General features: G+C 31.7%; 1 protein-coding gene across 1 annotated transcript; it reads left to right on the forward strand.

Moving 5' to 3' along the window:
• The first annotated feature begins 11391 nt into the window (after window positions 1–11391).
• On the forward strand, window positions 11392–37182 carry LOC134697864 (rabankyrin-5-like). Its single transcript, XM_063560152.1, has 4 exons — window positions 11392–11465; window positions 11913–11977; window positions 31168–31341; window positions 34478–37182. The coding sequence occupies exons 1-4, from the start codon at window positions 11392–11394 to the stop codon at window positions 37180–37182; spliced, it is 3018 nt and encodes a 1005-aa protein (XP_063416222.1).
• Window positions 37183–72089: the final 34907 nt, after the last annotated feature.

A 72089-nucleotide genomic window follows, 5' to 3' on the forward strand; every position in this document is an offset into this window, starting at 1 on the left:
ACGCGCTACTGGGCTGGTTATACCCTCGGGGACTAATAGTCCACCTGCAGAGGCATCGACCCAGTGGTAGTAATAAAATTAACGGTACCAATTTTCTTGCACCAGATGCGCATTTCGACAATACATGTCTCTTCAGTGATGCTCGTGGCCAAAATATTTGAAAACCAAAGCTTATATAAAAGATGAAGAGCTATAATCTAAAAGGTCTAAAAAGTATAGCAAAATCTGTGAAAGGAATCAGAGCTTTGCATGAGGGAGATACATTCCCTAATTTATAAAAATTTCTATCGTTTTGTAACAGCAAATTTTAATAACATAAAAAATCCGTAGTTTCATGCCAGTACCGAAGTACTCGCTACTTGGCTGGTTATACCCTCGGGGACTAATAGTCCACCAGCAGAGGCATCGACCCAGTGGTAGTAATAAAATTAACGGTACCAATTTTCTTGCACCAGATGCGCATTTCGACAATACATGTCTCTTCATTGATGCTCGTGGCCAAAATATTTGAAAACCAAAGCTTATATAAAAGATGAAGAGCTATAATCTAAAAGGTCTAAAAAGTATAGCCAAATCTGTGAAAGGAATCAGAGCTTTGCATGAGGGAGATACATTCCCAAATTTATAATAATTTCTATCGACCCAGTGGTAGTAATACAATTAACGGTACCAATTTTCATCGCAGACTATGAAATGTTTTTACAGGTGGAAAATGCTCTATGATAGATAACACTTTTCTTTTTTTTATTTGGTCCTGATAATCTGTTTATTTATCAGAGTTTCACATTAAATTGTTCGTTTTACTCTTAACAGACGTATTTTCAACTCGATGAACAGACCTACTGCCCATATTGCCGCATACTCAATGTAAATTAACTGACAAATCTCTCGGTTTGCCAAATGTCGGCCGTGATGTAATGGTAACTTAGTTAATTACAATAATAATAATAATAATTTATTTCATTTACATATGCTGTTATTGTGTTTCTGATTATAAATTGTGTTAATATTAATATTATTTATTTGACATACAGAAATTTGTGCTAAATAGTCCTATAACTTTCAAAAAATGAATATCATAATTTAATTGGTGTTGTTCAGTTTTTAACAAAGATCTTTATCTCCATAGATTGATAACATGTACATATGTATATGTGTATGTATGTCATCAAAATATGTATGAGTTGTTAATCAAATATGTAATCTTTCTAAGGTCATTTAGAATTTAAATCACTGCACACACTTATATTGTCAAATCAGTATACACAAAAGGATTATAGAAATAAAAACTATCAGCTGTAAAAACAAATGGCAATAAATCATACTAAATGTGTAATAAAACGTCAAAGGGACAATGCCACTATTACATGTATGTTATTTCATTAGCAAAATGCTAATATTAGGACATTATACATTGTTTATACAAACAATCATTTGTAGATTGCATTGTATCGTCCTGAACATATCTGATATATTTGACACTGGACATTTTTCAGTCTAATATCAATCAACTCGAATTGTATTTAAAAATCACTATTAACTAAAACATTTTTGAAGCAATTTATTCCTGCATGGGAATAGTAGTGGCATTGATGTACACATATTGTTTAACCCTTAAAGTAAAAAAAACATGCATTATTGAACATTTTTTTATTGATTTTTTATTTATTTAAATATATTTTGTTTTATTTAATGACCTCAATTCTGAGTTGTCAGAATACATCTAAATGTATTGGTAGGTTCATAGAAACACATTCCCTCTTATATCAACACTTCTTATAATCAGGCAATACCTGCCACATCAGCTCCTATCAACACCAAGTCCTCGGACCAGAGAAATGCAAACTAAATGACAAAACATCAAAATACTAATGATTATTAAATGTTGTAAGCTTACATTAATATTTTACACATGATATATACTAGCCACAAAAAAGAAATGATACCCAGATTTTATCAAAAATATCTACTTTATTTTTCAACAACATTATTTTAGTTTTGTATTTTATAAAACAAAAACATAAAAGCATAAAAACTTAACAAAGATAACAAATCACAATTCATTTACTTATTGCATGGACTGTTTGAAGAAGTTGTCAAAACAAAAAGTTGAAGAGTTAATATCGCGTATGGCCACCTCTTGCGTTGATAACAGCAGTCAATCTACGACGCATTGATCCAATTAAACGCTGAATAAATGGTTGCGGAATGTTGTTCCACTCTGCCACTAAGGCGGATCGTAGCTGGTTGACTGACTCTGGTGGCTGATGACGTCTTCGAACACGTTTGTCAAGTTTATCCCATAAATTTGCAATGGGTGATAGATTTGGCGATGAAGCTGGCCATGGAAGAATTTCAATGTTATTCTGTTCAAGATATTGTGTCCATACACGTGCCACGTGGCACCTAGCATGTTCTGTTTAAAAGTATGTCGATTTCAATGCCTTGCAATGAATGGTTGTACAATTATATTGAAGAGAGAATTTAATCACGATAACGAACTCTAGTAAGGCTTCCGTTAACGAACGTCAAGTCAGTGCGTCCACAATGCGTGATTTCTTCCCAATTCATCACACAACCACCCCCAAAGCGATCACATTCATGCACAAACGTGTCTGCATATCGTTCATTTTTACGTCGGTTCACGCTCATTCTGCCCTCACTTTTACGTACGAGAAATTTCGACTCATCACTAAAAATGACGTTTTGCCACCTAACGGTTCCAATACAAACGTGCATTTGCCAAACTACTGGACTTCTTGAACGTTAATCAGCCTCTTTTAGCCTATTACGTACAGTTTGGGCGAATATCTTTGGATTATGCCTCCCAGGTGTTTGTCTAGCGGTAATTGTAGCTGGTAAAAACCGATCCATAAGATGAGTGAATCTTATTCGACGGTCTTGGCGTAACGTCGTTTCTCTATGACGTCCACTACGTCGTCTGTCATTTGAGGACCCACTCTATCACGCTCATGTTTGCGTAGACAAGGCATATGATATCGGCTTTTTTTAATATATCCTTCAATCACCTTTTGTTTACCTATGTTGACCGATATTTAATCACCAACATTAAATTGAAAACCCGTGTTTGGATGGCAAACATGTGGTTCCGCTCGAAATTTAAAAAAAATACTCTAAAATGACGTTATTTTCCGGTAAAACAAAAACAAAAGTGCAGTAACCTACAGACTTATGACTCGTTTTGAACATATAGCTAGTCGCGATGAATATTTTGTTAATGAAAAATATTATGAAAAAAGTTTGGGTATCGTTTCTTTTTTCGGCTAGTATATATTGTTTAAAAAAGTTATGATGAAATTTAATGTTTAATTTGATTATTAATAATTACTTTAGTGAAGTAATTATGATTTAATAAAGGATATTTCAAAAACTGTGTAATGTGTAATTCGTGTTGTTATTGATAAATTTTGCAATGCAATTTGTTATTTAATTAATTCGGTCCAATGTAATGGACCCCTAGTCTGGTTAACGTGTACTTCTATGTCTGCTTTATACCGAAGCAGTAAAACCATGTACACTTACTATATGTAAAATAGTTCTTCTAGTAATATTTACAACTTGTGTAACTTCTAATAATGTTTGGTTGATATCGTATTTGTATATATAAATTTAAGTTTTGGTTTCATGCATAAGCCGAACAAATACAAACATGTATTTAATAAAACTACCGTGTATGATAACACTTAATCTATAATATAGTGTATAAAGGCGTAAACGGTTATAAAGTAAAACCATTTTGTGAAGGTTGTATACTGTAATCTGATAGTAAATACTTGGTTTACGTGAATTATATTTCTGAGTTTTCTGAAAAAATATTCCTTTATTTTACTACACACTAAATTTCTTTCAGCGTACATTCAAATGTGTGAGCTTATGACAAATCAATTAGAATCGAAAGTAGAAGACATTTTTGGACGATATACATTTTGATACGCAGTATTATATTCCAGTTTTGAAAAGACACATCTTTATAATAAAGGTATGTTTTTAAAATTATTATTTGACCATGAACAGAATTTTGGGTTGAAAAGAGGGGGGTCTAACATACAACCAGATTAGCATGTATATGATTTATTTGGACCAACGCCTATAAAGTGTGATAGGGTACATGATTTAAACAATTAATGTATTTTAGGCTAAATTAAATCAGGTATGAAGTTTGAAGAGACAAAGCATTGTGATATTGTAGACATATAATAATACGGCTTTTGTAAATCTGTGACATGATCCTATCATATTATATAGATATTGTAATATCTTCATTTTGACATTACGTTTCAAACAACTGCAAGTTTTGGATTATTGGATATAACCGTAGCGTTTGTGTTTTCAACATAATCTAATAATGTTTTTTTTCAGTGTACCTGATTTTTAATGGGGATTTAATTTAGCATTTTGGTAACTGTTATTGTTTTTACAGTTTTTAGACGACATTACACATGAACAAAAAGACAAGCAAATTACACATAGACATCTTATTATACAAATTAAAGTATAATCGCGTTCGATAATGAGATGAACACATAGACGATAATGGCTTCAACTAAAGGAATATAAATGTCATCAACCCGTAAATAATTCATAAAATGGTTAAAAAAAAGGGTACAAGTCGTGACCGTAAGTACAAAGTAGATGTAAGTACTGTTAAGTAATCTTCCTGATCTAACACATTCAGTTTTTAAATCTTTTTACTATATGGGCACTTACGTATTTGTCCGCTTTGCTGACTTGATATTTTATCTACTTTTAGTATCAACAATGTCTTCTCAACGCTTTAACCAACAGTTATATCATGTGTACCTGGTATGTTAATGACTTAGTGTTAAAATGATGTGTTCCTTTTTCACCTTTACATCAAAACTGTCTTTCATTGTTAAATTACCTTTTTTACCCGAGATATGCTCACATGTCTTAACAATTGATTTCAATATCCACACATATTGCTCAAATTTTTATATACTTATTAATGCTTGATTCAGTCACCTCTTACATACCCGAATTTACTCCGTGTAATGTGTCAATTATTATTTCATTTAGAGAATAAAGTAGTTTTGCGGATTAGGTTTAGAATTCCTCTTTATTCATTAACATCTAAAACGATTTGAAAATATTTAAACGCTTTATAACAATATTTTCAGGTTACATTATTATTGAAGATATCAGAGGCGGTGTTCACTTTTCAATGTCCTGTTCAGTTACACTGGAAACAAAGATCAGAGGCGATTTGTGATTCATTCGACAAGTATTTTTGCTTGTATGATAGAAATGAAAAGAAATATAATGAATCGTGTAGAGACAAACCTGATGTTGAAAAAACAGGTAACAAGGTGTTCAAAGTTCTTAACAGGCAAAGGCAATGTACCAAAATTGTAATATTACTAAATCAAATAATAGGTTCATTAACGTTATCAGTCAGTATGCAAAATGATGAGGTCCTTATTAGATGACATTACATTATGTTCAATACATTTCTTTAAGTTAAGCGAACACATTATTTGATAAGTCAGATCGTATATCCATCAACCTATAATGTTACAAGAAAAGTTATAGTAATCAAGGCATGAATTTTTTTCTTTGCATATAGGATATAAACTGATTGTTGCTGGATCACTGCAGGGAGATACCTGTGATCATGAATTTTACCAACCTTTTAAATTCTCGTCTATCGGGAACAGTCGATGCGTTTATAAACAACCTTACTGCAGCGAGGAAGGACAACTCGTTTATAGAAATGGAACAGAAAAACTAGTTAGATCATGCCGCTGTGATTATACTAGAGGTTTTGATTTTATAACACGACCAAAGAATCCATGTTTTTGTGTACCATCTTCAGAAGATTGTTCCTGTTATCGTAAGACATGTCCGACTAAATATATTTTATCACCAGGTATGATAATATATTTTTAACGTTAATTGTCAATAATCGGATCATTATCTTTTATGATTGAAATTAAATTTGAAAATTAAGATGGTAAATGAAGTGCTTAGTTTTAAAATTCTCGTGAAAATTATGTGACAAAATTTAATGTTCAAGTGACTGTCACAAGAAACTCACATGAACTGATTTCACCTGAGTTTCACGTATAATCTGGTTTATGGTGAAATGCATGTAAGTTTCACGTATAATTTCGTTGATGGTGAAATGCATGTGAGTATCACGTGAGATTTTGAATCATATAAGGTTAAATTCACGTAAAATTGATGTGAGTGAAATTTGCCTGTGTTTTTTAAAACGATAATATATGTCTGCATTCATGCCAAGGGCTTTATTTTCCAATTTAAAAAAAAATCATTGTAATACTTCCTGTAAAAATGTCCTTCTATAGTAAAAGTGCTCTTTTTTTGCATAATTTTTAAAAGTAATATATATAGTGTTAACTGCACTATGCGAACATATTATGCCTTACTGTTGCAACAGACTGTTAATTTTTATTTCAATAATTTCAATTTCACGTGCAAAGGCGCATCTTAGTTGATTTGACAGACAAGTTGCTTGGATTTATTAGCCTGACAGTTGATTAACTATTACAATTAAAAAATAAGGGGGAAATGGTAGATATCATTTCATTTTTTTCTGACATTTTAAGAGACCTAAAAAAACTGTAGTTAATGTGAGAACTTCTGCTTACTGACTGTGAAGCCAACATTGTTTGAATACTTTAAAAGTAATTTGTTAATTTGTTACCGATAAATGGTAATTACAAAAACACTGTTTTTGTAAGTTATTGATTACTATGGAAAATGTTAATGAGAATGAAATGGAATGCATGTTTAATTAAAATAAAAAAAAAACATTCAGTCAAAGCTCTGACACGGTGCATTTTTCAATGTTAAAAACAACATTGTTATATAAATATCATGTATATGCTATGAATGTTGCAGCAATCATCGTTCTGTTATTTTTTTTTAATTTTTTTTTTTTTTGGTACTCGAGCAATTTTACAGATTTTGAAGTTTGTTTTTGTTTTTTTGCCGGTTTACCTGTAGAAATCGAGAAGTGATGTTTCAAAATGATTTTAATATATGCCTTGCAGTAAATGTACCTGGGATATTGTACAAGGATTATTTGATTATTAGTCCCCTACCGAAAAATTCAATTGGACTTTAGGATTGAAACTTTTCCGTCTATCCATCCGTCTCTCAGTCTGTCTGTCCACCCGTCAGTCAGGCAAATCAGTTTTTCTGACTTTTTTCATCATGCTTAAAGATATTGATTTGATATTTAATATTTTGTGTTACAAGGTCAAGTTCGATTTTCAAGATTTTAGTTTTTTCTCCTTGTTCATTTAAAGCCTTTTGAATTTTTGATAAAAAGTAAAATTACAAAAATACTGAACTCAGAGGAAAATCCAATCGGAAAGTTCATACTCAATGGCAAAATCAAATGACAAAATACATAAAAACGAATGGACAAGAACTGTCATATTCCTGACTTGGTACAGGCATAAAATACTTATTAATTACTAGACTTCTGTTTAAAGGGAGATAACTAGTTTTTTTTAAAGATTTATAAAAGAGATTGCCACAGACCATAACTATATTTCACTATTAGTTCTTTAAAACGTTTTGGCTCAACATTTAGAAAGGTTGAACTCATCCCTCTTACAAGGTAGGACTATAAACATCCATACCCTTATAAAACAAGTCAAGAAATGTGTTCACAACTGTAAATATCACCTATTTGCACCTGACATGATCACTCTTTCTATATCAAAATCAGTTAAAATATAGTACCAAAAATGCATTTCTCTCTTCTATCATTTCCAACCAAACAAAACACCTAAGATATACAGGAGAAAGAGAAAGAAAAGAAATTAAGAAAAACATACACTTAAATGAAAAGGAACTAAACACAACGAAAAAAGGGTTTTTTTTTTTTAGTTTTTGAGCCACATTGTATTAATTTAAATGACGTTTTCATTTCTTTAGTAAATCGATTGAAGTATATAGCGGTATGTTTGTTTGTTATTTTATGTAGTTTACAACATGAACATAGATCAAGTTAGAACTTTGTTCCATTACAATGATTTTTTTAACCGGTTTAGGACTATGCATTGCATCACAGAATGCTTGAATTTGACATCATTTACCTGTCAGTGGACGAATGTGATACTTTCAGAGCGTAAATCTTAACTCTATATCTCTTTAAAACATATTGAATAAATTATATTCAGTAAACACATGTTGGCGTGTGCACTCTGGCTTTAAATGTTCCAAGAAAGTAATTGTGTATCAAATATGAACCTATGTCTATCAAACCGTTTTAGATTATGAGTGTCTTAATGAGAACGAGTGGAAACTCAGCTTTCACTGTGATTCAATAGCAACAGTCGTGTGAGTATATATTGTAACATATCCAGAACAGTTAACAAACGAGGTTTATGTAAGAAATAGTCCATGGCAACATCCCAGGGTAAAATAATTGAATATAAAAGCCCAACCCATGGTTAAATGAGAACAAATCTACGGCTGCCATGCATTATTTTGTTTCTAATAGAACAAATTCGGGAATTTTGTAAACCGCGAAAGCCCTATGCATACGATATTGGTTTGCCTGTTCTGTTTTACCCAATTTGATAATATTAGTCATATTATATAATTCAATGTTGGTTTTTAAACCGCATTTGTAACTTATGTTTTATCTTCAAATACAATTGTGTTCGTTCTGAGGCGAACAAGTAGCATTAAAATGCCCGTTATTTACATTTGATATCTTTTTGTTTTACGGAAACATACTTGTGACGTCACCTTAGTTTGTTGCCATGCCAAGACATTACCATCATTTCGCGGAATTTTTGTTTTACGAAAGGTCACCATTTTTTTTTATTATAATGGACTATTTGTTTATTTCGCTATAGAATAGAGATACATATAATTTATCTGAATCTTGGACTTCGTGAACTGAGGATTTTAATGCCGAAAATTGAGAATATCTGTCAATATAAATAAGTTGGTCGTAACATGGAAAAGCCGTTCTTGTGTATTACTGCGTATGCGCCAAAGGTAGATATATTGTGATTATACTGGTTGACATTAATAGGTCGTCGTGTTACAATTTCCTTTAATTATTGCATTTGTTGTCATGTTTTTTTAACCCTCTGTGTTCTTAAATCTCTATATTGAATTTGAACAAAAAAACATCTTAAAGAAAATTTCACAAAAACCTAGAAAGCGCTACATGTACTTATGTTTATAATCATGGCAACGGAGTAGGTCCAGTCCGGTAAGGACCGATTTTGGCCTCAAATTTCAGGTTCATCTGACGAAAGATATTGACCTCTTTTTAAACACTTAAGTGTCTTTTTCATTTGATTCAATTAGTTTATGGGAAAGATTTTATCTGATTAAGTCATTAAAAACGATTCGATTTATTTTTTGTAAATATGGTCAATTTTGATAAAACATTCTTCCTTAAGAACAGTTGTTAGTGTTCTCCAACGATATATTTCTGCTTCTTCTGTAAATAAATATCGGATATCTGAATTGTAATGTTGGCAAAAATGTACACTCTTTTTGCATCATTTTATTAATATAGGTATAAATAATAACATTGATCAGTTATACTGGGACTTTAGTGTACACGTTATCTATTTTCCGAACCCAGGTGTTTTCATACATATATATATATATATATAATACTAAAATTACGAGGTCCAAATTGTCAGCCGTCGTCACGTAAAAACGATGAATCAAAGAATTCAACTTTATATATAACTAATATATTAAAATGCTGTTGATAAAAAATTACACCACTCCAGACCCTTTTGCTTTCCACATAATTAATATTGCCAATAATTAAGAAGTTCCGGGTCGAATCCGATACCGATACCAATAGTATATTCACCTGTTACCTATTACCTTATCTGTACGTTCCACATCTGACAGGCGCACCACCAAACGCTGTATTTAGGATTTTGCTATACTCCCAGGTCGTAATCACAGGGTTGACACTACTACTTTCCCGATTGTAGTACTTTTATCAGTATGACTTTCTAAGATGACGATACAAACAATACAAAAACTGGAAACTGGACTTAAAATAAGGCGTATAGGTACAGCATGTACAATTTTCTATTTGCTGAAATGACGTAAAACAGCGAATCAAAGAATTCAACTTTATTTATAACTCATAAAGGACAATGCTGTTGATTAAAAAATACTCCTTTCCAGGCCCTTTTGTTTTCCAAATAAAATTATTAATACCAATAATTGATAAGTTCCAGGTCGACGGGTCCAAACAGAAAGATGTTGAAAGCAGAGAAAACTGTGCATCTTACAATCGACATGACTTTATCAGATGACAAATTAATTGAATTCAGTCACAGACCCGCGAATCACGGGTGTGTTCTAGTATATATATATATATGTGTGTGTAGGACTGAAATCTATTGCGGGTTCCAAATCTATGGCAGATTCCTAATCTATGACAGATTCCTAATCTATGGCAAATGTGACGTTACAAACGCCAAACAAGTCAAATCTATGACAGATTTTTGTTTTCTCCAAATCTATGGCAGATCTTTAAATTGCGACACAATGGAATAACGCAATATTACCTGGTCACCGCCCCAAACGATATCAGAGCCCATAGATTTAAACACGATTCAAGATTAGGGTATTATCATCTGGACAACAGTTTGCGAATGGTTTAAAGGAACGTGTGACCTAGCTATTATTAGGAAGAGGGACAAAATGTGCTGCACAGGCCTAAACCCGCGATGAACAAGCTAGGGCACCACTTTTTCAGTACCGGATTATAAAAAAGAGTTATAGTAAATATTTTACTACCTGCAGCTGGCAAAGTTTATTAAGTAAAAGATAAAATAAACGGATACCTTTTTGATTTAAATTGTAAACAAATAAACAAAGATGTATTAACGATGAAATAAATATTATTTGAAAATTCAAACTGTTCATTTTTAATTTTTTATCATTTTGTTTATAAAGGGACTTACTAGTTGGTTTAGTGAATGGGTTAAATATAGATACAATGATTATATATATATTGTTTTTTAATCCTGAAGTCTGTATTGAAGAATTATTCTTCATTTACACAAAAAAAATGTTTACCATCACCATGATCACGATTTGGTTGACCATTATTTCACAAATGTTTATAGATATGACGTACAATTCCACTTTTTGCAGACAAATCATTGACCATATATGTTTTCTATTTGCTCAAAATTTGCCTTACATTTGGTAGCAACAAAAATCCGCCATAGATTAGGAAATTACAAAACTGGCCAAAGATTTGGGATGGGATGACTTCACATTTGCCATAAATTAGGAATCTGCCATAGATTTGGAACCCACCATAGATTTGAGTCATACATATATATTATCAAATTTAATTTAAAAAAAATGAGAATGGAAACAGATTACGTGTCGACAAAAGAGCATCCAAAGGCTACCAATAGATCTGTATCTGGAATGGTAAAAATGTATATTAGTCCAACGAAAATGGACGTCACACTCAACTCCGAAACATAACAAGGCATACAATATAATTATGAACTATATGTAACACATAACTATTTATTCTTAGATATACTATGTATAAGTTGGACCCCCTCGCATATTATCAAAAGGCTTAACAGTCTAGTATAAATGAAGATATTTCAGCTTGAAATAGTAATCTGAATTGGATAATTAAATAGATTTTAAAATAATCCAAATAGGATTAAAATGCAAACTTTATCCCATGTTTTTTCTAGACATATTTGAAAGTGATAGAACATATGAATCGACAAATCTACTAAAATTAATGTATATCTCTAGACGAATGTAGTTTTATTGACAGGATTGTCCATCATTGTCTCATATATAATCAATAATTTAGTATAGAATACGATGTTCACGCTCTATTTATTTATCAATTTTTTTGTCAGGTTGTCTAAAGATTCTGGAATATCATTATCCACAGACTATTCAGCGTTTGGCTATCATGTTAAAGGTATGTTGATCGTATGTCAAATTTGAATTTTGTTAATAAAATGTTTGAATTTTATTTAAAATTACTGATACAGGTCCTGGAAAAGTTAACTCTTTAAAAAATGCATCTATTTCAAAATGATAAATGTTAATATGGTAACTAATATTTATTCGATGAAGAGAAGATAATCCCTTATATAACAATCGTCGATGTATGATGTTAGTTTTGGAGTAATGGATAGAACAATTTGACACCTGCAAAAATCCACCCCCTTATTTAGTGGATTGGTGTTGCTTAGTATTTAGATTTGCATGTTCTGTTGTCTGTCTGTCGCGCTTGAAGACAATGATTTGAAATTTGGTGTATCTTTTTATCAATTTTCATATTATTCTGTCATTTATCTTTGTTACGAAGATAAAAGGTAAAAACACAAAAATACCGAACTCCGAGGAAAATTCAAAAAGGAAAATCAAAAATCAAAAGGCAAAATCAAAAGTCCAAACACATCAAACGAATGGGTAACAACTGTCATATTCCTGACTTGGTACAGGCATTTTCTAATGTAGAAAATGGTGGATTGAACCTGGTTTTATAGCTAGCTATAATATATCATACTATGAAGACATCTTGACATAACATGTAGCTACATTTTCATATTGATTTTTCATTTTTATAAACTATCATTTGATATTGTTACGTCATAAAGATACATTTCACCCTATAAAGCAACTTTTTCATACTACTTTGTCACCTATGTTATAACAATACATATGTATACTATACAATCACTTCGATATAATTGTCATACTAGTATGTCGATTGTAAATATAAACAAGTTTTGGATCCGCCACTGTTTGTCCACAGCGATTCGGAGTTGAAAAGACTTAGAGCGACACGAAATGCAACGCAGGACGCCTCCGGGTGCGGGAATTTCTCGCTACATTGAAGACCTGTTGGTGACCTTCTGCTGTTGTTTTCTTATTTGGTCGGGTTGTTGTCACTTTGACACATTCCCCATTTCCATTCTCAATTTTATGCATGTTGGTACTCCTGAAAATGAACAAACGAAAACTAAATAACTTACAAGCTTACAACAAAAAGATGCAGGCTTATATCCTTTTTGCCAAATTTTAACTATCATGTAAGCAACCTTTTTTAGAGAGTTTACTTAAAGCATTTGTTTGCAAATCATGTTGAAAGGTACGGTGAAAAATGTGTAATCTGTAACTTGTACCAACTTCCCCTGTACCCATGATAATTTAGCCGTATTCTTGAATATTATTATAACTAAATAAAAGCTGAGAGATAGTCCAGATCGGTAGATGTTTGAAATGACATTATTGTTAAAATCATAATGATTTGTAAAATGATGTTAACAAATCAATGCTGAAAGTCGATGAATCTTTAATTTTCTATATACATTTTACGAATTTCCTAGCGTTAAATACAAAGACATCGTCGGGCCAGAAAGGTGGTTGGGTGCACTTCAATGCTCAATTGATAAAGGGTACCATTGGGGTTCATGTATGCTACCCTTACCGTATAATCATGGTTTTAAAATGTATAGCATTTAAACATTTGCCTGTTTTACATTAAACATTTGCCTGTTTTACATTAAACATTTTCATATTTTGGTTGGTTTCATTTGGTTTGTTAAAAAATGACTACCAAAGTGTCGAAGAGGGACTGGTTGTGGATAGAAACATAGCCAAGCAATTTCGGCTGTGGAAAAAAAATACCGGGTGTTTTTAATAACAAGTAATTGGAACTTTTTTTGTGTAATATTATATATATATTACTGATATAATCTACCTATTCACATATTATTAAGCTGAAAAAATGTAAGCATTTTCCGCTGAAATAAAATTGAGAATGAAAATGGGGAATGTTTCAGAGACAACAACCCGACCATAGAGCAGACAACAGCCGAAAGCCACTAATGGGACTTCAATGCAGCGAGAGAATCTCCCGCACCCGGAGGCATTTATGTCTCGATTTTTTATTATTTGAAGTTGTTTCAAAAAAGAAGTGTTCGGGTGTTAATCTTTGATTTACGTACCAAAACCGAACGAAAATCCCCGCACCAACATCAGACATGAAAAAACAACACTATAGGGAACCTATAAAGGTTGAAACGAAATAGAAACAAACGAAAGAAACCGAAATAAACGAAACTAAATAAAAATTAATCAAATATATATTAAACATCGATGAGAAATATATATATATACTATATTCCGTTGAATTTTAAGTTTAAGATTGGATTGTTAATTGAAATAAAAATGGATGAAAATGATGAGCTAGTGTTTAAGATCCAGTAACAAATATTACATTCATATCGGAACAGGAGTAAATAAACTGATCATAGATACCAGGACTACATTTTGTATATACGCCAGACGCGCGTTTCGTCTAAAAGACAAAAGACTCATTAGTGACGCTCGATTCCAAAAAGGTTTATGGTGGTTTGAATATGAGCATGTTTCATACAAGGCATACATAATTAGTTGGATTGTATACGTTTCAAGTGCTCTAATAAACAGTCTGCGAAGACGAAATTTCATCCTTCCAGGACGCATTTTTCCTACACATATCAGACATGCTCTTCCTGCTTAACAGCACTGCTAATAAAATTGAGAATGGAAATGGGGAATGTGTCAAAGAGACAACAACCCGACCAAATAAAAAACAACAGCAGAAGGTCACCAACAGGTCTTCAATGTAGCGAGAAATTCCCGCACCCGGAGGCGTCCTTCAGCTGGCCCCTAAACAAATATATACTAGTTCAGTGATAATGAACGCCATACTAATTTCCAAATTGTACACAAGAAACTATTATAAAAATAATACAAGACTAACAAAGGTCAGAGGCTCCTGACTTGGGACAGGCGCAAAAATGCGGCGGGGTTAAACATGTTTGTGAGATCTCAACCCTCCCCCTATACCTCTAACCAATGTAGAAAAATAAACGCATAACAACACTCACATTAAAATTCTGTTCAAGAGAAGTCCGAGTCTGATGTCAGAAGATGCAACTAAAGAAAATAAACAAAATGACAATAATACATAAATAACAACAGACTACTAGCAGTTAACTGACATGCCAGCTCCAGACTTCAATTAAACTGACTGAAAGATTATGATTTCATCATATGAACATCAGGCACAATCCTTCCCGTTAGGGGTTTAGTATCATACCATCATAGCATATATGAGAAGAACATAACCCGTGTCATGCCAACAACTGTTTTTAGAATATTTTTTTTTAGTTCCGACGCAAAGACCTTATCAGTGACTCAATATTAACGCCAAAATATGCAATCTTTAATGACTTGACAACAGTATCGTAATTATATCCCTTCTTAATCAGTCTATTTAAAGGTTTTGTAAGTTTCTGAGGTGAATACTGACACCTTTTTGCTTTATAAAGAATATTTCCATAAAAAATTGGATGTGAAATACCTGAACGTATAAAAAGTCTGCATGTTGAGCTATATTTACGAATGATGTCTTTATACCGATGATAAAATTTAGTAAAAGTTTTGACTAGTTTGTGATATCGAAAACCCTGGTGTAATAATTTTTCAGTAATACATAAATTTCTCTCGTTAAAATCTAAAACATTGTTACAAACACGAGCGAATCGTACAAGTTGAGATATATAAACACCGTAAGATGGTGACAAGGGAACGTCACCATCTAAAAACGGATAATTAACGATAGGAAATGAAAAATCATCCCTTTTATCATAAATTTTAGTATTCAGCTTTCCGTTAGTGATATAGATATCAAGATCGAGGAAAGGGCAGTGGTCATTATTAGTATTAGCTTTATTTAAAGTAAGTTCAGCAGGATAAATTTCATTAATATACATACTGAAGTCGTCATTATTGAGAGCCAAAATATCATCCAAATATCTAAAAGTATTATTAAATTTGTTTATCAGATGTTGTTTTGATGGGTCTTTGCTTATTTTTGTCATAAATTGTAACTCATAACAATACAAAAAGAAGTCCGCAATAAGTGGTGCACAGTTAGTCCCCATTGGAATTCCGATAATCTGACGATATACGGAATCCCCAAAGCAAACAAAAATGTTATCTAGTAAAAATTCAAGGGCATATATAGTATCAAAGCATGTCCAATTAACATAGTTTTTTTGTTTATTGCTACTAAAAAATGACCTAAAAGAGTTTGAACATATATATTCACATTCTGATTTTTTGAATGCCCATTTAATTAGGTGTGGGAAATTTTTCTTAATGATAATGTGAGGCAATGTGGTATACAGGGTAGAAAAATCAAAACTTTGAACAGATTCAAAATCACCAATATGAGCATGCAATTTATCAAGTACTTCCAACGAGTTCTTGACACTCCAAAAGTAATTTATTCCACTATTTTCGAAAGCCTTATTTGAACAATTTATTATAAGGTTTTTAATTGTACCAAGTGTGCTGGTAAGAATAATAGATAATTTAGTAGTTGAACAATGGCTTGAAGACGAAATAAATCTATATTTGTAAGGGGTTTTGTGTAGCTTCGGAAGCCAATACATAGTTAGGACTTTCATTGTATTTGGCTCTGCTTGTAAAGCGGTGGCTAAAAGTTTATGTTTGTTACAGATTTCGTTTTCTGAAAATGGAGTCATTTGGAATGTTGGTGAATTGGTGATTTCCTTTTTCAGAACTTCAATGTAAAAAATTTACGTCAAACAATAATAATATTATTAGCAGCTTTATCGGCCGGGACAAAAACAAATTGATAAGTATATAATAAGTAACATTTCAATATATAAGATTGAAAAATAAATGTCATTTCTATAAACTCAAAAAAAAAGCCAAGTATTGTTCATAGCCACAAATCTGGGTGTTCATGGCTGTGTTTCTGTTCTCAAGTTTTCCCTCTTGTCACTTTGGTATTCATTTCTTCAGCACACCTTATGAAACCAAACCAAAATGGAACAAAAGTAACACTTTCGCATACGCGAATTTTGATGCAAATTTAATGTTATGTATTTTAAGAATCTTAATTATAAAACCTATACAAATTCGTAAAATAAATAGAAAAGTAAAGATTTATCAACTTTTAGCATTCATTTGATTTGTTAACTTCATTTACAGATCATTATTATTTTAACTATACTGTCATTTTAAACATAATTGTTTATACCAATCTGGCTCTCAGCTTTTTGTTAATACTAATATTCAAAAATACAGCTAACTTGTATTGGCTACGGGGCAAGTTGGAACGCTTGTATACATTTTGCACCGTACCTGGCAATAATTTACAAACACGTGCTTTAAGTAAACTCAGGGAAGATTCGCTTATTGTAACTATCTGATATAAAGAAGTCGGAGATGTGGTTTGATTGTTAATGAGACAACTTTCCACTAGAGACCAAATAACACAGAAATTATAAGTCACCGTACGGCCTTCAACAATGAGCAAATCCCATACCGCAAAGTCTGCTATAAAAACTCAGAAATAATCAAAATGACAATGTGAAACAATTCAAACGAGAAAACTCACGACCTATTTTAAGTACAAAAACATGAACGAATTATAAATATGAAACACATAAACAAGCTAATGCGTATTGTTATTCGTTTACTTTTTTACATTGGCTAGAGGTATAGGGGGCGGGTTGAGATCTCACAAACATGTTTAACCTCGCCGCATTATTTTTGCGCCTGTCCTAAGTCAGGAGACTATGGCCTTTGCTAGTCTTGTATTATTTTAATTTTAGTTTCTTGTGCACAATTTGGAAATTAGTATGGCGTTCATTATCACTGAACTAGTATATTATTGTTTAGGGGCCAGTTGAAGGACACCTCCAGGTGAGGGAATTTCTCGCTACATTGAAGACCTGTTGGTGACCTTTTGCTGTTTTTTCTTTCTTTGGTCGGGTTGTTGTCTCTTTGAAACATTCCCCATTTCCATTCTCACTTTTACAACTACTAAAATATGGACCCCTGACTTGGGACAGAAACATAAATAAAGAGTATGGCACGGTTAAACATGTTAGCGGGATCTCAACCTTCCCCTAACCTTGGAAAATTAACAGTCGATTCCCTACAATATAAGAACGAATTATAAAAATCAGTTGACATAGGCTTAACTCATTAGATGGATTGAAGAAATACAAATACTACAAATACTAGTGAACGTGGCCGGATACTTGTACATCTCAACAACAACAAGACGCTTAGCACAGATCTGAGAGTACTCGTAGTTACTAACAGCAAGGTCAAAGTCACCAACAACTACAATAAAAAAAGCACACATCTTAGACTAAATTATCAATCAGTACACATCCAACATACAATGGATTTAGCCGGTGTAAAGACGTCATACACAGTCAGAGAAAATACGACCTTGTACAATGCCATGATACAGGTATCGACAGCTTTTACATATATCCATGAATGTGTGTTTGTATATAACATTATTGAAATATTTAGTTTGCTTTTAATTTACTGATAACGAAATCATTATTAATACCAATAAAAAAATATTTATCGATCTAATTACAGTTTTGAATTGGTAACCTTTTAGAATAAGTATACTAGTATTTAGAGGATCGATAAGTTAACTAAAATCGTTTCTAAACTTAAAAATCAACATCAGTAAAGATGAGGATGTGCTATCCCGTTTGAAACAAGTTTTCTAAAGGCACAAACAAACTTCAAATCCAAATCTGTAATTATATCTATGGAAAAAATTAGTAAAAGTTTTAAGAAATTTGTGGTAACAAAATTTCAGGCTAGAGTTACTGTACCCTCTTTAAAAAAGAATTTATTATATTACTACTGTACATGTCGCCTTTCGTGTCTTTTCAGCTCCGCATCGCCAAAATCGATAAATTCGCTCATCTTGAAAGCGATTTCCTAAGTTCCGCAAAACAATTTCCTTCACGGTCTTTTTTTAAATTTTTACAATCGATGTTGCTGATGAATTTCGCGGGTAATTTTCGCCGCTATTAATATTTTTGTATTCTGGTATGATATATTTGTAAAATGGTCTTATGGTACGGTGAAATGATCTTATAGCGTAACAAAATAGTCTACTGGTATATATATGACATCTCGTGATATAAGAATCAATAGCTTGATATTAAAATTTTGTCTTTATAAGATAGTGCATGACATAATATTATGACAAAATTGTTCCATGCTATATCAAGATGATTGTATAGTATACAAATGTATTGTTATAACATACTGAGACGTGAAAGTAGTATGAAAAAATATCTTTATGCTATATTACAATATCTTTATAGTTTGAAATGCATCTTTATGACGTAGCAATATCACATGATAGTTTATTAAAATGACAAATCAAAATGAAAATGTAGCTCCATGTTATATAAAGATGTCTTCATAGTATGAAATATTATCTTTAAAGCAAAGTTAAATGACAGTCTGTAAGAATAATATGAAAAAGCTAACTTCATGTTGTATCAATGTGTCTTTATAGTATATAAATGTATCTTAGTGATATAGAAAATTGACAGAGTATTGAAGTAAAATGCCGTTATAGTATATAAATTCACCATAGTTAAATAGCAAATTGACAGAGTATTATAGTCAAATGCCGTTGTAGTACATAAATTGACCATAGTGATATAGCGAATTGACAGAGTATTATAGTCAAATGCCGTTATAGTATGTAAATTTACCATAGTGATATAGCGAATTGACAGAGTAGTATAGTCAAATGCCGTTGTAGTACATAAATTGACCATAGTGATATAGCGAATTGACAGAGTATTATAGTCAAATGCCGTTATAGTATGTAAATTTACCATAGTGATATAGCGAATTGACAGAGTAGTATAGTCAAATGCCGTTATAGTATATAAATTGACCATAGTGATATAGAGAATTAACAGAGTATTATAGTCAAATGCCGTTATAGTATGTTAATGTACCATAGTGATATAGCGAATTGACAGAGTAGTATAGCCAAATGCCGTTATAGTATATAAATTGACCATAGTGATATAGCGAATTAACAGAGTATTATAGTCAAATGGCGTTATAGTATATAAATTGACCATAGTGATATAGAGAATTGCCAGAGTATTATAGTCAAATAGCGTTATAGTATGTAAATTTACCATAGTGATATAGACGTTACGCACGATATTGCGTCCCAATTGGTAACGTCTAAATTTGACGTTTTACGTCAGTAATCGAGTATACTTTGTTCGTTTTGATTGTAATCATTTTTGATCGATATGGATACTTCAAAGTCTTGAATATGTATGAAATATATACTACTGGTAGATACGCAAGCAAATTTTTTCGGACTTCTGATTCGGCTTGTGTTGTATTTTTCTTTATATTTATTGTAACTTTTATGTTTTTGCTCTTTTCTTTTTAGTTTCTTTATCTCTTTACAATATTTAATTCTCTGTCTCGGATATGAAATTCTTTGTTCTGTAATTAATATTTTACCTATTTATTTACAAATTACCATATGTTTATTTTTCATTTTAGATAATTATTCATTTTCTAGTTGATTATAACTACTTTTATATATTGTAGTTCTTATCGTGGTTTCTATGATTCTATCTATTTTCGAAATTTGTAATTTGGTTGTTTTGTTTTGTCCTCTGATCTTAAAACATAAAATCGAACCGTACTTGTTATTTAAAACATTGGAAAATCGTTCATATATCATATGATAATACGAACTGCTTTAAAATTTGATAGCCTAGGAGGAGGATTGGCCTAATGAGTTAATATAAAGTGATAAAAAGCATGGTAAATTTAGATACGCTCGTGGCGAGATTTGTTCGACTCCGATCCTAATCGACAGTTATTGCAACTATTTTAACTTAAGGTCGCCTGATGTCCGGCTTCTCCTACCTTTGATGACAGGTCAATATAATACAACAAATGTCGCTTATACATGATGTGGTGTTTAACACCAAAACAAAGAACAAACTTTTAGAAATAATTTGAAAACACATATATGTATAGCGTTGAATCGAAAACGTTCAAAACGTAAGAAAATTGCTCAGTGGACAAAGTTGCAAGACATTTGATTTGTTAAAAAACGAAGTCATTTCGACTTAACAGCTGATCAAAAAGTATGTTTTCGTATTGTGGGGTGAAAGCACAATTACGAAAAAGCACTGTTTTATATTCTACAAATTGAATATTTAATAAAATGACGTTGAAACTGACAGTGTTTTTGTAAAAAGCGGCGAAATTCGACATTGGACAATCTTGCAAAACATTTTCCCCATGCCAATGCGTTTTTATTTGTGGTGCGAGTGCTGTAAAATTCCGGATTTGAAATGGTCTATCTAAACACATTTGTAGGAAAAATTTATAAAAACAAAATTTAATATCATCTGATATTTTAAAAAGCGATAAATTTTGATAACTTACCATTTTCAGAAACCTGACCATGGCGAGGATTATTCATTTTTGAAAAAATAAATTTCTACCGTTCGATCAACACAAAAACAGCAATGGCGTCATAAATTATATTAGACGTTTATCATTCATGCGAATTGTCGATGATTTTAAACTTTTTATAAGACCACGAAAATTCCCGCAAAAGTTATTTTTCGAATAATTTGTTACGTCTGACACGCATATTTTTGACGTTTTAGTAATATTTGTATCATTATTTGAAACTATTATGAAAAGTTAAAGAATATTTTTAATATTTTTGGAAACAGTAATACAAACCTAATCTATGGATACAAATTTCATAAAGCTGAACTAGTTAGTTTTCATTGAAGAGCTATTTATCAAATTGCTCTGTCGCATTTCACGGCATTGACGCAATAACGTGCTTAACGTCATAGCGAATTGACAGAGTAGTATAGTCAAATGCCGTTATAGTATATAAATTGACCATAGTGATATAGCGAATTAACAGAGTATTATAGTCAAATGGCGTTATAGTATATAAATTGACCATAGTGATATAGAGAATTGACAGAGTATTATAGTCAAATGCCGTTATAGTATGTTAATGTACCATAGTGATATAGCGAATTGACAGAGTAGTATAGCCAAATGCCGTTATAGTATATAAATTGACCATAGTGATATAGCGAATTAACAGAGTATTATAGTCAAATGGCGTTATAGTATATAAATTGACCATAGTGATATAGAGAATTGACAGAGTATTATAGTCAAATGCCGTTATAGTATGTAAATTTACCATAGTGATATAGCGAATTGACAGAGTATTATAGTCAAATGCCGTTATAGTATGTAAATTTACCATAGTGATATAGCGAATTGACAGAGTATTATAGTCAAATGCCGTTATAGTATGTAAATTTACCATAGTGATATAGCGAATTGACAGAGTAGTATAGCCAAATGCCGTTATAGTATATAAATTGACCATAGTTATATAGAGAATTGCCAGAGTATTATAGTCAAATGCCGTTGTAGTACATAAATTGACCATAGTGATATAGCGAATTGACAGAGTAGTATAGTCAAATGCCGTTATAGTATGTTAATGTACCATAGTGATATAGCGAATTGACAGAGTAGTATAGCCAAATGCCGTTATAGTATATAAATTGACCATAGTGATATAGCGAATTAACAGAGTATTATAGTCAAATGCCGTTATAGTATATAAATTGACAATAGTGATATAGCGAATTAACAGAGTATTATAGTCAAATGCCGTTATAGTATGTTAATGTACCATAGTGATATAGCGAATTGACAGAGTAGTATAGCCAAATGCCGTTATAGTATATAAATGTACCATAGTGATATAGCGAATTGACAGAGTAGTATAGCCAAATGCCGTTATAGTATATAAATTGACCATAGTGATAAAGCGAATTAATAGAGTAGTATAGCCAAATGCCGTTATAGGATATAAATTGACCATAGTGATATAGCGAATTAACAGAGTATTATAGTCAAATGGCGTTATAGTATATAAATTGACCATAGTGATATAGAGAATTGACAGAGTATTATAGTCAAATGCCGTTATAGTATGTAAATTTACCATAGTGATATAGCGAATTGACAGAGTATTATAGTCAAATGCCGTTATAGTATGTAAATTTACCATAGTGATATAGCGAATTGACAGAGTATTATAGTCAAATGCCGTTATAGTATGTAAATTTACCATAGTGATATAGCGAATTGACAGAGTAGTATAGCCAAATGCCGTTATAGTATATAAATTGACCATAGTTATATAGAGAATTGCCAGAGTATTATAGTCAAATGCCGTTGTAGTACATAAATTGACCATAGTGATATAGCGAATTGACAGAGTAGTATAGTCAAATGCCGTTATAGTATGTTAATGTACCATAGTGATATAGCGAATTGACAGAGTAGTATAGCCAAATGCCGTTATAGTATATAAATTGACCATAGTGATATAGCGAATTAACAGAGTATTATAGTCAAATGCCGTTATAGTATATAAATTGACAATAGTGATATAGCGAATTAACAGAGTATTATAGTCAAATGCCGTTATAGTATGTTAATGTACCATAGTGATATAGCGAATTGACAGAGTAGTATAGCCAAATGCCGTTATAGTATATAAATGTACCATAGTGATATAGCGAATTGACAGAGTAGTATAGCCAAATGCCGTTATAGTATATAAATTGACCATAGTGATAAAGCGAATTAATAGAGTAGTATAGCCAAATGCCGTTATAGGATATAAATTGACCATAGTGATATAGCGAATTAACAGAGTATTATAGTCAAATGGCGTTATAGTATATAAATTGACCATAGTGATATAGAGAATTGACAGAGTATTATAGTCAAATGCCGTTATAGTATGTAAATTTACCATAGTGATATAGCGAATTGACAGAGTATTATAGTCAAATGCCGTTATAGTATGTAAATTTACCATAGTGATATAGCGAATTGACAGAGTATTATAGTCAAATGCCGTTATAGTATGTAAATTTACCATAGTGATATAGCGAATTGACAGAGTAGTATAGCCAAATGCCGTTATAGTATATAAATTGACCATAGTGATATAGAGAATTGCCAGAGTATTATAGTCAAATGCCGTTGTAGTACATAAATTGACCATAGTGATATAGCGAATTGACAGAGTAGTATAGTCAAATGCCGTTATAGTATGTTAATGTACCATAGTGATATAGCGAATTGACAGAGTAGTATAGCCAAATGCCGTTATAGTATATAAATTGACCAAAGTGATATAGCGAATTAACAGAGTATTATAGTCAAATGCCGTTACAGTATATAAATTGACCATAGTGATATAGCGAATTAACAGAGTATTATAGTCAAATGCCGTTATAGTATGTTAATGTACCATAGTGATATAGCGAATTGACAGAGTAGTATAGCCAAATGCCGTTATAGTATATAAATGTACCATAGTGATATAGCGAATTGACAGAGTAGTATAGCCAAATGCCGTTATAGTATATAAATTGACCATAGTGATATAGCGAATTAACAGAGTATTATAGTCAAATGGCGTTATTGTATATAAATTGACCATAGTGATATAGAGAATTGACAGAGTAGTATAGTCAAATGCCGTTATAGTATGTTAATGTACCATAGTGATATAGCGAATTGACAGAGTAGTATAGCCAAATGCCGTTATAGTATATAAATTGACCATAGTGATATAGCGAATTAACAGAGTATTATAGTCAAATGCCGTTATAGTATATAAATTGACAATAGTGATATAGCGAATTAACAGAGTATTATAGTCAAATGCCGTTATAGTATGTTAATGTACCATAGTGATATAGCGAATTGACAGAGTAGTATAGCCAAATGCCGTTATAGTATATAAATGTACCATAGTGATATAGCGAATTGACAGAGTAGTATAGCCAAATGCCGTTATAGTATATAAATTGACCATAGTGATAAAGCGAATTAATAGAGTAGTATAGCCAAATGCCGTTATAGGATATAAATTGACCATAGTGATATAGCGAATTAACAGAGTATTATAGTCAAATGGCGTTATAGTATATAAATTGACCATAGTGATATAGAGAATTGACAGAGTATTATAGTCAAATGCCGTTATAGTATGTAAATTTACCATAGTGATATAGCGAATTGACAGAGTATTATAGTCAAATGCCGTTATAGTATGTAAATTTACCATAGTGATATAGCGAATTGACAGAGTATTATAGTCAAATGCCGTTATAGTATGTAAATTTACCATAGTGATATAGCGAATTGACAGAGTAGTATAGCCAAATGCCGTTATAGTATATAAATTGACCATAGTGATATAGAGAATTGCCAGAGTATTATAGTCAAATGCCGTTGTAGTACATAAATTGACCATAGTGATATAGCGAATTGACAGAGTAGTATAGTCAAATGCCGTTATAGTATGTTAATGTACCATAGTGATATAGCGAATTGACAGAGTAGTATAGCCAAATGCCGTTATAGTATATAAATTGACCAAAGTGATATAGCGAATTAACAGAGTATTATAGTCAAATGCCGTTATAGTATATAAATTGACCATAGTGATATAGCGAATTAACAGAGTATTATAGTCAAATGCCGTTATAGTATGTTAATGTACCATAGTGATATAGCGAATTGACAGAGTAGTATAGCCAAATGCCGTTATAGTATATAAATGTACCATAGTGATATAGCGAATTGACAGAGTAGTATAGCCAAATGCCGTTATAGTATATAAATTGACCATAGTGATATAGCGAATTAACAGAGTATTATAGTCAAATGGCGTTATTGTATATAAATTGACCATAGTGATATAGAGAATTGACAGAGTATTATAGTCAAATGGCGTTATAGTACTATATAAATTGACCTTCAAGTTAGTGATATAGCAAATTGACAGAGTATTATAGTCAAATGCCGTTATAGTATATAACATTTTCTTCGTGATATATCTCTACCCTTAATATATGGTTATTGTTATCATAAGGCAGCTGTGGCGTTCCCTAAAAATAGGCTACATATCAAATCACAGACATATGCAAAACATGGAGTCACTGCTTTGTAATGATAGATTTCAACCAGATCTGCAAACAAATCTCTTCCGAATTATAGACAGTCGTTTATCAATAGAGCTTAGAACATTTTAAACTATTAAATATTAAAATATAATAATATAATCAGTAGTTCTGAACCTAACTCATGCGAGTTCATGATGTTAGTTATATATTATAAACTATACAATTGATAGACAAGATTATAAACAAAAGGCGTACTTGGCGCTTATTTATGAAGTTGAGGACAGGAGATTTCGAAACAATACAATCTGTCTACATGTAGTGAGCAGTAAGATCATCTCAGTATGGACTTAACTTAGTTAATTCCTTTTTCAGCGTATGGAAAGTCTGCATTCGTTCCAGTTTTGGTAATGTTGGGGATTATGCTTTCAGAACTAGGTGAGTAACGCCGGCAACGAACGTTTGAGAAATCTGAGAACATGAATGATAATCTGAAGTCGAATATATATTCCATTTGTATGACGTTTTATATTTCGGTTGGACATGTGATATGTTACAAGATACATATCAGACTTTTTGTAGCGATCTTTCTGTCCGGCAACTGACCGTTGACCTTAAAAAAATGTTCTTATCATAAGTGACAGGGTATCTATATTTGGTATAGTCATCTTTGCAATATCTACCCGAATGTTCATTTTACATAGCTACCCTCTTGACATCGGGTTTTCGTATTTAAATCCGTATCTTAAAATTGTCGAAGATACGCATATACCTAGGGAGCGACACTGGCTCTTTAAACCTCTAGGTATTTTACCAACAGTTGTTCATGATTTACAATACTGTAGATTCATTTATTTTAGTTGGTGCCAATTTTCGTGGATTAAAGAAAGCTGGCAAGTTCATGGTATTTAATTTCGTAATTTTACCGAAGTCTGCATATCAGCCTATAGAAAATGTGTTATTCGTAAAACATTTAATTTCGGTTTAAATTTGGTTAAAAAAAATTGCCACGAAAATTGGAACCCAACGAATAAAAATGAATGCACAGTAACATTAAAAATGTGATGCGTTGGGGAATTTGTCTCGAATTGTTTTCTTTTGGTTATATAGACATCACAAGAATTTGCTAATTCAATCTGATTTTAAATCATTGATGGTCTACAATTAAAAATTGCTATTCAACTTTGCCTATCAAATCTGTCTAAGACCTGGTCACAAAGAACTCACGACACATCTATGCAGCGCTACGTGTGTACCAACATAAATCATTTTAATATTTAACAATCGTACTACTGTCGCAAAACACCCGTGATACAGTCTCACGTTTGTCTCACGAATACAAATTTTCGTACGATGCTAGCACAGCATTGATTGTCTGTCGTACAAAAGTGATACGTTCGTTGTGCAACATATTTTCGTTCCCGTCCCCCGTCACAATGACTACATTATCAGCAGAGTTGTCTCTAGTAGTTTCCAAATCGTCATATGTTGCAGCTTGTAGTAGGGGGTCCTCCGTCTAGTCAACATCATCCACGATTACTTCTACCACCTTTCTTTTTTCTAATTTTTCTTTTCGGGAGCATCCTTGTTTATATTCGCTGAACGGTTATATAACTAATACAAAAACGTCGTTTACTTGGACCGAACTTATAATGACATTGAAAAATATTGAAAGCAAATGGCAAATGATACGCAATAAATAGGGTCTTCCTATATAATAGTAGGTCGGTGTCAAAAAAATGAATTGTAAAAAGTAAAAACACAAAAATACTGATTTCAGAGGATAATTTAATCGGAAAGTCCATAATCAAATCCTCTGAGTTCAGTATTTTTGTGATTTTACTTTTTACAATTCATTTGTTTGTCGTGTACCCATCGTGGACATGTTGAAGCTGATGTGACCACTCGAAATATATTTTTGACATTTTGCACGACAGTGCCAAGACAACTATTTTATAGATGTTCTACGCCAAAAATCGTACCATCTGTTATGACTGGGACTTCAATATTGTGTTTTGTATAGATGTTTTTCAAAATTTTTCTTTGTATTCGTGCACTAAATATGACATTGTTGGATGCAATTTGGAATGAATTGAAACAATATACACACATAAATTTAAGCAAATGATATCTTTGTATCGATGAAAAAATTAAGTAAATATTTTGACAAGATAGTGATCATGGTGATATCGAAAACCCTTGTGTTACAGTAATACTTTTTTCCGTAATACAGAGATTTCTTTAGTTAAAATCAAGTAATTTGTTACATACACGAACGAATCGAGCAAGTTGAGATAAATAAACACGATAAAATGGAATGCATTGTTTCTTACATTTAAAAAACTCCTTTTAGTTTGAGGAAAATATCTCATGGTGCAAAGTAATGGTAGTAATCCATGTATTTGACATACTTTCTGTTAATTTTGTTGGTCAGTTCTTTGTAGTTTGTATCATGTTAGAAAATGGCAATATTTTAGTCCTGAACATAATTGAAGCAATATTCTCCAATCGAAATGTGTATATGAGCCACTTAACTTTGTACTATTTATTAAAATGGAAACGGGAATGTTAAATCAACTGCCCATTTCTATCAATTTGACTACCCAGTATGTATGATGTAAGGTACTTTATAATGAATGAATACTGACTTTTGTACATAATCATACATTGTTTAGGGTAACATAAATAAGAGTTTTGTATAAAATGCATTATGTTAATGATTAAAATGTGTTAAAACTATTTTCAGTATTTCTTTTGGAGCTGCCTGTCCTGCAAGATTGTTTTAACAGAATGAAACGAAATCGCACGGGTTCGTACTTCTATTCATTTAACGCAACATTTAATCATAGTTCAGGGGGCTCGCGGGTATAAATCTTTTTTTTTTAAATTTAATATAGGAGTTCTCTATAATTTTCTTTTTCCACAAAGATGACAAATTCGTGTATTTTTTGGAATTCCGGACCATCTTCCCGTTTCTACAGGAATTTTTAAATTAGAACATCTGAGTTTTGCCAAGGAGAATCTTCCGAGTTCCCCATACACCATATAATTTGGTGTACTGCTTCTTAATTTCAAAATGTTTATGCAAAGTTGTAGGAGTATTTTCTCAATGCTTTCTTTATTTTCAAATCCCCATACCTCTGAAGCATATAATAAAAGAGGACTAACCAATGAGTCAAAAAGTTTTAGCTGCAAATCGATGGGAATATATTTTTTTTATTTTTCGGTAAAGAGCATACACAGACTTCTGTGCTTGAACAAGAAGTCTTTTTCGTGCTGTACAAAAGCTATCGTTGTAATTGAAAAGTACACCAAGGTAGCAGTAGGAATCAACTATTTCAATTTTGTCACCATATATCATAACATTCTGATTTCTTTTTACTTTCCTTTTACTAAAAATCACTGCTTTGGTTTTGCTTTTGTTAATCTTAAGCTTCCATTTTTTATAATATTCTTCAAAAAATACAAGGTTTTCTTTGTAATCCTTGTGCACTTTCAGACAATAGCGCAGTATCATCTGCGTACAGTATAATAAACAATTTTACATACATTTCTAATGATTCCAAGCACAGCTTTGAAATATTATCTAGACTTTCTATATTATTTTCCACAAAATAACTTTCTAAATCATTTAGAAACAAAGGAAATAAAAAAGGTGATAGATTTTCACCTTGTTTTACACTTGTATGAGATATAAAAAATTCGGAAAATTCATTTCCTTTCTTGACACATGTATTTATATTTTGATACATATTATAGATCACATTAAATAGATTACCTTTAATGTTTGATTTTTGCATTTTTTTGCCACAATCCTGACCTCCATACAGTGTCAAAAGCGCTTTTAAAGTCTATAAAGGTGCAAAATAGCTTCTTACCAAATGAAAAATGTATAGTAATTAAAGAATATAATACAAATATATTGTCAACAGTAAATAATCCTCTACGAAAACCTGCTTGTGACTTTGAAATCAGGTCTACGTGATCTGCATAATTATTTAACCTGTAATGCAACATAGCAGAAAAAGTTTTACTAAAGCATGAATTCAAGGTGATTCCTCTGTACATTTCGGGATCAGATCTTGATCCTTTATTTTTAAATATAGTAATCCTTATTTCATTAGACCAACTGTCTGGAACAATTCCAGTATCTAAAATCAAATTGAATAGCTTAACATAAATTTGAATTAAATCGTCAATGGTATTCTTTATATACTCATTTATAATTTCATCACTAGCTGAAGCTTTGCCATTTTTTTAAGTTTGAAACAACTTTTTTAATTTTATCTTCTGTTAATGGACTGTTTAAAAATAACTCAACATCGTCTGATTGAGTATCAAATTCCAAATCTTGTTCGAAATCATTTTCTGTCTCAACAGTTTCATTTAGTACTCTAAAATGATCATACAATGCTTTTAGAGATATATCGTCATTGTTATCTTTTTTTTTACTATCATTTAGATTATTAAAGATTTTCCATAGAGCTTTTGTATCCTTTTTAGAAATGTTACGCAACTCATCAGCAGCTCTCTGTTGGTAGTTTGCAAAAAAAATATTTAATGTTATTTTATGTTCTTTACTAGCTTGTCTCATTTTACTTCTGTTTTCAGCATTTAAAAAAAAAACTATATCTCTTTCGAGGTTTATCAAAAAAAATTCTACTCATCGAGCATTTTCTATTAAACCAAGATTTTGAATTTTCATGTTTGTAAAAATGTTTATGTTTATTTACTTTCCCAAACGTTTCTGCCGCCGCATCTCTAAATTTTTTGTTGATATCTAAAACTATATTGTTTATATCATTATTTACGGACAATTCGTCCAGTTTATTCATAACAGGTGGTCAAAATACCTTTGGGATCATTGTGAATTCGATCAACGTGAATATGATAGACAGGGACACAATATTACGCTAGTGTTTTATAATAGTAAGCTTATTAATAGCTAAGCACAATATTCTTTTTGGGGATAGGATAGATCTTCCCGATTCTTACTACATGTGGCTACTTTTTCATAACTCCCCAACAATTAGAAGTTTTCCTGTCGGTCGGAAGAACGACAAAGGTAACCATATTTAAGTCGTCCTTGTGGTAAACTTTGAGTTATTTGAGGCGTGTATGAATGTAAAATCTTATCGAAGAACTGCAATACATATGTAGAGACATACGTTATAATGAACAGTATAATATTTTCAGCATAAATTGTATTTTGTAGATTTCGAGACAATTCCAGTACAAGACGTTGAGGAAAAGGTTGCCTCTATTATTGCAAATGAAAAGTCCAATTTGGAAAAACAAATTGAGGCAAATGATTTTGAAAAACAGAAATTAATGGACGAAATAAGCAAACTCAAAGATAATATAGAAAATGAGCCACACCATGTACTAGGTAAATATAGAAAACAATTTATCATCTAATTTTGAGCGCACGATTAGTCTAGATGGTGAATTGTTCAAATTAAATGTAAAAAAAACATGACATTGTTTGTCTTGCCTGGAACAACAGTCACGTTATGTGACACAAATGTTTTATTATTAGCTTGTGACTTCAGTTGCGTTGTTAACCTTGTCTATAAAAATATAATATTAGGTCATTGAAAGAAAAATATAAACTGTTGTATGAGGCTCAGAAACTCGTGAAGAGCGAGGTTATTCTGAGCCCTTCCCCAGTTTTGCGCCGAGTACAACAAAGTTTATAGTTTTATGACATTGACCTAAAAAAAATCATACTGCAACTTAAACTAATACATTGATAGCTTTTTAAATCGTAACACAAATGTGAAACTTATTTTCATCCCTTGATGAACCATTGATTGTGGAGAAAGTGTTCCATGATGAAATTGACATTATACAAAATATAGCTATGTACCTATATTGAGGAAATAAACACAACTAGTTGCAGTATAAAAAGCTTGATACTGCAACTAGTTGTGTTTATTTTCTAAATATAGTAACACAGCTATATTTTGTATGTCAATTTCATTATGGAACGTTTTCTCCACAATCATAGGTCTATTACGAGATGAAAATAAGTTTGATATTTGTGTTACGATTTAACAAGCTATTAATGTCTTAATTTAAGTTGCAGTATAAAAACAACATTAGGTCAATTTCATAAAGATATAAACTTTTTTTGTACTCGGCGCAAAACTGGAGAAGGGCTCAGTATAACCTCGCCCTTCCCTAGTTTCTGAGCCTCATACTAAAAAGTTGATATTTTGTTGACATTGACCTAATATTGTATATATTTCCCAAGATATGAAACCTGGATGCTTCTTCCCTTTTATGCTATGTCATTTGCCCATAGTCTTGTTTTTCTACAGGTATTGTCATATGAATATTTCATATGCATGCAGTAGTAGTAGTTTAAATAGATTTAGTTTATATGTTCATTTCTTCGCCTTCATATCCGAAAGACAGGATTTAACTTACCTCTACCTACTGCATGGATCACTGATCGTAGTTAAACTTCCGTGATTAGTGCCGTTTCACAGATTCTAAAAGCAGATGGGAAACTTTGTATATGTTGTATATTAATTGATTTGTTAATGGTACATGTTTTGAATACGAACATCTGCGTTAACTTGATAGGCTTATTCAGAAACACTAAAGGATATTACGGCACTTCCATTGTCTGTTCGCTGATGACTTTCAAAGGTCAAGACGATGAATTTCAAAGGTTAAGTCCATGTCAACGGACATATGTGCTTTCTTCGATATAATACAAAACTCTCATAAATGTCACCTGAACATCTTCTTTTTGTCACGTTTTAATACAATTTTGAAGCGTACAAAAAGTCATACAATGTCTGATGTTATAGTTTGATACCGTAAAATGACAAATGACGTCATACCAGAATGCGCAAAAGTCTAGATAAACACTTTGCAGAATGTTTAGGTTGACACCCTTCTTTAAGTGGAAAACCGGGTTCAATCCACCATTTTCTATATTTAAAAATGTCTGTATCACGTCAGGAATATGACAGTTGTTGTCCATTTGTTTGATGTGTTTTATCATTTGATTTTGCCATTAAATTAGGGACTTTCCGTTTTGAATTTTTCTCAGTTCAGTTCTTATTTGATTTTACTTTTTAGAGTGTTGACCATAAGACAAATAGGATATACAAGTTGTGAAAATTGGATATCGCTTGCTATAAATTCTCGTTATTTAATTTATATATAAATAAATATTGCCGAGAGCTGGTTTATTATTAAATAATTCGAGTTGATATCAAGTGATATCGCATTCTTACTCGTTATAAAACTTATAATTTATTTCTCAGTTTATCGTATACCTTTAACAACACATAAGCAATAGTTGTCTATGTCCGCCTTGACTGTATTACATGATAATGACCTCAAATTTAGTGATCATTGATAAAGCTATGCTTTATGATACTTGTAATACATCGTTTATGTTACAGACTTTCAACACACATTCAATGATTAGCATTGTATAAACTTTTGTTATACATAAAAGATTGACATAAAAAAAAAATGACATTAGGGATGCGTGTTCTTGTAAGATAATGTTCTATCCATACATCAATTTGTTGTTGACATGAAATACAATTTGTATTATGTAATTTTTTCTGTAATTTTACTTTTAAAAAATTAAGATTTTATGAAACATTTAGGTTTTTCTACTCAAAACTATAATATGCCAAAGTCATAATTTGCACATTTGTTTGAAGTTATCTCTTTTAGATAACGTTCAATTTCCGCTTTGGTTTTACCTTGAACTATTTAGATTATAAATGAGATTGCATGATCATCAGTTATATAAATCAATTCCTTTATAAAAATAGAATAAGATTAAGGTCAAGTCACCTTTATAGTTTAACACAATAAATCATGTAATGTAATTGTGAGATGAGGTACTGTTATGGTAAAGTCCTGGTAAGAAAGAGTGTATTCAAATTACAGACGTTGAAATAGCAACTATTTTTATATAACATTTCCCATAAATATGTCGTGTATTTCACATAATAGTCCGTATAATAGCCACACCGTGTATGCATAGGTTGCACTTTGTAAATACAGCTAATTCCCAAACCCCCCCCCCTTTGGGGAGATCTTGAATATGCATAGACAATTAATTGTGTTTACATACAGGTTCCCTGTTGTGCTTTCTGTGTTCCTTTCCATAGAGACATAATTTGAGAATGTTACCAGTAAATATACATGTGCATATTGTTTACATTGAAATCTGTGGTAACCCTTCATTCGAGGTAGGGGCAGTTAAGGAAATTAGTGTTAGTTTAAACTCTGAAAAGTTCAGGTTGTATAAACATTGAAAAATGCCGCACAGCCCTATATTTTGACCTTTGAAAACAATTGTAGTGCATATAAACTTTCAATTCTAGGATAAGATTTTATCCAAAATTTCATAATGAAAGTAGTAAAGTTTTAGCCGTAAAAGGAGTTCCTATGGTCAATTGCATTGTCAATATTTACAGAAATGCAACCTATAGATGTTTATATTTTTATTCATTACAAAATCAGAATTTATTTTCATTTTACAGAATTACAAAAGGAAATACTTCAACATTGGTCCAATGTGCTCAATAAAATTGTTATAACAAAAGCCGCAAAGGTCCTATATCAGCACATTCAGACAAAAAATGTAATTGCTATCATAGGCCCATTAGGAACGGGTAAATCAGCGTATGCTTATCACATAGCATTCAGATTACAGAACGAATATGGTTATACAATTGTGCCTGCCATACAGCTATCAGATATAACTCAATGTTATAAACCAGGTACAAACCAAATATTCATCATCGATGACTTTATCGGAAAATATGCTTTCGATGAGGCTGAAGGGGTTTCATTGGAAAAACAAGGTCCATTACTTCAAAAGATTTTACATAATAACGATCAAACTAAAGTTATACTAACGTGTAGAAAGTCTATTTGGCATCCGGAAAAGTACAAGCGTTTTGCATTTTCAGCATTCGTGTGCGATTTACATACAAAAGAGTTGAGATTAACTCTGTCAGAAAAACGAAAAATCTTTGAGGCATACATTGACAGAGGTGACGTTGAGCCGTTAAATGACGAAATGTTAATGATGTATAGTTTTTTCCCCTCTTTATGTTCAATCTTTTCATCGATAAACGTTGGTGCAAGTACAAGCTTGTTCACCATGCCCGTTCAATTCATCGAAGAAGAAATCAATAATTACGAGGAAAAATCACAAGCACGTTATATTTCTCTAGCTGTGCTTGCTATCAAACAAAAAATCAACAAAAAAACATTTCTTAATGACATTGAATCAGAGGAGTGGATCAAAACCCTGTTTGCAGAGTCTGGATTTCAAACATGTCCATCAAAAAAACTTATAATAAGCCATCTCGTAGCTTTGACTGACACATATGTAAAGGTTGATAACGACCGTTTCGAATTTATCCATGAAACTATGCAAAATATAGTTCTTTATTGCATTGCTAAAACATTTCTTATATCAGTACTGAAGTACTGTAACAGTGATGTGTTCCAGAATCAAGTACGATTGGCATGTATAGACGAACAACAGACCGTAACTGTCATAAAAGTTAAATCGGAGTATGAAGAGGCTTATTTCACACGTCTAACAAGAGAACTTGACAAAGGACAATATAGTGAGGTTTTTGGAAATAATCAAAATGACTTTACAATATTCAGAAAGAAATGGTTAGTCCACATAAATAAAATAAGACCGAAAATTCCGTGGAAAACGAATTTAGTTGGTTTGTCTACTATACTTCATATTGTTTCATCGTTAGGTTATGAAGATTATGTTTCTCATTTTATTAAGATCGACACCCGAATTGTTGATCAGGCAGATGCAGACGGAAACACACCTTTGCACTTAGCATCCTTAAATGGTCATCTTGAAACAGTCAAATGTCTTGTTGCATATAGTCGACATGTTCACATTTTAAACAAAGAAAAGGTATCACCTTTTTTATATGCATGTGAAAATAACGAAATCCTGGTCGTTGCACATTTGACCAATTTGAAGGGTGACTTAGTTCAAATCAACGAAACGTATACGACAAGAGAACACAAAAGTGTTCTTCACATAGCGTGTCTAAACGGTTTTACCCAAATCGTGCAATTACTGCTTAACCATCATCCTAATGTCGATATACAAGATAAAAATGGTTTGACACCGTTGCATTTAACTTGCTTGAATGGACAGTATAATACAGCTTCTTTGTTACTAATTTGCCATCAAAACCGTCCCAATATAAATGCATTGGATATGTTTCAAAGAACTCCCGTTTATTATGCATGTATCGGGAGGTATACAGAAATTGTGAAACTTCTTATCAGATATAAGGCAGATATAAATCAAAGCACATCAACCGGTTCTACACCACTACATGCAGCCTGTGAAAAAGAAAGTATAAAAATAGTAGAAATTTTGATAGAAAATCTTGCTAACGTGAATGTTAAGGAGAAAACAGTCGAGTCACCACTTCATGTAGCATGTAGACATGGAAATGAACCTATTATTAAATTGTTAATTGACCAAAGTGCTTTGGTTAATTCTAAAACTAAGGATAAGATGACACCATTGCACATAGCTTGTTCTTACGGGCATCATAATGTTGTAAATATTCTCTTGGAGAAGAATGCCAGCTACAAACAGAGAAATAAAAATGGATGGACGGCTCTTTTATTCAGTTGTGAAAAAGGTAACAATGAAATAGTAAAGATGCTACTCAATTTAGAGACTGATGTAAATATTTCGAATTCAGATGGAATAACGCCCCTTATGTTAGCCTGTAAAGGAAATAATATAAATGTGGTTCAGACACTTCTTACTTCAAATGCAGATGTGACGCAATGTGACAATGACAAGTCTTCCCCTTTAGAATATGCCTGCACCGCTGGAAATGTGGATATAGTCAATGTATTAGTTGAACATGGTGCCTGTATCAATTTTGCGAATAAAAGTGGAATAACCCCTCTTCATGCCGCTTGTATGAACAATCATATACAGGTTGTTAAAGCATTGATTGAGAAAATGGCTGATATAAATTCAGTAGACGTTCTTTGTGAAACTCCTCTTTACAAAGTATGCTACAACGGTGAAATTGAAATAGTTAAGATATTGCTTAGTAAAGGAGCAAAAATCAACATAACCAATACTTCTGGAACGCCTCCTGTAGCCATTGCAAAGAAAAATGGATTCAGTAGTATTGTTGAGCTTTTAGACAACGCAAATATAGTTTAAGTTTGAGTTAATTGTTATTTATAGGACTGAAGGTGAAAGTGCAGCAAAGTCTTAATTTTTACACAACCTGAAAATGGAAAATGATACATTTGTGTATATTCTTAGTGAACAGAACATTGTAATTTACGTAAATGTATATACTAAATGACATACAAATGGTTTCTTTCGAAACTGAGGGTCAAACTTGATATAAATTATTTGGTTCGTGCTTCTGTCGTGTTTATCGTTTTATTGCTTAGCAGAAATGTATCCTTGATGTTCTATTTACTACTATTGAGACTCTGATGCAAATAAATCTTACATCATTATCATTTGGCTATACAAATCAAGTAATAAAGCATATATAAGACAGCAACCTAGTGACAGAGAATAACCAAACACATACACTTACAATGTCCAAAAGTCTGAAAAGACATTTTTTTTTACTCAATGTGCATGCATTTCTAATTTATATTAAATTGCAATGACATTTCTTGTTTAATTCTCGACTTTCTTAATACAGTCTTATCATTTCTTCGCAAATTCTCGATATTTGAATACTGTTTTGAAACTTTTCGACAGGATCTCGACAATTTTTTTTTTACAAGGGCTGGACATATTATCAAGAATGACAAGAACATGTCAAGACATACATGAACAAGTATTCGGACATTATTAAATGTGTCGAGAATATGCCAAGACTAATCGAGACAATTTTAAAAGAGTCTGTAATTGGTCGAGACCAATCAAGACATTTATCAGATGACCAAGAAAGTGTCGAGAAATGTTTAGACAATATTAATACTGTCAACACATAAGTAGAGTAAAATCTGGAAATTATTTTAAACAAATTCAGACTTTGTCACGAATTTTAAAAAAAATATTTTAGACACAGAAAGAATAACGAGTAAAGATTCATGCAAATTCAGATAAAGATTGTTTTTTTTCAGATTATTTTACTAAAAGTACTTTAGTTGTGATATATGAAGTGGAACAACCAGTTTGGCAAGCTAGATATCGACTCGTTTCTTTTCATGTTATGAACTGAATAAAAAGGTTCAACCCAACATCTCCCATCAATACCCTGCATCTATGAATAATATCAACAAGATATTACTAACAACAGAACGATACTCAAAATTGATAGGCACAGACATATTTTTTGAGAAATTTATAGCGGAAGTCCAGTAAGACCCATTTTTGGCCCCAAAATATAGCAGTTTTTGGACAGTAGAATGCTTCTGCTACATAAATATGGGCTGTTTTTGAAAATGCAATATACATTGTACATATATCGGGTACTAGCACCATTAAGTCATGCTAAATTACTGAAATCTTCACAATTCTAACATTTTAGTTAGATTTTAGACGGTTTTCGTGTAAAACGAAAGAGGCCGCATTCGTGTTCATCCTTAGTATTGAAATGTAAGATGTATTTTATGATAATACATAACCGATATAAAGGTTGGGGATGAACACGGATGCGGCCACTTTCATTTTAACAAAAACCATCTAAAATAGACGTTTTTCGGCATATTTGGTAGATTTTTCATATTTGAGCTTGAATCGGATCGTTTTAAATGACCACATCAGTTAAAATCTTTCACAAAAACTAATTGATTCAAATAAAACAGAAATTTAAGTGTTTAAAAAGTGGTCAAAATCTTTCGTCAGATAAACCTGAAATTTGAGGCCAAAATCGGTGCTTATCGGACCTACTCTTTTCAAGTTTATTTACGATTTACTCAGTGAGTATATGATAAGTCTGTTAAAATGAAAATATGTTCTCATAGTTTCGGACTTTATTTTACTTAGGTTGAGAAATACAGGCAAAGTTTATATGATTCTGAAGTGTCCTATATTTTGACTTTAGTGGAACCTTAATGATGTACCAAAACCATTTCAGATGTAGTGATTTGACAAAAAAGCATACAAATTAGATTATTTGTCAAAGCGTATGTTAACCATAATGATTGTTAAGCTATTCATCTGTGATTAATATTTGAAGGAAAATTCCTTAAGGTTTTAATAAATAAAAATCTTGATGAAAAGCTTTATGCATTTACCATTGTTTTATAAGTTTTCAAATGATTTTATTTCCACAATAAATCTCCGTATTCTAGAGAATATTTAGTAAAATCCATTTGTGATGCCAGGTAATCATGACTATCCCTGCTGGAAACCCTTGTTTGTTATTTAACCTTTTAAGTATCTTTCCGTCTATAATAGTCGTCAATATTTAATGGTATTTTAAAAAAATGGTAAAAGTCATCATTTAATGGCAATAACTATAAGAAGTTGACTGACATTGTCTATTTCAGATTTTGTTTAAATAGTTGGCAAACCGTGCATTTACTTATATTTTTCAAATCCATGCCGATAGTGTTAGTTGACAGTTGGGTTCAAAGGGTTATTTTTAAACTAGATATTATAATTATGATTGTTACCAAGATTGGTTCAATTTGGTCAACCAATTTGAAAAAAAAGAAGATTGTTTGTAAAAGTTAACAGATGACGACGCCAAGTTATTAGGATCCTGTCTTTGTACTCTCATTGAAACAAGTTAAAACAGATTATATGTTAGATTATCTAGTGTAAACTCTTCTCATAAGACTTTCCTTCTAAAGATCTGGAAATTATTAATAAAAGACATTTACTTAAATTAGTTTTTGGTTATCCTGTATCTCTGATCATTCAATCTGTTTCCTTTCAATCTATCTACTGTAGTTTCTACTAAGAACACCAACGAGGGCAATACAACTCTCATTGAATGACAATCACTCCTTAAATAGTGACTATTTTATAATTAATAGACAAAATATGCCTGGTTTGTAAATCCTACCTTGCTTATCATTTTGTTATTTTTAGTGTCCATTTATCTATATTTTTTTATCATATAGGGCAAAACGTTTAACGCAAAATATATGAAAATTGAGATTAAAGGTCAATAGTTTCAATATGGAGTCGTTAGCCAATTTCCGCCAATTGCTTTAATTTACAAGGCTGATCATGTTTGGTCATTTACGTTTTTATCTTTTTATCATAGTTTTTAAAGATCTAATAACGCAAAAAAGATACAAATTGTCATACAAAGGCAATAACCCAAACAAATAGTCGACTGATGATTTTGTTAAAGAAATTTATTTTGTATCGCTCATCATTTTTCTATTTAAAGTTTTTCTCTTTCTGTTATAGTTTTCAAGATTATAGAAAGAAATAAAAATACAAGGAATATTTTTTTATTTTTTGTTAAGTTAAATAAAGGTAACTCCGAAAAGAACCTCATGACCAGTTGACCTAAACGGGGCATTGTAATTTGCTTTTATTATTTATTAATGCATCAAAATAATAAGTAAGGTAAACGTAAAAAGTACTCAAATGCTAGCGGGGTGATAATTATAAAAAAAAGGATTTGGTATGATTGCCAATCAGACAACTCTCAACAAAAGAACAAACGTCACAGTGATTAACAATTATAGATCACCGTACGGTTTTCAATCATGAGCAAAGCCCAATACATCTTAGTCGGCTATAAAATACTCCGAAATGACAAATGTGCAACAATTCAAACGAGAACAGTAAAGATATAATTTATGTTCAATATGATGAACGAAAACAAAAATGAAACACATCAACAAACGACAGCTACCGAATTACAGGTTACAGACTTGGGATAGGCTCATGTAGAATGTAGCAGGTTTGGACTTGGTTTTTATGCGTAAATCTCTCCCCTACCGTTAGACAGTAATATCAATTTTGTCAAAAGTTCTGAAAACTGAATTTAACTGCATTACTCGATCCATAAAGAGAAATACATGAAACAACCACTAACACAAACACACATATGCACAAACTCAAAATTAGAACACCAGAGCCACCACTTTATTCAATCTCATAATTACCCTTATGCCTTATTCTTTAGTTAGAAATCAGAATTAGAACATACATGAAACATTTTTTTACTGTTTTGAAAAATACTTTATATGAAAACCGAAATATATTATCTCTCCATAATGATAGAATGTTAGAAAAAAATTAACCAGAGTTATCTGACATTAATCACATACAGGGGCTAGCAAACAATGTCTAATTATAGTTTATTTATTATAGTCATACAATTCTAGACAGTCCCACGCAATATTCCATTTTTTTTGGTCAAGTAGTATTCAAACTTAGTTACTACAATGCTAGCTATGCTTAACATATTTGCACTTTTCGGAAAAACATACGAGAAAGTTTATAAAAATCCAGGATTCAGAAAAATAAAACGTGTTTTTTTAGTATGTTCCCGCTAGAAAAAAACACAAAATTAAGGAAATATGATTGAACGTTTTGATAGTCTTTGCATTATTTTTAAAGTCAAACATAATTTACTGAATTGATAAAATTGTCATTCAGCCTTTAACTGATCAGACACAACAGAAGAAAAAGGTATACTAACGTTAATTAATTCATGCCACGAAATCGCCTTTAATGCTGTTAGTCGTACAAAACAATAAAGAGGCTTTCAACTCAGAACACAAGTACACACACTGGTACAGGCCTCCTACATGTACCACCAGTTTTTAAGGTCTGACTGAAATGATTTCACAGAAGTTGACTGCTGATAAATATGAAGATAAGGAGATGTGATGTGATTGCCAATGAAACATCCTCATGCATTTACCACAGTTCAATTAAAGTCGATATTAGCAAAAAATAAACTTTTGGTATTCAACAATAAGGAAATCCTATACCATACATGATAATATGAAATTCATTCAATTGAGAAAAGTAACGACCTAATTTATTACAAAACAACTGAACAAATATGACAGAAATGACAAACGACAGCCTACATGCTCTTGACTTTGTACAAGCACATACAGAATGTGGCGGGGCTAATCTACTTTACTAATGACAACCCTCTTCTTAAACTAGTGTTGTTGTGGTACTTTAAGACATAAGAACAAACTATTAAACTAAAAAAATAAATCGAAAAGGGCTTAACTCATCAGAACAGTACAAAGCAGAAAATATCTAACAAAAACAGAGACCAAACGTACAGTGTAGCCACTTCTTCATCCCACATCAACAAAAAACACAAAGTGAAGATCTGCGAGTACTTGACAGCAAGCAAGTCAAAAGTAAAACAAAGATCATATGTCTTAGACTAAAATTATTTAATGGTCGCCTGATTAGTGCGTAATTTCCATCTTGCTATCTTAATCGTTTAATTCAATCACTGCCGTAAAAATAAAAGTTACAGTTTGTGACTGTCATGTTGTTTTAAGCATATTAATTAGTTTTCGATCTTTTGTTACAAATTGAGTCCTTTAAATATAGATAAATTTATGGAAACAATTAATGAACTTCGTCCTTCCGCCCTTTATTTAAACTGTCATTCTAAAATTGTAATGCAGTTACAACTTATAAATTTGTAATTTTTTGTTTTTTATTTATTTTTATCTCATTGTGAACCCTTGTTACAAATTGAGTACTTATATAGATTGATGAACAATTTTAAACTTCGTCCTTTCGCCCTTTAAACTATCATTGTAAAACTGACACTTGGAAACACGCTTTGTGAATTACATTTTGAATTTTTTGAAAATTGTATTAAACTGTATGTTAAGATTATTTAGTTTGTATTCATAAATAAATTACTTTGACAATTCAACATAATCATTCAATAATGTACACTTGCCAGTTACACTGTCACGTTTTGGCTATCCTGTTTTTCTAATTAAATATATTAAAACTTAGAAGAACGTGTCCCGTGTACTTATTCAAAACCTAAAGACCAAGTCACACTTTGACGTTTCAAAAGGGCTATATTTATTACTTTTAGAAATGCTACGTTCATGTATTTGTTTTGTCATTTTGTTACGGTCCGTTCGTTTTACTTGGTTAATGCCACGTTTTGATACGTTCTTCTATGTATTGATACGTTTTGTTAGGATTTTCGATAAATACATGGGGCACTTTGTGCTAAATTTGAATACTTTTCATTACGTATAAACAACGTTCTACAACGTTTTAGTGCGTATTCAATGGGCAAGTACGTTTTTTTGTTCGGTTCACTACGGTTGAAGCATGTTTTTAGACGATTTCTTACGAGTTGTACGTTTACACGTGTTACTACGCTGTGATCATTAACCCATACAACGGCGTCATTCATTAATAAAATTAAGAAGACAGAGATGCAGAGAGTGAGAAAAGTAACATTAAGAGAATTCAACAAAGGTACACTTTAATATCAATTTTTTAATACATCTGTCATTACAAATACATTATTTGATTCCTATTTGATGGTCTAAAATTTTGATTTTTTTGAAATCCAAAAGCAAGATTATTATTTTTTTTTTCAGATAACATTTTTGTTTTGTGGATACATGAATCATGAACAAATTTTCAAGCCTTGGTGAGAGCCTTGTCGATTCTTTCCCTTTCATTTAAATTACTTGCTCTTTTGCCATGTTTGACGTTTTAATTTCATTTTTTTCTTCTACCGGGATTTATTTTATTCATATGTTTAGTATGTTTCAAATTATACCGTTCTGATGAGGACCATAGGCCGAGGAAACTGTCGAGGAAGTACCAGTAAAAGCCGCAAAGTTTGTCCGTAGCATGATAACTTTAACTGGAGTTCCAATTGAAAATAGTTTGTCACCTGAAATAACCGATCTGATGGTTTATGAAGTCTTGAATAGTATTTTAAGTACTGTCTAACAAAGATAGAAAATATCTAGCCTCTATATGTCATTGGGCGATTTTTTCATTTACAAAAAGGGTAGAGATGATGAAATAGCAAAATGCTTTGAACATACTGACAGGCACCAATCACTACTAAAATTTACATACAAGAAATCACAAACTAAAATGCAGGTTTGAGATGTGTTGGTATTCAAACGCCCAATATTAGAGAAACAGGAAGCTTAGACATAACGAGAATAATTGCGTCACAAAGAAACGAGAAAAAAATAAAATATCTAAGAAATCGAACTAAAATTATTTGATTGATTGATAAGTGTTTCAATGCCACTTTCAAAACTATTGTGCTTGTTGTATAGCAGTCGGCTTATATTGTTAGAGGGAATTGGGGTGTTCGCAGAGAATCACTGACCATCGGTTTTTTTTTTTTAATCATATGTGTGCATTTTTTCTTAAATTGTTCATATGATGTTTTTAAAACGAACCATAAATATAAAAATTTCAAAAGATTGCCATGATTAACTAGCTTTAAAGTAGGGTTTTCTCGGAAAAGGTAACATTATTTCAGAAATATGACAGTTGTTTTTAACTAGTTCTGTTGATTGACGCGTTTGATTTTGAGTTGGTGTTTATAATATTCTCCTTTGAACTAACCTTTGAGTTATGGATTTTTGTTATATTTTTTTTGTTATTTTCTTAACAGTTGTTCAACTGAATAGCTGTTGGATAAAACCAAATAAAATAAAAAAACAATTGTTCAGATTCCAAAAAAAAATAAATAAATATTTCTATATAATTTTGCCTTTTAACCAATATATTATAGACCACTTTCAAAGGTTACGTCTACTCTGTAGTGATATATATATATATATATATATCTATATAAGTTTTGTATCTAAATTCAAAAATATATGGATCCAGCGTACTTTTTCATGAAACAAGTGCAAACATGGCTACTATCAGTTTTCGCAAAGTCACTCCCGGTTGTAATTTGTCAAGGTCATATGTCGCTAAAGCTTTTATTAAAGGTCAAATGGCTTTATAACTAGCCAAGTTGAAGTAATACTCAATTAACCTTATAATTAGACATTTCAGGGGCACTTACTTCATACCTTTAAAATGCCACTAGACTGTTTCAGACCAAATGAATATATCTTCATTACAAAAAAGCAAATATTTTGCGCTAGATGTTTATATGTTATATCTTTAAAAGTGTTGAAGAAAATAACAAAGTAAGTATAAGTCACAGTTGAGATCTTTACCTTCACCTCTGACCTTGACTTCGTTTTCTAAGTAAGGATCTAAGGGCCTCAAATATAAACATTTCAAGTCTTTATGGTTAATGGCTTATGAGTTAAAAAAAAAAACCACACCGACACTTTTGTGTAAAGGTAGATTACTCCTATAAAGTTTCATCGAATCGCTTCGCTTGCTGTCAGCAAATGCCTGTAAAAAGTCAGGAATATGACAGTTGTTATGAAGTCGTTTTATGTGTTTTATATTTTGGTTTTGTCAAATGATTAGGGACTTTCCGTTTTGAAGTATCCTCTGTATTCAGCATTTTTATTAAATGTTTTTTAGGTGAGGCGAGTTGGTAGGTCTTTTAATTCAATATTTTGTTTTTTGATTCATAATTGGTGGAGTTGGCAGACTTATTTGCCACGGGATTGAATATTTTTATTCTGTTAGGTGAGTAACATGATACATCCATTTGATCGATATGGTCGATGTTTTTTTTTAAGAGTGGGTTGACTTGGCAGACCTATTTTCATATATATTTTAACCCTCTTTAGAAGTGTGCGAGTTTTCTATAACATGTGAAAGTGGGACGAGTTGGTAGTCAAGAGAATGAAACTTAGGAGCAGTTGGTGTAAAAATTGGGAAATTAGCCCGCGGGCCAAGTTGTCATGAATTTCATTTATTGTCATTGAATAAATATGTCAGCTCTTTTCGAAAATGTACATACAGGCAACATCTGTCGACCTGTATTTTTGGTACTACACAAGGTCATGTTTTTTTCTCTGACTATTTAAGACGTTCTTACACTAAATACATATAATACGAAATGTAGTTATGTAATTTGTTAAGATACTGGTTTATTGATGTATCTCATATTTGTTTTTGTGTAGTTTCTATATAATTTGTTCCTAATTTGGTTTTTGCACCACTGTCCCAGGTATTGGACGGAATTGCGCGTATAAAATGTGTCTAATAAAATTGAGAATGGAAATGGGGAATGTGTCAAAGAGACAACAACCCGACCAAATAAAAATAACAACAGCAGAAGGTCACCATCAGGTCTTTAATGTAGCGAGAAATTCCCGCACCCGGAGGCGTCCTTCAGCTGGCCCCTAAACAAATATATACTAGTTCAGCGATAATGAACGCCATACTAATTTCAAAATTGTACACAAGAAACTAAATTTAAAATAATACAGGACTAACAAAGGCCATAGGCTCCTGACTTGGGATAGGCGCAGAAATGCGGCGGGGTTAAACATGTTTGTGAGATCTCAACCCTCCCCTATACCTCTAACCAATGTAGAAAAGTAAACGCATAACAATTCGCGCATTAAAATTCAGTTCAGGAGAAGTCTGAACCTTCAACAAAGACCCAAAACCTAAAATGACTGTCTCAAGTCAGGATCCTGTAGTTTGGTTTTCGTTTGTTCATGTGTGTTATATTTGTTTTGCGTACAATGTTTTATTATCAATTTGGTTGTTAGTTTTTCGATTGAATTGGTTAATTTCTATCATTTTGGTGCCTTATATGGCCGTCTAGGAAGGTCCTTTCCCATTCAACTATCACACAACTTGCAAATTATCATAGATGGGGATATAGTGTAATTTCGTGCCAACGGGCGTGTAGGGGTCTGCATTTGTGATGTTAGATAATGGACTGCCATTTTACTCTTTCACGACTTCGATCCTCCAGGATAATGCTTCATTTCATCATTAATACCAACCGGTACTTCATCATGTTGCACAATTGACCATTCTGACTCTGAATGCAGCCATAGGGATGACCGTCAACTTAACCACAATACATACCAGAACATAATACCAAAACAAAAATGACAGGCGTCTAGATCTTATCCAATATCTCTATGCAAATGTTTACAATAAATTATTTAAAAGTCACTGAGCTGACCCTAGCTAGCTGCAAGGGCAAACTAGCCAGTGAAGTACAAAAGTGACATATTATTTGTTGATTCTTAAAAATTCAATATAACTTTTGGACTATTTTCTCCAGTAGTTTTTACTTGATCATTAAACAACGCCTGTTTGATTGTTTGAAGCAAGATTTTGACAGCCAAATGAATAATTTAGTTAAATGTACAAGTTATAGATTTATGGCTCAAAATTTTTGTTTACAAACTTATTTATGTAAACCAATACCAGTTATTTAGAAGACATGTATTACCAAAATAAGACTTAGTAGTCATGCTTTAGCTATAGAGTGTGGTCGCTATTCTGCAATTCAAAGAAGTAATAGACTATGTAGTTTTTGTAAAAATGACATTGAAGATGAGATGTATTTTATTTCAAAATGTCCTACTTATCAAGGTCTTAGATATTATTTTATAAAACCATATTATTGGAGAAAACCGTCTATGTATAAATAAATACAATTAATGATTTCTTATAATCTTAGAGAATTATGTAATTTGGGTAAATTTATATTTCGTGCACAAAACTTACATGATGTTATATGTTTAACACATTACCTTCTGCTATCTATGTATACTTTGTGTAGTTTTTATGTTGTATGCCTATAGTTTTTACGACTTTGTTAATAAAGATAGTTTTTTTTGAATCTCAGTCTATTTCTGAAATTTATTCTCGCATACTTTTGATCTGTTAACCCTGTATGATAACATTGCCTAAGTGATTTTTTTAAATTGTTTGTACATGTTTTCACATTTAACGACACATGCAACGCATGCAATTTTATGACGTCAAACACGCAAATCAATGAATGTGTTTGTAGATGTTTTTGTGTTTTGTTAAATTATCCCTTTTAAATCGTTACACGATGATGACTGCTATGCCTATATTGACTGACATCAAAGTGAGAGGGTTAGCGCTATAAAACCAGGTTTAATCCACTCTATGTATTTCTAAATTTGAAAATGCCTGTATCAAGTCAGGAATAGGACAGTTCTCGTCCATTCGTTTTTAATGTATTTTGTTATTTGATTTTGCCAGGTGATTATGGACTATCCGAATTGATTTTATTCTAAGTTCAGTTTTTTTGTAATTTTACTTTATGCTACAAACACCTTCGCATTGACCACAAAGCTGAATCATCAAGACCCCACTTCAAATGTTTATACAGCAACAAAACAAGCTGGAAAAATGCATCTAGTGATACAATACAATAGTCTGTACTAAATCTTCCTGACGAGTTTGCAGGGATGAAACAGATTTTACCTTTTGCACTAATACATCCTTGTTAAAAGTAAAATAACAAGAAATACCAAACTCCGATCTTGTAAATAACTGTTTATTATGAATTTGCAATACTCATAGAAAAATTAAATATGACTTTAACCTCATTTTTCTTTATAAACAGTAATTGACCAGGTACATGTATAGAGTGATCTTATAGTATGGGCCACTCAAAATTGCCAAAAAAGTATTTCCCGGTATTAACATCTACCCGTTTTTACAGCGGCCGCGGTCAATATTAATACAGACCGATTTTTCTCAATTTTGGCCGCGTGGTTAAACACTTCATTATTTCAGCTACATGTATATTTGTAGAGATATTTTTTGTATTAGTATTGTTCATTCGAAATTTCAATATTTGCTAGTTTTTTTAAGTACTTTTCGGTATTTACCAACGGCAAGTTCTTAACTAATAAAGACCTTTCTCCATGTCGTGTTAAAAGTCGCATGTCTGCAGTGCCTTTATTCATCAACTCCATTTGAACTTTGATGGACAGTTGTCTCACTTTCAATCATACAACATCTTCTTATTTTTATAGAAAATAGACATGTTCTACAAAATGTAAGTCATGAAACTGATGTCCAGAAGTTTGTCGTGTGTTGATGTGGTTCATAATTGTTTTTTGTTTCTCGTTTAGTATTTACATTAGACTGTTGTATGCTTGCGCACTTGTCTAGTTATTTCTGGTACCCTTTATAGGTTGCTGTTCCATATGAGCCAAGGCTCTCGGTTGAAGACCTTAATTTGACCTGTAATGTTCTTTCTTTTATAAATTGTAACTTTGATGAAGAGTTGTCTGTCTCATTGGTAATTACACTACATCTTCTTTATATAAAAGCCAAAATGACTAGTAATAATCTTCATTTAATGCAACAACTCCTATAAAAAAAATCGTCTGACAAGTACATGAACAAAGTAATAGGATGGTAAGTATTTTCGGTTTATATTGGTATTACATGTACCAATTAATGACAAAACTTGCACTTTACTCCAGTTTTCTGCTAATTCATGCCGGCCTAGGACATTTGTAAAAAAAATGTATACCCTAATGCTGAGTATGACCATGTTCGGTGAAATATAATTCATTACATTATAATAATTTATTATAAAAGTGGACCGACCAAGAAGGCGCCGACGCAAACTGTTGGGGAAAATGTACTTGACATTTTGGGGACAGGCAAGCCTATAAAGAGATGTGCTTTCAACTTGATTACTTTAACTTTTAACAATCATACAAATGATGATGACATTTTCGATGTAGTAACGCATGAAAGAAAGTTGGTAATGTAGTCCTAATGGTAGACAGTGAATTACTTGCATCTTGTTTTCATACACTTTCAAATTGGTTACTGAATGATCTATGTATCCATGAAATACTTTAAGGGATGAGATTAATTGAAAAAATATCGAGCTAGATCATCTTTTGTGTATTTACCTTAAACTTTTCTCTTATATTAATAATTTTTGTGTAATCATGTTGTTACGTTTACTTACATTCATTAATTGTATGTTCATTGAATCTCATTGATGAGGAATTATAGATATGAATGTTCTTTTTTATTGTTAGAGCAGGTGGGAGTTCTTTTTTAATTTGAAGTTATTGCTTAATAGAAATGAACTACGAAAATATATCTAAAATGAAATGTACAAATGTTGAACGTAGTATATACATTTATTTTTACAACAGTTTATTATACTACCATTCGGACAAATAATACTAAAATTCGAGAAATGCATGTCTTAGACTGTTCGTGCTAATTTAGGAAATCAAATATTTTATCATATTTTTTCTGTATTTTACAAATAACAGAGCAGTTTTATTTGATTCGATTTTTTTCTTCGTTTTATCTCAATAGTGTATTACCATTCGGACAAATACTATCAAAATTGAAGAAATGCAGGTATGAGACTGTTATGCGCATGCTCATGTGAAATATTAAGTGTTTTATCTAATTTACGAATGAATTTTGCAAATAACAGAACATTTGTTTGTATTCGATTTTCTTCTTATTATCTGAAAGCATATTATCACAGCTTTTTTTTTTTTTTAATCTTGAAATTCTTTAGTTTTGTTTTCAAGTTTAACTCAACATGCCTGTATAGCTGTACAATAAAGCAGTTTGTGTTAAGACTTAGAAAAAACATTTTTTTTATTTAAGTGAGGAGTGTGTTTGCTGCACCAACAAAAAAATGACATCTTTCCGAATCGACACAATTAATAAAAATGATCAACAAAAAGAAAGGAATAAAGTAACTAAAAAAACCCCAAAAAAACCAATATATACAGCTATGAATACATATTAAATTGTCTCGTAAAAGTCTTCCAACGTTATGACTCATTCCCCGTCAAAATTTAGCATGTATCCTCATTGATATCGGCATACAAACTTTCTTTTTTGTCTTTACCATTTTCTTTTCCAAAACCGAAATTGGACCTCTTTCTTTTCTTTATTTCAGTTGTCATGGCTTTGTTGCTTGATTTTCGTTGACATATTGCATCTCGGTTCTTTACAATTAGACCACAAACGACAACTAAAACGCTTCCAACTGCAACACAGGTCATGTAAATGACAATGTGGTTCTCTGCAAGTTATAAATATGCTTATGACGTTTGAATTAGTAAAATGGTGAGATGATGAACTAGCAAATTGTTTAAAAAATGTGCTTAATAACAAAAAAAATAATAATCAGAGACGTAAGTGTACGCTAATGAAAATGTATCTGCATGTCAACTTGAGTTGATCCATTTGATCGTTCTTTTATATATTGTTTGGTTGTTGTGAAGACTGATATGAAAACATATAACTCGGAATACCTGGTATTGGATTATTACTGACCGTGCAAGGGTTGTATAGCCAGCAAATTGCAAGGTCGTTAAACAGTTCCATGTGTTGGATTATGACTCGCTCTGTCTAACTTTGATTGAGACCAGTGGTCGTAGCTCATCAGAATGTTCCAATCTATATTTCATTCACTTCCAATTACCTGACTTTTACTGTTATCAAGTAATTTTGTATGGCTCTCTGAATATACACACCAATGAAAGAACTACAGGGCCCAGCTAAAGTCAGCGTCCAGTCGCGAAATTGTCTCGCTGTTATTGAAGACCTACATGTATTTGTGGTCTTCTACTCTTTGGTCGGGTTGTTTTTCATTTTCTGTTCTCTATAAGGATATCCGTTGTTCCGATGAAAGAAAAACAATCTGCTATTCCAACCAAGGAAATAAAATGTTTTAAAGTGTCTTTTATTTTTTTTTATAATTTTTCTCCACTCGAGACAGTTAGATTTGATAGTTTCAACCGCAAGGCTTACAGGGCTTTTTAAATACTAAAAATTTGAATGTTGAGAGTAGAGAAATATCGTAATACATGTTCGAGTTGTACCGGTGGAATTTGTTTCTCTAATATTGTCTTTCTTCCTTTCAAACATTTGCAGAATGTTGTATATTTTTTTTTTATTTAAAGTCATCAGGTAAGGTCGCCTTTTTCAGGAAGTCACAATAGGAAATTCAGAAGAACTCAAGAAAAACTAATGTTATAATTCAATTTCGACTAATCGATTGTTGAGAACCGATTTTTCACATGTGATGAGAAATATATTTCTCTTTTCCCTTACATTTGCTTAGTTACTGTCAAAACAGCACAAACAAGAATGTGTCCCTAGTACACGAATGCCCCACTTGCACTATTATTTTCTATGTTCAGTGGACCGTGACATTTGGGTATAAACTCTAATGTGGCATTAAATTAGGAAGATCATATTAAAGGGAACATTTGTAGTAAGTTTGAAGTCGATTGTACTTCAACTTCGTCAAAAACTATCTTGACCAAAAACATTAACCTGAAGGGGGACAGACGGACGGACGAACAAACAAACAGACAGACGGGCGAATGAACGGACGGACGAACGGATCCACAGACCAGAAAACCTAATGCCCTTCTACTATCGCAGATGGGGCTTAAAAATAGAGAAATGGTATCATCTCACCTGCTTCCTGAATGGTATTACGAGGCTTTTTGTCAGGAGTCACAACCGTTTCTGTTTTACCTACAATATAATATATGAATGTATGTATTGTGCAATAATATATGATTTTTTTTTTATAAAAAAAAAATAGTATGAATATATTTACAGAACTCCGATGTAAATTCATGTCCACAAGACCAAACATGTCAATAAGCGGAACTAGTGGATAACAACTATAATATTGTTAACTTTGTACATTTTCCCACAAAAATTGGAACTTACATTCTAGCTAACCCGCCCACTTTTATATTGTTGACAAAATAGGATGAGTAATCCAACATGACAAACTAGTATGTTTTATGTTGCAAATATTTGGGATTTAGCGAACAAAAGTTTATGAATATAAATCACAGACAAACAACGTTACCATATTTGGCAAACAAACAATAAAACAAAAAGTTGTGGTTTATAGTAAAAACGACAATGATGTCACAAAAAAGTGTGTATACACTGTAGTAAATACATGCACATGTAATAGTGTATAGCAAAAACAAATAAAACATTTTCAAAGCTAATTGACAAAATCGTGTTTGAAGTTAAAAATGATATACCATATATGGTAACACACATGAATCGATCAAATTTTTAATACAAGTAAACAAATATATACGATTAAAGGTTAACAAAAAAAAAAAAAAACACACACTGTAAAATCCACTTGCGCTCGACTTGAATCTTATTGATAAATATGATTTTCAGTTGTACTACCGAAGGTCGGTGGCTCTTTTAGTGATTCTACGACCAATAAAGCCTTACCGCAATGAATAAGCACAAGTGGTAGATGTGGTGTTAAACACCAACTGAATTGTACCTCAGGACCATTCTACGCAAGGAACGCCCGAAATCAAAAACACAATATCGGGATGCACTACTCAGTCACGTCAAATATGATACGAATAAAAGACAGGCTCATTATGTTTTTTGCTCAAACACCAATGAATATTCAGAAATCCTGAGTAAACTATTGTATGTTATTCAGGTCTCAAACAGGGTATACAGTGTGACATTCCCGGCTTAGAGTTTATATCCCCTGAGCCGAAGGCGAAGGGGATATAAGCCCTAAGCCGGGAATGTCACAGTATATACCCTTTCTGAGACCTGAATTACACCGGTAATAGGGATTACCCCGGTCTTAATGTTATTTTCCAGTGCAGGTATTTGTTGACAACACATATATAAGTTGAAAAACCCAACCTGATATGTTCGGCATACGTGAAGGATTTTCTATTTTGCTGTGAATATAATTTTATCGTGTATGTAATCATTTATACTAACAATTTTAACATTACATTTCATTTAAGTATTAAAACTGTAAATTGCGTGATTTTGAATCAAAAATGTATTATTGACTGAAGCACTATTTTCCCTATGTGAGCCTCTGACAGTCTGACCGGTGTTATGATAATGTTTTTGAGGTTCCAATTGGGTATAAAAACGTCGTATATACCCCGGTAGTTTCCTGAATATATACTGACTTCTCTGTGTTGTTATCCAATCACAAACATCGACACATTTGTTATCCGTAATATACCGTAATATTCCTTATTCACGCTATATTAAATTTAACTATCAAGCATATATATATATATATGTGCATGGAGACGGTCTCATATATCACATACTAGTATTGACATAGTTTAGAACGATACTATCAATTATCAAATTGATGCGGACTCTGATAATAATACCCCAGAAGACACCAGTGCCTTTGTTCTAATTGTAAGTGCTGTTGACACTGTCTCAGAATAGTTTCATGAACGTTTGAAGTATGTTTCCTTCTTTTTTGATTATTGCATAAATTATCTATATTCGTGTTATTTTTTGGGTGGTTCGTTAACCACTTGAAATTCAAATATATTTAAATACTGACACTGACTTTTATTTTATGCCATGAAATTATTATGTTAAAAGACATATAAAAAGCAAAAAGTGGCGTGTACAACTTAAAGTTAATATTAACTTATGTATTATTGTGTCAATGTAATTCAATGCTTACCGTCTATCGGAACACATCCTTTTTCATGATGACACCTGTTGTGAGAGAAACAAAGTTGTTACGAATAGACTGGAGGACAAGGGTACAGTAATTCAACTGCTGTCAGCTCTATTTGATTTTCGTTTTTGTTTTAACAAATAGCAGTTTCATAATTTGTTTCGTGTGCAATATATTTTACTATACTTTGATTGGTTTTCAAAAAATGTTCTTAAGTGAGCCATTTTTTTTATTACATGTAACTTTTTATCGTTTTAAGCATTGCTAGAATATAATATAAACAAAATTAACAATACAAAGTAACATATCAATATAACCAAAAGACGACTCTATCATTTTAAAACTGGAAACAACAGTTTTATTTGCAAGCCCACACTTTACATTGCAGCATGTTGTAGTGTGATCATCATTTATCAGCCTTAATGCACATAATGCTGTACTTATTGGTTGCGTCATTTTAAATCGTTATAGAATACATACATTCAGAGAAAACACTGATTTAGCCACCAATATTTGATGTATTCCAATATATTTATAATCTAAGTTTTAATAATTAATTTATCCTAAATCATTCTGAATGAAATAAGCACTTTATAAACTGCAGTGCACCAAAAGGGCTTTATTGTCTTTTTATCCGCAAGAAACATATCATACGTAATTACATGTATTACTGAATATCAAAGAGGCTATCGATAGATAAACACTTAACTAAAAATAAACGTTTCAAATATGGCGTGTTACTTTCAAGCTTTTCAATATATGGATTTTTATAATTTCTTAACCAGTTGCTCTTTTGGGGAGAATTGTCTCATTGTCAATGATTAAATATCTTCATATTTCTGCATTCAAATACAAATCGTATTGTTTATCAATTTACTTGCATAAAGTAGGCCTATGCATACTTATTCGTAATCTTAAACAAAGTACATAACATATGAACATCATATAATCACAATTTGCTTTAATAAACTCGCAATCGTCCTGAACATGTATGAAATATTAGCTACTGAACGTTAAAGTACCAACAATTGATCATATCGCATCTCAGACTTTTATATTGTGAACAAGACTAAAATTTATACAAGTATTTTGAATTGTTGAAATGAAATAGTCAAACTACAGCTGTCACGAGCGAAGGAGCCAAGTATTTAAGTACACCGTAGCTTAATAAAAAATGTTTTATATTTTTTAAATTAGTAGATTTTGCACAATATGCATTCATAAACTTATATTATTATGTTTATTGTTTATATTTATTGATTGACATCGTACCTTTCCGAGCTGTTACAATTGCACATAAAGCTGCACTTATATCCATACATATGATTCTCACATTTTGAACACACATCACCTTTGTAAATGTAGCCTATTTGACATGCTGTAAATACATTGTTTAGATAAGAAGGAATTGTTGAGATATATATCTATTTAAGTCGACTACTTAATTATATTTTTATATTTCGTAAAACATTCCTTTTTTAATATAAACATAAACAATTATTACGAGACACTTGTGTACTGTTTAAAAGATAACATCTTGAAATGCTGATAATTTTCAAAACAGTATCAGGTGAAAAACATGATATGATAATATGGAATTCAAGAATACGAACTATTTTAAACAGTTCAAATTCACTCTTTTGATAGTTGACTATATGTTGTTGGGTTGTCATCACTGTGTCTAAGGATGCGAGATGACCTTTAATTGCGTACTACCACTTCATTGTAACTCTATGTCAATTGAAAGCCGCAATGTAATCTACTAGACTTAATCTACGAGTTATCATTCATTTTGCATCATATATCCAATGACCCTGCCCGTCAGCCAATATGGCCGCCATGACTAAAAATAGAACCTGGCTGTAAAATGTCCATATATATGTAAAAACTGTTAGATAAATTATCATAGGAGTTATTGTCGATATTTTTTTTATCAAATTTTCCCCGTCAATCATGAAAACTATTATATTTAGAGAGAAACTTATTTTTTTCTGTTATTATCTCATTATGATAGATAAAACAAATACTCTAAATCACAAAAAAGAATCAGCAAGGCAAGTTCTATTAATGACTTAAAGAAACAAAGAAACTAAAAGTTCAATACAAGATTAACAAAACAGATAATTTTGTCGTGGTCTATTCTCGTCTATAATGCATGGAAAGGAGGAACGAAAGATACCAGACGGACAGTCAAACTTATAATTCGAACAAAAAATCCTGACAACACCATGGCTAAAAATATAAAAGACAAACAGACAAATGATAGTACATATGACACAACATAGAAAACTAAAGAATAAGCAACACTAACCCCACCAAAAACTAGGGGTGGTGTCAGGTGCCAGGTGCTACTGAATAGTAAGTCGAACCTGTTCCACATGTGGCGCCCGTCGTGTAGCTCATGTTATAACAATCTGGTAAATAGTCTAATGTGAAGGTGTGCTTTGTTTGATATTCCCATGGACCAGTTGAGCGAAACAGGCTCTTAAGAGCCTCTAGTGTGTGTATATAACAGATAATTATGATCACGTTAATGTAGCCTTGTTTATTAGCAAACACATTTAGAATAGGTTAACATACTTAGTGGGTACCGATTTCTTATACATGAACATGTGGTAGACATTCCGTTAGTATATGTATTTTGGGTGTTCAAAATGTTATACTATTACGAAATTTTAAAAGTCTTAATATCTAGTCCAGAAGAGGTTTACTTATGCCCATCTGATTAAAATATACCATAGTGTTTACTTGTATCAAGTTTGTTAATATATCATGTGTTTAGTTGGCATTGTTTGTTTTTATAAGTGGTAGAGCGTCTTTTCTCAGAGTTTTCGAAGAACAATAAAATCACAGTAGACTTAAATTACAGCTTTGAACTTGCGCCATATACATATACATATATATTATTGGAAAATGTTGTCACTAATTCACATGTACAGTGTATACTGATTATCGAATGCAGTCAAGACTTACCAACACACACTCCATTGCTCATTTTAAAATGTTTGCAACAAAACGTTTCTTTAACAAGGATATAAGGACCATGTAGAAGGTATTGTTTTCTGAAAAAAAAAGCAGATTATTAATCGAATGTATGTTTATGTGTGATCTATGTACCTCCTATTCGATGGACAACACAACTGTAACGTAACAATCGATAACATAGTTATCCAATCATACGACTTATTTGCAGAAAACGTTAGATTACAATTCAACGTAACTACGAGTTTGATTTGAAGCACTATGCAATTTGTAAATATGTTGGTACATGTAGATCACATGGTAAAAAAAGGAACCTATATACTGTAATTAGGCAACATATGTGATCCGTCTAAGAGGAAAATCTCTTTAAAGACTTCAATCAGATATTCAGAATATACGGCATTTTTAATTTATAATTTGTCTGACTAGTTTGTTCGAGAAAGAGTGTTTATTTTTTTAAATGCAAAGCAGGAAAACCTACGATTATAACATCATTTTCAAATCTCGTTTTTCATATTCAGATGAGTGACAATGCGTTATCCCCAAAAAGATGTTTTGTTATAACGTGTCTTTAAAATAGTTATTAATGTGAGTGAATGATTTGTTTAACAGATAATTGCATACCTTTTCTGTACAAAATCGTCATTTCAAGTCTAATATTTAGTAACAACATTTAAACAATATCATTGCAAAAATTTATACACTTTTGTGTACAAAAAAGAATTGTATACTTTTTGACCGTGCACACATTTTTAAGACTGAAGCATTTGCATTTTGTTTTTACATCCCACTGAATTTACTAAAATAAATATTCAGTCCTTATGATTACGATAACTACAAAATTTTCTTTTAATAGTTTAAATTCCCCGCAAAAGTAGGGTTCCTGTTTGACTATGCAGTATGGATGAATACGCAGTTGTTATACATGTAAGGGTGTGGTGACATTTTGTCAGGGAATTCGATGTTTTCTATACCACTCTTCATTGCAAGGTACTTTATGAAAATATCACAGTACCAATCAGAATGTATTATTTTGTAAATGTGTTAACTTGTTTAAGAAATGATTTTACTTTCTTGTCACGTATATTTTTGAAACTTCAAAAAGAGAGACTTTTCTGCATAAAGTCAATACTTATGTAGACTTTGAAACGGATATGTTCTATTAGATATAAGAAGATGTGGTATGAGGCCAAATGCGACAACACTCCATTCATGTTTCAATATATAAAAGTAAACCATGATAGGTCAAAGCCCGGTCTTCAACACGGAACATTGGCTCTCACACCGTACAATATAAAAGTAAACCATTATAGGTCAAAGCACGGTCTGCAACACGGAACCTTGGCTCACGCCGTACAACAAGCCTTAAAGACGCAAAACAAATATTCAAAACTATACTAGTACAGACCGACATGCTTATGAAAATAAAGCAAAAATACACGAGCGAATCTAACAAGTTGAGATATAGAAACTCAATAAGATGTTGATAAGGGATCATCTAAAATGGACAATTAACAATAGAAAATGAAAAGTCATCTCTTTTATCATACATTTTTGTATTAAGGTTCCCTCTAAAGATATCTCAATCACGATTGAGAAAAGGGCAGTTTTCATTGTTAGTACAAATGTACACAGATAAGCTTTATTTCAAGCTAGTTCAAATCTATAAATCTCTTTATTTAGAGTCGATATATCATCCAAATATCTAATAGTATTATTCCATTTTTGTAAATGTACGAATAGTCACTTCTTTTCTCTTCACAAACTATTATGTATATACAGTAGATACATTATTTTTAAAACGGTCTATTGCGAAGAACAAAGTTAATGTCACAAATAAGACGTTAATATCATTTAACAAGTAATTTTGCGAAGATAATTACCGAAATACATTTTATGTACGGTTAAACGAGGTAATTGTATTGTTTATCTCAACAACAACAAAATCATTTTCCAGTCTCATTTGAATATATTAGTTACATTTAATCCAAAACTAAAGTAAATAGTCTATATGGTCACAATATATCCGATCTTTCTATTTTTGGACATCAAATGTCAATATCGTCTACCTGACATAATCTTGGTTAGAACTATAGTGTAAGCATTTTTAAAGTGATCAGCACATGAACATAAATATTTTTTATGTAAATACTATAATCATTGTTAAAAGCAAATATATCATCCTAATATCGAAAAGTGTTACTAAATTTTTGTATCAAGAGTTGTTTCGATTATTCCTGGCAGATTTCAGTAATGAATTGTAACTCGTAACAATACCAAGAAAAGTCCTAAATTAGACGTACATGTACACAGATATTGCCAAGAGGAATTCAGACAACTTGATATACACAATCTCTATATCAATCAAAACAGTAAATAGTATTTCGGAAAGTACAGTTATCGTATCATAGCATGTTTGATTGTCAGAGTGCTTTTGTCTGGTGTTACTACAAATGGTTGGAACATGCATATCTGCACTCCGTCTTTTAAAATGACTATTAAAGAGATAATGAGGCAAAATATAATAAAGATTAGAATTTTAATACATTTCAAAAATTTAAAAAAAATAAGTGTTCTCTGAACGCCTTTCCATCCGAGACGATACGTTTTGATTTTAAAATATTGCAATTATTTTCTCAGTGTCAACTGGTAGCTCATTGTTCATCGATTTTAGAATATATGGTTTCTATATATTTCTGTTTTAAATACTGGAGATAATTTGTTACTTCCAGTTTGAACAATGTCACACCGGATATCATTTGATAAATTTAAATATTAGAGGAAAGAAAACTACAACTAAATATCAACGTTAAATTTTTAACCAAAATATTTATGTTACGACATGATCAAACTAACAATTTAGTTAAACTTTTGGTCGAAATCTAAAAAGACTAAATTGAAAAAATTTTAAAAAAGCCAAAATGTAAAACATTTTCATGACCTTTGACCTTTATTTGTTTTTTTAGACTTATTATCTCTCTATCACTTATGGTTTACCAATTACAAATGCATTTCTCTTATAACAAATACAGAAGAGAACATATCGCTCATATTGAGTCCCAAGAGCGCTTTTGTCAAAACATCCTGACATAATGAGCAATTTGAAAAATAAATCAATTTTATTTTACGGTTGCGAGAGTGTATTGACCACAAAAAAAACACAGTGGGAAGATAACTATGTTAAGAGGAAATGTTCGATTTAAAAGAGTCAGCTTCTAAAGCATATGAACTGTTCAATATTATATACACAATTTCTAAGCGACATATTCACTATTCACATACAATAATACTGCGCAAGAAAACAATAATTATAGTCAGAAATGTATACACCAAGCTTTACAGCGTGTTTTTATGCTGTCTTTTTGTTTATTCCACATCGGCTACAGGTATATAGAAGGATTAAGATTGAACTCAACATGTTTCTTGCCGACGTATATTTGTGCTTATTTATCAGTTATTTATGTTATTGTCTGTGTAACATATTAGCCGTTTCACTTATCTACTTTATCAAAGGTCTGCTATTTAACTGTAAACAGCGGTTGTCGAGGATTTTATTTTAACTGCATCGGAATTTACACGTTTAAAGTATTTTTCTTCAGACTCTGCACTGTTGAAACATTGTACCACTGCTTCAATCTAACATTAACAATGTTTCCTCAAATGAAGTAGATCATATGAGAGCACATCTGCACATTACAATACAATGGGGTCATAGTTTATGATAGGCTTGCAAAGTTCAATTATTATTTGTATTATGAAGGGACGATAAGAGTCATTGCTTTTTAGATGAATAATATCAATAATATAGTATTAATATCAATATTAATCCCTCTTTTGTGGATTTAATTAATTCAAACACTCGAAATAGGAACATGAGGTCAAGTGAACATGCAACTATTTTAGCTTAGTCGTTTAGTCGTTTCACATATTTATTCACATATACTGTCATGCTTATTGCAAACTATATAGTCAATTGTTTTGAAGATATTGTTAAACAGAATGGGAAGATAATGCAAAAATTGGACCAGCAATACAATAAAGATAAATTTGAAATTGAATGTGAACAGAGAATAAAATCAAATGTTTATGTGTAGACGAAACGCGCGTCTGACGTATTAAATTATAATCTGGTACCTTTGATAACTATTAACACCACTGAGTTGAAGCCACAGCTGGTGGAGGTTTCGTTCCCTAGGGTATCACCAGCCAAGTAGTCAGCACTTGTGTGTTGACATGCATATCAATTATATTGTCATTTTTATAAATTTCCTGTTGACAAAACTTTGAATTTTTCGAAAAACTAAGGATTTTCTTATCCCAGGAATAGATCACCTTAGCCGTATTTGGCACAACTTTTTGGAATTTTTAGTCCTCAATGCTCTTCCAATTTGTACTTATCAATCAACAACAGACAGTAATACAGCATTTAGTGGAACTGAAGACATCACAACTATACATAATGAAAACTATGAATTACAACAGTCATTTAATGTTTCCTTTAAAAATAAAAACACAAGTAACATTGCAGCAAATTTATGCTCCAAAATTAGTAATTTATTTTGTAAACATGTCCACGTAGCTCACGACTACTAGGTTGGTCTAGCCATAAATAGTCCGACATCTACTGTATCTACATGGTACATATGTAGTTTCATCGTTTATATTTATGGTGGCAATTCAATACTATATTGTATTTGCTAAAACATCCGATTCAATTAAAACGATTTGATTAAAAAAATAAAACATCTTTCGAACGCTTAAGCACAACTACACATATTGCGAACAACATAATGATATGTAACTAAATCATGAAATATTTTGCAAAATTGTATAGAGGACACAGAGGGGGATAGTCACAAGGTGCATTTGAAACCCTACCTAAAATTGATGCAACAGTAGTACATGTACACATAGATATCAAAGGTACCAGGCTTATAGTTTCATATGCCAGATGCGCGTTTTGTCTATATAAGACGCATCAGTGACGATCATATCAATAGTTATAAAGCCAAATAAGTACAAATTGAAGAGCATTGTTGACCAAAATTCCATAAAGATGTGCCAAATATGCTAAGGTGATATATGACTTGGATAAGAAAATCCTTAGGTTTTCGAAAAAATTATACTTTAAGCAGGGTTCCCCCTGGGTCAATTATTTTTTCGCCACATCTTTCGCCAATTTTTTTTTTTTTCGCCACTTAACATATATAATTTTTTTTTTAATTTTCCTTTTTTCCACAACCCCCCTAAATAAAATGATTTTGCTCAATTGTTGTCTATGATTATTCTCTTAAACTTATCTTAGAGTCTACATTGTAAAGAATAAACACTAGACATTTACTTTTAAAAAGAAGAACTTTATTTTTAACTCAAAAGGGGAAAAAATTATTATATTTTGAACAACTTTAAAAGAAGGGGACCACTTACTTTAAAAAAAGAAGAAATAAGTCCCGGAATATAACAAAATTATTGGACATGTTTTAACCATATACAACCGGAAAGGTGTACAGTTCTTTGGGAAAGTTTCTTCAAAATAAAAATATTTGCCCTTTTGTACTTAGAAGTGGTTTTTACTACAAAAAAAAAGTTTTGATCACTAGCAATTGATCCATTTAAGGTGTAGTCATTACATTAAAGGGTTACTCTCAATCGAGGGGAACGTTGTTTCCAGATCTTCCCAACCTTTTGAATACATTTCTTCATAACGACAGTTTTCTTTTCTAGACCGTTGTAAATGAAAAAAGTTGAGAAGTAAAACTACGCTTAAAACACGTGTGTCACGACTTTAAAGCACCCAATCAAATCAATTATCTATATCAAAGTCAAAAGAAAAAGTTTTAAATCTTGATTTTGAACATTTTTCGTCATAATAACAGTTTTCGATTCATTTAAAGAAGGAGAGGAGACGTCAAAAGTTTGCTACAAACACGTGCGTCGCAAAGTGGTTAATAAATCCTTTATGTGACATGTGACGGACGCCATTTAACCATATCATTTTGTCAAACAATACATGTACAATCAACACTTTTAATAATTAGTCCTTTGTTATCGATAGCTTGAAAATGCAATCAGCTGATTATTGATTTTCTGTCAAAATCTTAACGAGTTCAAGGTGAATTTCGAGTATTTTCCGATCAGGTAAAGTCCGAGAAACCCGAAAAGGTAAATAAACAAGATGGTTGAAAAGAAATCGTTATATATATCTTTCGCCAAATTCTTTCGCCAATGACGAATTTAAATTGCCACAATTATTATTTTTTCGCAAATTGCGAAAATGGCAACCGCCAGGGGAAACCTTGCCTTAAGGTAGATGGGGTGTCTTAATTATAATCCATAGATTTTGATAATAATTATCCAAAATGTCGTTTAAATCATGCTTTTTAAAAACAAATAATAATAAAAAGAATGGGTCACGGGGCTTATCTTCACGCTACACGGTGTCCAAAATTGACAGATTTTGTATAGATTATGCATGGAAAACCCAATTTTCAGCAATACAGCGTAAACTACACCATAGAATTTTTAGATAACATATGAGAAGATAGCTCTAACAGAATGCTTTCAGTTAAGAAAAAGAAAGAATAGGGTCACCGGACCCGTTTTCTTGCTGCATAATAAAATATGTAAATTACTAACTCATTCTATTGTAAAAGTTCTTTTATCTAAATTATCTGCCCTTGCATTTGAGTTGCCTCCCCTTATCATGCTTATACAGCAAAGTTAGAAAAAAATTAATCAAACAAACGTTTTCTGTTTTTTTTTGTAAAATACAACCATAAATATGATAAATCATGTCATTTTCTATAATGAAATGAATGTTCTTACACATGAATTTCCTACTACTCTCAACACTTGCACATTCTATCAAAGATCTAGACCTTGTTTACTGGTATTTCCAAATCCAAAATGGAAGAAGACACCCTATCTACATGTACCTAAATTTGTAAACAGGAAATTTATAAAAATGACCATATAATTTATCAACCTTTAAACCCGGCACGCTGACTGCTAAGCTAGTGATACCCTCGGGGACGAAAGTTCCACCAGCAGTGTCATCGACCCAGTGGTGTAATTAAGTATCAAAGTTACCAGGATTATAATTTAATACGTCAGACCCGAGTTATTATTGAAAATGCAATTGTTATAATTGAAGCTTCATTCCTTTGGCATGTTGGAAACACCTGTATTCACGTATTTTCACACGAATAAAAGGTTTGATGCCAAATACTGGCGATATTTTCCTGACAAGTGTAGTTTAAACATCAATTATCATTCAACGTTAGTTCGACTTATATCAATTGATATAACCTAAACTTATTATGTTTTAAAATATCTTACCTTTATAAGCTGGTTTTTTTTAATAATACTTGATATAAAAACAAACTGGTATTGCAGTATTTAGCTAATTACCCTTAGCAGTAAACATATAGATTGCTTCTTTTCTCTTTTTATTTTATAAAAGTCGGGCAGTTACATATTTTTTTCTGTTACGTATATGATCATGCATTGGTCTCGAGTGTGTCTCGATGGTTTTGTCCGCCTTAATATCCATTAGAAAAAAAACCTGTTTATGCACTCTCATCTAAAATCTTTTTTTTTGTCTTCTAATTAATGTTGAAAACAAACAATTATCTTTGTGTGGAACATACATTTACTGTACCAACCCAAACCAACCAAAAAACTCACTCTCTTATCCCATCAACATACACAATATAATACGGTTTGTCCCTTAGTTCAAAATTGAAGAAATATCATAAAGAACTAATTCTATATCCACGGAATGACATATTACATTTCATCCTAAATAGGACTGGTTGACACCTAATGTTTTCTTTATCAAGGTCTACAATTAATACAACATGTTTTTCAAAACACATATTTCATATGAATTTATGCACAATTTCTGTTTAAATGTCAATGAAATATAATTATTGTATCGATCTGGGTGTACTTCCATGGTAGTATATAACTTATAAGTAATCAAATAACTAGTAGCTGCTGAATGATAACAAACTAATTTTTTGAATAATTTTATTGATATCATATTTTGTTGTTTTTTCCTAATTAGATGATGAAACCTAGAAACAATATTTAATATATACCTTATGTATATCTGAATAGGGTTGTATAAACCTATCTTAACATGTTAGAAAATTGAGATTTTACAAATATGAACAATTTCATCTTTTTATTGGGTTTGTGGCAGACTAAAAATCACATACCTGAAGTATTTCAGACAAACTCCTGGAGTGAGAGTTGTTGTCCTGGTAGTTCTGACTTTGGGAGTAGGGGTTATCGCGTGTGCAGTACCTAAAATAAAAAGCACAGTCTTGACTAAAATCCATTCCATACTTTCATGAGAAAATTTCAAAAATGAAAACTCTTCTAAATGAAATAATACAAAGCAATTCTGATATTGTATAAAAATAAGGAAATATCTATATAGAATATTTTTATTTTTAGGAACCAAATACTTCCTGTCATTAAACCTTTGTATTTTACAGAGATATGCTATTTTTAACAAATAAAAACCTAATGGAAATTCATTATTTATTCATGGATTATTTTTAGCAAAAAAACATATACAGATTTAGCGTCATCACGAGTTGGTTGACCGTTATGAAATAACCATTTCACAAATGATATTGGATATGTTCCTTACGTCGTAACTACAATCCCCTTCCCTTTCATGAATGTGACCTACCGAATTAGACTATTTACCGGATTTGTTATCACATAAGCAACACGACGGGTGCCACATGTGGAGCAGGATCTGCTTACCCTTCTGGAGCACCTGAGATCACCCCTAGTTTTTGGTGGGGTTCGTGTTGTTTATTCTTTAGTTTTCTGTGTTGTGTCATGTGCACTTTTGTTTGTCTGTTTGTCTTTTTCATTTTTAGCCATGGCGTTGTCAGTTTATTTTAGATTTATGTCCATTTGATATCTTTCGTGCCTCTTTTAAAGGAATGGACACAGTGTTGTGATTTAATCAATTTTCGGAAAATGATATCGGTAATTAACGTATATTTTATCAGCCTCTTTACAAGTAGAACTGAAAATCATGAAATTTCAAACTACGTGTTGGCTTTCGATGCTGTACACAATATCTTGCAAACATAGATTATCATTTCATGTAAAATGTATTACTTGTATGTTTGTCCATGTGATGAGTTAAGCCTTTTTCAACTGATTTTTATAGTTCGTTCTTATGTTGTACTGTTAAACCCCTGTCCCAGGTTAGGGGGAGGGTTGGGATCCCGCCACATTATGTATGTATGTGTCTATCCCAAGTCAGGAGCCTGTAATCCAGTGGTTTTCGTTTGTTTGTACATTAATAAGGCCGTTACTTTTCTCGTTTGAATTGTTTTACGTTATTATTTTGGGATCTTTTATAGCTGACTATGCGTATGGGCTTTGCCCATTGTTGAAGGCCGTACGATGACCTACAACTGTTAATTTCTGTGTCATTGTGGTCTCTTGTTGAGAGTTGTCTCATTGACAATCATACCACATCTTCTTCTCATAAGCCAGGGATTTCGTTACCACAAATTACTGAAAATCTTTACCAAATTTTTCGATAAATATTAAGATTTGGTTTTGAAGTTTGGTTGTACTTGAAAAACACTTATTTTAAACGGGATAGCACATCCTTATATTCACGGAAACGTTGTTTACCGTGACCGGACATTTAGAAATGATCCTAGTAAACGTATCGATCCTCTGAATAAACTTATTCTAAAAGGTTAGCAATTCAACACTGTAATTTACCATTGAATATTGTTCTTATGTGTATTAATATTGATTTTGTTATTAGTTTTAAGGCTAACTAAATAGTATTTTTATATACATATACACATTCATAGATCTACAATTTGTCTATACCTGTACCATGGTATTGCAAAATTGTCCTGTTTTTCTGTGTTTGACGTTTTGAAACTAAATCCATTGACTGTTGGATGTATACTGATTTATAATTTAGTCTTAGATGCATGATTTTTTTTATTAGTTTTGGCTTTGAACTAGATGTTGGTAACTGCGAGTACTATCCGATAAGCACTTAGTGTCTCTTTGTTGTCGGGTTATACAAATACCCGGCCACGTTCACTCTGTGTAGTATTTGTATTTGTATCTATCTGATGAGTTAGGCCTTTTTCAACTGATTTTTATGGTTTGTTCTTATGTAGTACTGTTACACTATTGTCTCAGGTTAGGGAGAGGGTCATTAGTTTTCTCGTTTGAATTGTTTTACATTGTCATGTCGGGGCTTTGTATAGCTGGCTATGCGGTATAAGCTTTGCTCATTGTTAAAGGTCATGCGGTGACTTATAGTGATTAAGTTCTGTGTCATTTGGTATCTTTTGAAGAGTTGTCTCATTCGCAATCATACAATGCACATCTGCATATCTTCATATTGGTACGTGGAATGCTCGTATTGTTAGTTATGTCTTTGAAATTTTCCGTGGAAAGACATTTTGCTTTTGTTCTAACTATTACTATAATTGTCTTGCGCAGTACTATTGTTTCAACATAGGTCGTTCGCCTTCTCTAGCCAAATGTTACGAATATTTCCCTTCTTGGAGGTCAGTATTTATGTCATTTTACCTTTTCGTTAACCTTTGTTAGCAAAGTTGGATGTCGCTTGATATTGTGTACAATTGTATAACTGACACTGTTTAACCAATGAAACAAATTATCTTTTAAGTCTCCTCAAACACTGTTTTTCTTTTAGTCACTCACCTTTGCAATGGCTTAATAAATTGACACATCTATTTTATCAAATTATTTATTATTTCCTCCGGATCTGGACTTAGATTTTGACCGAAGCGTTCCTGATACTCCATATACAAGTTATTTCTCCTGACGTATTTGTCACAAGTGATATTCATTTGCGTTTGATAAACCATAAGAGAAAGAGATCTAGGGCCTAAGGATTTGCCTAAGGTCTGTTGTCCAAAAATGTTGGTCGAAAGGAGGGATAAAGGTCAAAGTGATGTTTTGATTGTCGATTCTGGCTTATTATAACTGCTATTTGAAAACCGATAAGATGAATACCAACAATTCAAATCAATTGAAAAATGCGACATTAAAGTATGTAATAAAATGTACTTTTTGCAGCTCACATAAAATAAATTATATATACATTGTATATTGTTATGCAAGCAACATGTATATACCCTGCAATTAGTTTTGTAACTCATAACAAGCAAATGTGAAAATGCAATGTACTTATTTCATGAAGATGAAACGTGGACAGCAAAACATTTGTAAGATATTTTTTCACTCTTCGAACATTACGAAGTACCGTTTCTTTCTATTAGAATCGAAATCATCCTTTCAGGTCATGTTCTATGCTCCGATATATGGGTAGGCATGACATTTGACCATAGTTTGCACCTAACATACGGTTAGTGTAAATTATCGACCAATTAAATGCCTACTAATGTTTAAAAGAGCATAGGACATAACACAAAAATTGTTTCTTAGTTATAATTCTGACTTATTAGATATATAATTAAATGAATTAGTAATTAAACCATTTTCAGTGTCAAAACATTCCGTCTCAAAGAAATTTCAAAACTAAAACATTGAATTGACCTTTCCTATAAAACATCATACTTTGAACGACAAAATTATTCCATTTACTATTATTACTTTTACGTATTATCTTGAATACTATGAATGACAAAACTATTTTATTCAATAATACTACATTTTCTGTTAAGTCTGTTGTTTATGATATACATTTGACGTGAAACTGTACTTATGTATCCCGTCATACTTTGAACCACACAACTATTTTATTTATTATTATTACTTTTACTGTTAAATCTGTTTTGTGATATCTACTTTAAGTGACTCTACATGTATGTAGCCGTCATACTTTGAACGACAAAATTATGTATATGTCTACCTGTGCGAATTTCAAGCGCGCAATTTTACACCAGTACTGAAAACCTTCTATCCTTTACAGGAAGACTTTTCATACATAAATTAAGTTGTATTAGAAAAACAAAATTAGTATGTTGAATTTGACGTATGCCTTTTTGTGCTTCTTCGTTCGTTTGATGTTTTTACAGTGATATTAAGATGATAACATATTATTGACTGTTGTACCCCTATTTTTGACATTTTTACTCTTTGAGTATGTTTGTTTTGTTCATTCATCGTTGACAATGTAATGGAATATGATGCGACTGTCATAAAAGTGAGAGGTTTAGCTAGCTATAAAACCAGGTTCAATCCACCATTTTCTACATCAGAAAATGCCTGTACCAAGTCAGGAATATGACAGTTGTCATCCATTCGTTTTATGTGTTTGGACTTTTGATTTTGCCTTTTGATTTTTGATTTTCCTTTTTGAATTTCCTCGGAGTTTAGTATTTTTGTGTTTTTACTTTTACATTACAGTTGATATCCGAATTAGAATCCTGAAAGGAAGAAATTATAACAAAATAGTCCATCTTTTAATGTTATCAACTGCGACACGTATAGTACAGCAAGCTTTTTAAAAAAGTTAATATTTAAATGTTATGAATTATCAGTCGTTCAAAACAGGTGAAATCATAATCAGACGATTGAACTTTAATCGATACACTCAGGTAAATACACCCCCAAAAGTAACCTTGTCAAAGATGCAACGTAGTTAAGGGTTTTTGGTTGTTTTGTTTTTTGTATTATATGGTTTGCTTTCAAGGTAATTCCAAAATTTGATGACAGTCAGAAACTAATTGAGTGCATTTTATTACCCGTTTCAATTTGCCTATTATAGATACGTAAAATATTCGATGGGTGTAAATGCAATAATTATTAAACTGCTTTTATTTTTTCAAAATTACACATCATTTGATGAAAACTTTGGGATTTTGATATGAAAATATTTTTTATACACAAATGATTGTTTTGTGTTAACGGAGAAGCTGAGATTAATTTTCAAAAATTCATAGCGCGAGAAATAGAAAGTAAAACTAGTAACTGACATATTTCTTTATGATTATGTATTAGATACAATTGTATAACTGACACTGTTTAACCAAACAAATTATCTTGTAAGTCTCCTCAAACACTGTTTTTCTTTTGGTCACTCACCTTTGCAATGGCTTAATAAATTGACACATCTATTTTATCAAATTATTTATTATTTCCTCCGGATCTGGACTTAGATTTTGACCGAAGCGTTCCTGATACTCCATATACAAGTTATTTCTCCTGACGTATTTGTCACATGTGATATTCATTTGCGTTTGATAAACCATAAGAGAAAGATATCTAGGGCCTAAGGATTTGCGGTCTGTTGTCCAAAAATGTTGGTCGAAAGGAGGGATAAAGGTCAAAGTGATGTTTTGATTGTCGATTCTGGCTTATTATAACTGCTATTTGAAAACCGATCAGATGAATACCAACAATTCAAATCAATTGAAAAATGCGACATTAAAGCATGTAATAATATGTACTTTTGCAGCTCACATAAAATAAATTATATATACATTGTATATTGGTATGGAAGCAACATGTATATACCCTGCAATTAGTTTTGTAACTCATAACAAGCAAATGTGAAAATGCAATGTTCTTATTTCATGAAGATGAAACGTGGACAGCAAAACATTTGTAAAATATTTTTTCACTCTTTGACCATTACGAAGTACCGTTTCTTTCTATTAGAATCGAAATCATCCTTTCAGGTCATGTTCTATGTTCCGATATATGGGTAGGCATGACATTTGACCATAGTTTGCACCTAACATACGGTTAGTGTAAAATATCGACCAATTAAATGCCTACTAATGTTTAAAAGAGCATAGGACATAACACAAACATTGTTTCTTAGTTATAATTCTGACGTATTAGATATATAATTAAATGAATTAGTAATTAAACCATTTTCAGTGTCAAAACATTCCGTCTCAAAGAAATTTCAAAACTAAAACATTGCATTGATCTTTTCTATAGCACATTACAGTTGATATCCGAATTAGAATCCTGAAAGGAAGAAATTATAACACAATAGTCCATCTTTTAATGTTATTAATAGTTATCAAAGGTACCAGGATTATAATTTAGTACGCCAGACGCGCGTTTCGTCTACATAAAACTCATCAGTGACGCTTATATCAAAATGTTTATAAAGCCAAACAAGTACAAAGTTGAAGAGCATTGAGGATCCAAAATTCCAAAATGTTATGCCAAATACGGCTAAGGTAATCTATGCCTGGAATAAGAAAATCCTTAGATTTTTGAAAAATTCTAAATTTTGTAAACAGGAAATTTATAAAAATGACCACATTATTAACTGTGACACGTATAGTACAGCAAGCTTTTTAAAAAAGTTAATATTTATATGTTATGAATTATCAGTCGTTCAAAACAGGTGAAATCATAATCAGACGATTGAACTTTAATCGATACACTCAGGTAAATACACCCCCAAAAGTAGATGCAACGTAGGTAAGGGTTTTTAGTTGTTTTGTTTTTTGTATTATATGGTTTGCTTTCAAGGTAATTCCAAAATTTGATGACAGTCAGAAACTAATTGAGTGCATGTTATTACCCGTTTCAATTTGCCTATTATAGATACGTAAAATATTCGATGGGTGTAAATGCAATAATTATTAAACTGCTTTTATTTTTCAAAATTACACATCATTTGATGAAAACTTTCGGATTTTGATATGAAAATATTGTTTATACACAAATGATTGTTTTGTGTTAACGGAGAAGCTGAGATTAATTTTCAAAAATTCATAGCGCGAGAAATAGAAAGTAAAACTAGTAACTGACA

The sequence above is a fragment of the Mytilus trossulus genome, chromosome 14 (assembly GCF_036588685.1).
Source record: "Mytilus trossulus isolate FHL-02 chromosome 14, PNRI_Mtr1.1.1.hap1, whole genome shotgun sequence".
Classification (NCBI taxonomy): Eukaryota; Metazoa; Mollusca; class Bivalvia; order Mytilida; family Mytilidae; genus Mytilus; species Mytilus trossulus.

Coding starts and splice junctions, on each gene's coding strand:
- LOC134697864 (XM_063560152.1), top strand. CDS start 11,392: ATGGAAACAGATTACGTGTCGACAAAAGAGCATCCAAAGGCTACCAAT. Junction 11,466..11,912: donor GTATCTGGAATGGTAAAAAT/GTATATTAGTCC, acceptor TTTTTTTGTCAG/GTTGTCTAAAGATTCTGGAA. Junction 11,978..31,167: donor GTTTGGCTATCATGTTAAAG/GTATGTTGATCG, acceptor TGTATTTTGTAG/ATTTCGAGACAATTCCAGTA.